Source organism: Melitaea cinxia, chromosome 27 (genome assembly GCF_905220565.1).
Source record: "Melitaea cinxia chromosome 27, ilMelCinx1.1, whole genome shotgun sequence".
NCBI classification, from domain to species: domain Eukaryota; kingdom Metazoa; phylum Arthropoda; class Insecta; order Lepidoptera; family Nymphalidae; genus Melitaea; species Melitaea cinxia.
The window spans coordinates 575,277-647,365 of record NC_059420.1 but is presented as its reverse complement, the minus strand read 5'-3'; the positions used below and the strand labels follow the sequence as shown (position 1 = coordinate 647,365).

At 36.1% G+C, this 72,089-nt stretch overlaps 5 protein-coding genes and 2 long non-coding RNA genes across 7 annotated transcripts in view; 5 read left to right on the top strand and 2 right to left on the bottom strand.

Annotated features, from left to right (window-relative positions):
• The window catches only part of LOC123666730, a 1,781-nt gene extending 816 nt beyond the window's left edge, over positions 1-965 (top strand). Inside the window, exons 2-3 of the mRNA XM_045600795.1 lie at positions 1-101; positions 762-965. The exon at positions 1-101 is cut by the window's left edge and continues 161 nt beyond it. Coding sequence (XP_045456751.1) covers positions 1-101; positions 762-880 — 220 coding nt within the window. The 3' untranslated portion in view covers positions 881-965. The remainder of the gene's footprint in view (positions 102-761) is intronic.
• Positions 966-23,507: 22,542 nt separating this feature from the next.
• On the bottom strand, positions 23,508-30,950 carry LOC123666735. The gene is made up of 3 exons (XR_006745312.1): positions 30,682-30,950; positions 26,328-26,330; positions 23,508-23,518 (listed from the first exon to the last, which is right to left on the bottom strand). It is a non-coding gene; the product is annotated as an uncharacterized LOC123666735 (long non-coding RNA).
• Positions 30,951-30,995: 45 nt separating this feature from the next.
• On the top strand, positions 30,996-35,991 carry LOC123666719. The gene is made up of 6 exons (XM_045600784.1): positions 30,996-31,183; positions 31,597-31,780; positions 32,909-33,781; positions 34,120-34,366; positions 34,460-34,648; positions 34,760-35,991. Exons 1-6 carry the CDS (start codon positions 31,062-31,064, stop codon positions 35,839-35,841), a joined length of 2,697 nt encoding a protein of 898 aa, XP_045456740.1. The 5' UTR covers positions 30,996-31,061; the 3' UTR covers positions 35,842-35,991.
• A 543-nt stretch (positions 35,992-36,534) lies between these two features.
• Positions 36,535-37,077, top strand: LOC123666734. The gene is made up of 3 exons (XR_006745311.1): positions 36,535-36,684; positions 36,770-36,841; positions 36,915-37,077. It is a non-coding gene; the product is annotated as an uncharacterized LOC123666734 (long non-coding RNA).
• Positions 37,078-50,647: 13,570 nt separating this feature from the next.
• Positions 50,648-53,843, top strand: LOC123667070. The gene is made up of 4 exons (XM_045601065.1): positions 50,648-50,870; positions 51,239-51,341; positions 51,419-51,550; positions 51,641-53,843. Exons 2-4 carry the CDS (start codon positions 51,245-51,247, stop codon positions 53,665-53,667), a joined length of 2,256 nt encoding a protein of 751 aa, XP_045457021.1. The 5' UTR covers positions 50,648-50,870; positions 51,239-51,244; the 3' UTR covers positions 53,668-53,843.
• Positions 53,844-60,336: 6,493 nt separating this feature from the next.
• LOC123667235 lies at positions 60,337-62,686 on the top strand. The gene is made up of 2 exons (XM_045601191.1): positions 60,337-60,866; positions 60,955-62,686. Exons 1-2 carry the CDS (start codon positions 60,772-60,774, stop codon positions 62,684-62,686), a joined length of 1,827 nt encoding a protein of 608 aa, XP_045457147.1. The 5' UTR covers positions 60,337-60,771.
• Positions 62,687-69,267: 6,581 nt separating this feature from the next.
• LOC123667328 lies at positions 69,268-70,212 on the bottom strand. The gene is made up of 2 exons (XM_045601277.1): positions 69,973-70,212; positions 69,268-69,852 (listed from the first exon to the last, which is right to left on the bottom strand). The coding sequence occupies exons 1-2, from the start codon at positions 70,136-70,138 to the stop codon at positions 69,302-69,304; spliced, it is 717 nt and encodes a 238-aa protein (XP_045457233.1). The 5' UTR covers positions 70,139-70,212; the 3' UTR covers positions 69,268-69,301.
• Between the last annotated feature and the right edge of the window lie 1,877 nt (positions 70,213-72,089).

The window sequence follows — 72,089 nt, the reverse complement described above, 5'->3', positions numbered from 1 at the left end:
ACCTTATATTGAGAACACTCTACCAGTTATTGCTTCGCCTGCTTTGTCCCCGCACACCCCAAAGTCCAAAAAGTTTCTTTTTTCATCCACCATTAGCAAAGGTGCATATGGTTGCTTGTTATTGGGTTCTACATAGTCAAGTCATAGACAAGTCTATACTTGTGAACTACTTTATTTGTTTATTTATTTCATATATGTTATTTGGTGAGCTGTACACGACACTGGGAATTATTTATTTATTTATACTTTATTGTACACCACAACTACATTTCAAACAATAAACACATTTAAAAAAATATTTACAGACTGACAAGTACAATGGGCGGACTTATGCCTATTTAGCCATTTCTTCCAGACAACTCGATTCTTTATTAGGAAAAATTAAGCTTACTTTTTTATGCTTATATGTACTTGATTTATTTTATTTATTTTAGTAAAGGTTCATATATATTATTTTACTTGATGTTTAAAATATTTTAATTTCAAAGCAATTTAACTGGAACTAGTTTGATTTTAGCTAAAATCATAGTGGTGGTGATGGTAAATTATAGTAAACAATGTTTGTTTAAGTAATTTTTCCATAATAAATGACTTGTTCAAACATTATGTTTCTATTTCTATATAATTTTTGTAATTTATGAATATTTTATAACTGTTGTCTGTGTAGAAGGTAGAAATATTTCTTTTAGAACATAACCACAAAATCCTTTACATCAGTGATGTACTTATATACTAATATAATTGCTTAATATGATTTTTAGGAAAGTTAAAACGCCAAACTCTGGCTGAGGACATAAAAATGTCAGTCAAAAATAGGAATCGGGCCATTGCGGAATATTACGATTCAAAAAGAAAGCAAGAAGAGGAAATTTTTGTTTAAAAAAAAAAAGTTAGAATTGGATATTCTTGAGAAGGAAAGGAAATTGGAAAAACATAAATAAAGTGTTTTAAAACATTTGTTTTATTTACCTTAAATAATTATTAATTAACGATTGACGTTACCGAATCTGATTTAAAGAATGAGACTCCGGAACATTTGCAGAATTAATAATTATATTCAAATTGGGTATACCTACTACTGGTTCGACTTCCTGTAATTTTTTTTGTCTGCAAATGTTATGCAATACAGAAGTAGCAACAACTACAGCCTGTGTTGTTTCCATAGATAGCCTTATTTTTAATGACAAAACTGGGAATCTTCTTTTCCAAACTTCGAAACATCTGTAAATTATAACCAACAGTGAATTAATTTCGTTCTTAATATTTAGTAAATCCAATGTTGATTGTGGATTCATTGCCTTTCTATAGTATTTTGTAGTTTGAATGTGTACTCGGTTGTAGTTTGTCATTATTACATTGTGTATTCCTGGCCTGGCTGCTATGGCCTGAAAATACCTAGGATCTGTGACAGTTTCACAAAATATATGTTTGACGCCATTCATTCCCTATATAGGTAAAGGAATAGAAACAAATGGACTTCCCCTTGGGGAATATTTCATGAAAGAGTTATTGAAGATTATCCATGGATCATGTAGAAATATAACCTGCGATAACTGGTTCACGTCCGTACCTATTGCTAAATCTTTACTCAGAGAACCTTTCATACTGACGATAATTGGTACAATACGCTCAAACAAAAGGGAAATACCGGAAGAACTAAAAAACTCAAAGCAGAGGGCCATTGGAACCTCTATGTTTTGTTACGATGGTCCGTTAACGTTACTGTCGGAAGAGCTAAAAAACTCAAAGCAGAGGGCCATTGGAACCTCTATGTTTTGTTATGATGGTCCATTAACGTTACTGTCATATAAACCTAAACCGTCGAAGATGGTATATCTATTGTCATCCTGTGACGAAGTCGGTGTCGTCAAATCTAGCTCCGGAAAACCAGATATGATTGAATCCTATATTCAAACGAAGGGGGGTATTGATTCGTTCGATCAAATGTGTACGCAGATGTCATGCAGTAGAAAAACAAATAGGTGGCCTATGGCATTATTCTATGGCATGCTGAATATAGCTTTTGTCAACAGTTATGTTATTTATTGCCGCAACATGCAGTCTAAAAATGAAAAGCCGGGCAAATAGACGGGCATTTATGAATCAGTTGAACACCGACTTAGCAAAACCATGGATGGAGAAAAGGCTAGAAATTCCTAACCTGAGGAGAATATTACGTGAGAACATACAAAATATTATACCAAATTCTTCTGTAACTAACCTAGTACAAGGAAGGATGAACCTCCTGAAAAGTAAAGGTGCCTTCTGTCCATGGAAACTTAGAAGGAAAACACAAGCCGAGTGCAACAAATGTAAAAAACCTGTCTGTGGCGAGCATAAGATATTGACTTGCTTAGACTGCAAGTAGTTCCTATTTCGAGACTGATTACTTAATATTTCTATTTTTTTATGTTTTGAGTTTATTTAAATTTATTGAAAAATTATAATTTGTTATTAGATAAGTCTTTTTTGCCTTAAAGAAGAAGATATACTCAATTTATTTTTCATTTTCTAAGAATTTTTAACTTTTTTTGTTTATAAGTAAGATCAATGTGGGTACGACCGTCTAGGGTAAAAGACCGTCTAGTGGCAATAACTTCTGTTTTTGAAAAGCGCGCGCCATGAGTCTTTGTTGATAAAAAAGTATTTATCGTGGTCGTCCGATCATAGCATAGATGTCGCTAGTATCACTTGTTTAGAATATGTGAAGCCGCCATTTTTTTTTTCACTATTTTGCGAGTTAGACGGCGGTGTGCAGCAAGTTTTTTTTTGTTTTTAAAAAAAGTGGTAAATTGGACTAATTTTGACAGTTTCGCTGATCACGTAAGTAGTTTAATGTTTAATTAACATATAAGTGGGAATTGAATTAAGGAATATTGCTTTAGTTTCATATTTATGCCGGTGTGAAATTTCTAACCTTAAAATTAAATAGGCACCTATGAATGGGAAGACCGTCATATGCCGGTCTTGCCTTTATTCCAGATATTGTCAACCTTTATGACAGATCGTATTGTTACGAACACACAAAGAAACTAGCGCCATCTAGCGGCAACCATTGAAACCACTCAAAGACAGCGATAGCATGAAACTCTCTACTCAATACTAGATGGCGTTAGAGGAACTACTGTGGAACTATATAGAAGTATAGTCTCGAAAACCGGGTACATGCGCGAACTTTCCAGAATAATCTGGGCCTCGTCTCGGCCGATATAAATAGCCGCAGGGAGGCGAGCGAGTGCAGTTCAGTTTGAGCAATCTTCGAGGCGACTTCAAGAGTGAAAACTAGTGATCAAGAGTGATACCAGCGAAACCTACGACATTGGCTACGACTGAGGACATCGTTAGTGCTTAGTGTTTGAACCTAGTGCTTTGTGTTGGACCTAGTGCTTGTGAATAAAGTCTTGAAAAGAGTCAGCAGGTCTTTCTCTCCAAATCCTTCGAACCCTAACACGTAACAGTATTTTATGCAAATCACATCTCACCATATAAAAAAAAAATGAGGTATGCGTGGAGTGGCCTAGCCCTTCACGCGGCGCCAGAAGAGAAGGCGCGGAGTGGGACGTGGACCTTGGCGGTCCCCCCGGCACTAGAGGGCGGTGTGAGCGTCATTTATTTATTTATTTTATCGTCATCGCTCGCCCCCCTTGGTGATTTGTTGGTGAGTCTGGCGCTGCGAAGGCGCGGAGAAGCGGGGTGGGGATTTTCCCCCCTGCTCCTAGTGGACGGGCGACCTCGGCGGCGGTGACCCCGCCGTCGGGTAGAGTGGGCGGGTTTCCCGTCTGCTCTACGCCTCATAAGCTCGTAACCCCGTGCGAGGTGTCGTGGTCATGTCTCGCGGCTTCGTGCGGGACCGAGGGGTCTTGCCTTAACCGGCCGGATCTAGAGGAAGAAGACCTCTATAAAAATTACCCCGAATCCTAAGCGGCGACACAGCGCGAAGGGATGCGTGGCCGATGGGAGGTTCGGTCTGTGTCACCCCTTAAACATGGACAAGTGCGAAAAAACTTCATTAACCCAGGAGGGTACCGGCGCCTCAGGCAATGGAGAATCCCTTCGCGCTTCGGCGCGCAGCTCTGTCGAATCTGGGTTGGGCAAAACACGTGTTTGTGTTTCGGAATTTTCCTATACACACGACAAGAGGCCCGAGAAGGGCGGAGCGGACGTTGTGCCCGAGAAGGGCGGTGAAGACGTAGGGTCCGAGAAGGGCGGAGTTACTGACGGGGCGAGACAGCCGCGAGTTGTCCTCACGCGTGTGGATAGCGTCGGCTCTCTCTCCTCGGTCGACGGGAGGTTTTGGGGGACGGGATCAGATTCCGACGGCAACATGTCGTTGGGATCTTCCCGCCGCCGAAAACCTCAGTTTAGAAAGAGGATCCTATCTCCGGGCTCCTCGGAGGAGGAAAAAGAGAGGAAAAGGGCGACGCCTGGCAGAGGCCTAGGTCGACCGGCTACAACCGGCCAATACGTCGGACTGGCCGAAGCCAAACGTCGCCTTAACGATGAAAAGGAGCGTGAACTTAAAATCCAGGCGGAGAGCGAGTTGGCCGACATGGCGCGGGCGGTCCAATCCAGGACAAGCTCACGTCAGTCGGACATGTCGCTCAGCGACGACGCCGAAAGACATGGAGACGCGCTTTCTCGAGCGGAAGGTTACCTCGAGCTTCTGCAAAAGGTGACCGGAAGCTCGAGAAACCTCAAGGGCACCTACATCAAGGCCCTCAAGCAAGTCCGTAAAGGCATGAAGGAGGTGGTGGAAGAACTCGCCAGTCGCAACGCGACTGACGAGATCGTCCACCTCAGGGCGTTGGTGGCCGAACTCCGAAAGGAGAAGGAGGAGTGGAGGGCGAAATTCAACGCCCTCGAAGAGAGGATGGAGAGGTTCATGCTGTCGCAGGCTGCGGCGCATAAACCTCAGCGTCCCGATGACTGGGAAGAAAGCGAGCGCTCTCTCGCGTCCAAACTGAGCGACATGCTCAACGCCTCGATCGACGCCAAGATCGAGGCGTTGAGCATGGGTGTCGCAGAGCCGCGTCTCGCGGAGAGCGGGGTCCCCCCTGTGACCGAGGCGGAGCTCGGTGCGGCCGTCGCGAGGCTCAAATCGAAGCGCACCGCCTCGGGCCCGGACGGCGTGCCGGGAAAGGTGCTGAGCCTCGCGACGGGTAGCATGGGTGGCAGAATTCGGGCCCTGTTCGACAGGTGCCTGGAGCAGGGCCGGTTTCCCCAGGTTTGGAAGACGGGCAGGCTCGTCCTGCTGAAGGACGGACGGTCGGCCGAACAGCCTTCGGCCCATCGACCGATCGTGCTCCTTGACGAGGTCAGTAAGGTGTTCGAGCGCGTCGTATTTTTGTATTGCATTCTGATGGTTTTTATCTTTTAGTCTATTATTATTTTATGAATTGAACTATGTTTAGAGAATAAGAGCTACTTCGCGCTCTTACGTTGGCTATAAAAGATTTATAGTGTTTTTTTTTTCAGGATATGTTACTGAGAATGCCTTTTTGGAAATTGACCGATTTTTAAGAAGAAAAGATTGTGTTTCACTAACCCAAAAAAAGTGGCCATGGATAATTACCCACTTCATACTTGCAAATCATTGTCATAATTGTACTTGATTGAAACATTAAAAAAACCGAAGCTACTAGAAAAACCTTCTGCATTATGGAATATGGATAAGACCAGCTTTTCCAGGGACCCTGCAAAAACTAGAATTGTAGTAGTCAAATTGCACGCCGCAACTCGAGTCATTTCTTCGCCAGGAAAAGAAAATACAACGGTGTTACTAGGAGCAAATGCACAAGGAGACAAACTACCGCCGCTAATAATATACAAAGGAAAACACATGTGGGACACATGAGTGTCCCCTGAAGCTTACCCTGGCACAACTTAGGCAGCTACTAAAAACGGATGGATGGAGTGATGTTTTTGATAGTTATTTCAAGACATCTTTCTTGCCCGCAATTGGGGAAGAACGTCCAGTTCTGCTAATTTACGATGGCCACGCGACCCACGTCGGATTAAATATAATAGAGGAAGCTCGAAAAGCCAATGTAACTATACTGAAACTACCGGCACATACTAGTCACGTCTTACAGCCGCTTGACTTGGCAGTAATGAAACCATTTAAAGGATTGCACTGCCCGCAGCGTCGGAGCTAAGGTGAAGTCAGACGCGGAGCTCAAAGGTATTACTGTACTGTACTCCTGTTAGAAAATAACTTATAAACGGCGCATGGATTGCACTGCCCGCAGCGCCGGAGATAAGGTGAAGTCAGACGCGGAGCTCAAAGGTATTACTGTACTGTACTCCTGTTCGAAAATAACTTACAAACGGCGCATGGGTTGCACTGTCCGCAGCGCCGGAGATAAGGTGAAGTCAGACGCGGAGCTCAAAGGTATTACTGTACTGTACTCCTGTTCGAAAATAACTTATAAACAGCGCATGGATTGCACTGCCCGCAGCGCCGGAGATAAGGTGAAGTCAGACGCGGAGCTCAAAGCTATTACTGTACTGTACTCCTGTTCGAAAATAACTTATAAACGGCGCATGGATTGCACTGCACGATATATTAATAAGTGTTATGAACCAAATGTAGCAACACTAAACTATTATATTATCTATGACAGTTAGTATAGTTTACGAAATGGTTTTTATCTATGAGCTGTCATTCGTCACCTTTTGAATTTAAAAATTTGCATCGTTTTTCCGGTCTCCGTATAAAAGTTACGCTTTTGTTTGTACTTGTTCGTTCTCGCGAAAAATTATCGCCTTTTGTTGATCGAACCATCCTTTGTTGTTTGAAGTAATTTAATTGTTAATAGCAAATTGTATTCCTTGTATTCCTTGTTGAATTATTGTGAAAAACGTGAGGGAACTACGCCGAACAACGGCCATTTTGATTGCTGGTTCCTGCTTCAGCCCGCCACTTCAGTTAAGTATAATTGATTAGCATTAGACGTAATGATTGGCCAATTATAGTTTGATGTTAATTAAGTTATACCTGGCGAGGCTTCACCGAACAGTATTCAGTGAAACTAAGGTAGGATTTTTATTTAAGACATTGAGTGTTAGCTCTGCGTACTGCAGACAATTGTTCGTCCCGTTCGTACCTGAGATCACGCTTCCACTCGTTTTCAATATACTCCAGGTCGGACGTAACAATAAGTGTAAGAGAATTGTGTATGTTGCTTTCTGTAGTCGATTTAAACTATTTGTTGCTGTCTCTTGTGCGTGATCAAATAAATATTTTTTCTTTATTTCTAATATTTTATATTGAAGGGCAGTCAGGGCAGTAATAAATCAGATTTGAATAGATCAAGTCGTTTCACATCTCCGATGACATAACCTTATGTCGTGTTGTTAAAAGGACATTTTGAACACTGGTGATTGTCAATCATATTTTTATGCACGGGAAAATAATGTACAAAATTTATTGTTTCTGGTGACTTAGTTGTTTTGCAGCGGTCGCACGTGAAAGAGTTGTTATATGTGTTTAAACTTGAGTTGCAGTGATATAGTTCGCATTAATCAAAACAAAATAGTTTCATATGTCAACTAGCCCGTTGGCGCAGTTTATAGTGACCCTGCTTTCTGCTGTAATATAAATATTTATTTATATATTTATAAGTATATTTATCGAAAAAAAAAATGTAGCCATACAAGTCGGCTGTTACCTAAAACACAAGCATTAAGAGCGAGTACACATTAGGCGTTTTGAAGCAGCCGCGCGCTTCGAGATACATGAGCCGCCATTTTTTTGTACATTTGAACGCGCGCTGTCGTGTAGAGTGGACGCATATTCACAAAAATAGAGACCGAGCACTTCGATACAGACTTATTTATCGACGAAATCCAAAAGCGTCCATGTATCAATATGGGACATGGAAAGTCTTGATTATAAACACAAAATATTAAAAAGAAGAAATTGGGAGGAGATTGTTGAAATTTGTGATTGTGAAGACAATTTAGAAAAGAAAAAACTGTTGGGCATGTATAATTATTTATTGATATTACCTATAATTATGTCATATTCGGTAAGTACTTAAATCATGTTGTCTTGCCACTGTAATTTTCCCTCGTTCACAAAAGAATTGGCGAATTTCTCTCTTGTAGTTCTAGCACACAAGCTACCTCGTGGTACATTTTCTAAATTAATAGATTGTAGCGGTGAAAGATAAAGTGTGTCTTCATATCTATAACCATCACGTATTCGAATATAATTGTGTGTAGTATTGTGCAAGCTTTAATGGTATTCTCCGCGAAATTAATGTTTACATCTATCGGTCTACGAAATATTCGCCATTAATTACTCATTATTCCAAACGTGCATTCGGTATAGCGCATATTTCATATGGGCTCGGGGATCGGGTTAGGAATATTTAACTTATATATCTATCATCCTTGACTTTTTGTAACTTTTGTGAAGTGTTTATGTATTTGAGTTTGGTTGAAAATGGCATCAAATAATACTACCACGTTTATTGAAAAGCTGTCTGGCCGTGAGAATTATGCGAGTTTGCGTTTTACAATGCAAACCTACTTGCAACATGAAGAACTCTGGGACTGCAAAGAAAACAACTCAGAAACTGCAGATAGTAAACGGGACATTAAAGCTAAGACTAAAATTATACTCTCAGTCGATCCAATAAATGACGCGCACATTCAAGAGGCTGGCACTGCCAAAGAAGTATGGGAGAAATTGTCCTCGGCGTTCGACTACTCAAGGATAACATTCTTAATTGGTCTGCTGCGTGATCTGTGTAAAACATCGCTAAGTGAATGTAAAAATGTAGAGGAGTACAAAATAATGGGTATGGCTCATATGCTCTCATAGGCTTTAAGATAGATGACGAGTGGCTGGGAACACTGTTACTCTCCGGTCTTCCGGATACATATCAGCCTATGATAATATCCATAGAGTGCTCTGGAACAAGATGATGAGCTTGTAGACAGTTTCATCGTTAAGGAACGTTCCATGTTGAAATGAATTACAATAGACGTAACTCTAATTCTAACCACTACAATATTATTTAAAATAAACTAAACGAGTCTTTTGTTACTATGTATTTTTTTTTTTTTTTGTTACTTTGGCGTAGAAACGTTTATGATAAAATTTCAGCAACAAAAACAGAATTACAAAGTTACGTTTGCATTCAACAGCGCAAGAAAATGCCACTTCGCCTGAAAAAATAAAACATTACAGAGAAAAGTTGAAACCAAATTCCGATAAGATGAAACAAATAAGGAAGAAAAATCTAGAAAGAATAAAATCAAAATATAAATATATAAAAAAAAGATATCGGCAATGACAGAAACGGAAAAAATGCAAAGAAAAATATGGATATAGCAAAACAAAACCAAAAGGACAAAAGAGAATCTAAAAAAGAAGCAAGTAGTATAAGCTCTTTATCAAGAACAGCTGTTTTAGCGGACTCAGTAAATAATATCAAAACATCGGCTACGGAAAAAACACCACCGGACGAGATGTCAACTGTAACACCATCAACTATTTTAAGATTGTCCGAAGCTACAGCAAGTCTGCGAAAGTCTAGAAATAAATTGAAACTAGAATATAATAAAGCCCAAAGTCAATAAAAGGCAGAATAGAAGTCTTAAAAGCTTCTTTGAAATTACTCAGAAAAATTGTGAAAGTAATAAAGAGTCCTGATAAAAAAAAAATTGCAAAAATGATCTAGTGATGGATAGTAAATAACAGACGTTTATTTCAAGAACAATTGGTGTACAAGTTAGAAACAAAAAATCGATTAAAAGTATTTCGAGAATCAAAAAATCTATGATAGAATTTTATATTCGAGATGACGTAAGTAGGGCAACTACAAGCAAACGCGAATGGAAAGCTTTAAAACAAAATAAACAGAAAATAAGATTGAAATTAAATTAATGTTGAGAGGATTGAAAATTGTCAAGTCTTTTTTGATTAAGGTTGGAGACTATACAAAGCCATGGAAAAATATATTTCATACGAAGTTATTAAAATTGATGATTTGTCAGAAGATGCGATATTGCAAAGTTTGTCATGCTAAAATAACGTCTAAATTGTATCCGTTCTTCGTCTTAAGAGCCATTTCACAAAAATCGGTAACAATCCGCGAAATTGTAATATTTTGACGTCGTTAATCTCAGTGTTGGATGCAATAATGTAATTTATATTCTTGAAATATAATAGAGCAACCTTTGTTGTAGTCCATAGTCAGATCAGAATTTTGATTTATATTATGTGTATAAAATTATTAACCTTTTCATCAGCCTCCTCCCTGGGTAAACGGTCGCAATGTATACTTTGAAGTCCTACTTTTCAATAACCTCTACATTGAAACCATTTTTAAAAAATATCATAATATGTGGAATATAATTTTGTTGTCCACTATCATAGATTTTTATTCCATTTGTATCTCTATTAAACGATAAAAAAAATTTAAAGTTACGAATATTTTCCAAATAAGTACAATTTTAAAAGCGATATTTCTCTTAGAAAACTAAGAAATTTTTACGAACTATCTTCATCAAAGTAAACTTACATCATTAAGGAATACAAAAAAAATAATTAAAAGATGTAATTATTTTTAATACATTTTATATTAAATAATAAAAAGATAGTATATATTGCCACGCATCAAGCCCGGTAAATCAGTCGAGCGCTAGCGCTCTTAGAGGTAAGGTCCACGCCAAATTCTGCGCAGCCGTCTCTTTCGCTCACACGCGCCAAGCGCCTGTTGTTATAGCGGATAAAACGCATTTGATACTTTCATAATAAAATATAAATAAAATAAACATATTACGAAAATGACTGTAAAATAATATAATGATAATTTCTGTAAACAAATGTATAATTTAATTTTCTTTTCTCACACTATCAATACAAATAGGCATTTCAATCTGTTTGTCTTGTTATTTGTTAATTAATATGTTTGTCGGTGTCGATGTCATTAAATGCTTTTTTATTCATATCGTAAATATTAGATTCATTCGTAAACTGAAAAAACTAAATCAATTTAAAAAAATTGTTTCATAAAATTGATTTTTTTAATTTTATTTTAAATTTATTGACTGTTGTTATATAACATACTTGAAATTTTTAACAAATTAATTATGTAAAAAACATTTTATACCATAGTTATAATTTTTATTATACATCAGAAAATGATCACGATGGTCTTTTGGTTGTCACACTATACGTACTAGCACAAAGATCGCGCGGCTCGTACGACTCGCGCGATGCGACCAAATTTACCTAAACTTGCAGAGCGTAAAATTGTGAAATGGCTCTTAAGCGACGTGGATCTCCACATGAAAGTGGGTGAATTCCGAATGAGTGTATTCGTTTAGGTTTGACAGGTAGTTAACATAAGAAGGTAAATAAATACCTTCTTATGTGTCTGTAGATGGTTTATGTAAAAGTTAACCGTTACGCATTTCCTGTGTCTCACTTTTCGAAACGCTGGAGCTTAGTTCATATGTCCAAAAGATGTCCATACGGTAAAATCGTCTGCCCTAAATGTGGTGGTATGCACGCTAATTGCAAAACAGCAGTGTTTTAATGCATCAACTGTCAAGGCAATCATATGTCTCTATCTAAACACTGTGCAGTTTTTTATAAAGAAAAAGAAACTAAGAAATGTAACTAATTACGCACTTACTCAGTCCTGTGCCGTATTGACAATACATACAATACCCAGTATTCAAACTTAGACCTTTTTTACTTATGAACGAATACGTCACGTAAAAATTAAATCAAAAAGATGCATTTTAACTAGTATTAACAAAAATATTCAAAACCAGCACCTACATATTTATGCACAAACCCACACTAATACTCATTCGTCTTACATGTAGACACCTACACGAACACGCATTCACCTTTACAAGGCATGCCACACAACCTCTAACTACAATGGATAAGATTGAACATAACCGTTTACTTTTTTACATAATGCCTAGTTATGTATTTCATAATAATTAATTTGTTCATATCAGTGTGATCTTATTTTAGCCATATTCATACTTTATATTTTAACATACTATTTTATCGTAACGCTGTTGCAATGCCTAATAAAATAAATAAATAAATGTTACAAACAATTGCAGAAAATGGTATAAAAATTTATAATTATTTCAATACAGACATGAACAAAGTGACTTGAAAGAATTTAATACTAAATCCGAACACTATTTCGAGCCACAAAAGAACTTGACTATTATCAGACATTCCTTTTTTACGAGAATGCAGAAACCCAAAGAGGGAATCGACGAATCTATTACGGACTTACAAAAAACTGGCAATAGATGTGAATTTAGTACACCACTAATAAAATATATTTTTATAGCTAACATTAGTTCCAGATTAACACATGTTCGACAAAGATCGTTACAAGAGACTGACCTTGTTAGAATAATATGTAGTTGTTTATCTATGTAACTAGTTTTTTTTAGTCTATGCTATTACCCTGAATATCCAACTCTGTACTAAAAAGTTTATATAAAATACGAGATGTCGGTTTTTAAGTTTTCACGTGTTGGTTTTAATTATAATGTAAGAAACAAGAAAAAAGTATTTTAATTAAGTGTGTTGCGTAGGGGCCTAACAGCCTAAATATGCCGAACTATTAGGTATATCATATAAATTCTCACATACCTAACACTTGCAAAAGCTACATTAAATTCTAAAACTGTCATTATGGCACAACGAAATGCACAAACAATATCCAACATTCTGATACTGTTTTACATATATCACAATCTTATATAAAGTCACAGTAAACTAATAATAAACGAGTAACGTAAGTAACTCAAATAAAAAAACTTTCACAGTCAAGAGATTTGCTAGTCGACGTAGTCAAAGTCCGATACCAAAGACAGGTAAAAACAAGATATACACTCATTGTAGTCAACATTATCATCGTTAGAAATGTCCAGCGTCAGAATTAAGGTGTAAAATGTCACAAAATTAGACCTTTTGTAAAATATTATCTTTCCAATAGATCCAATATTAGATCTTTAGAATCTGCTTATCCAGTCCAAGACGTCAAAGAGGAATCAAATCATTATTTGATTCCTCCAGAACAATTTTTCATGGTTGGTATGGTAAAGTGACAACAATCAACACACAAACAACATGTACCTTTCATTGTTAAGAAAATTTAAAATGGCTTTGATGATGTGATTTATTACAGTTGAAGGATAATTGGGTGTGACATACTGGTCACATTGCATATAACATAGCGTTTTATATATCATATTATATACCTATCATATATGTAATTAATATTTTAGATTCTGGAACAAAATTAAATTTTGGGAATCAAATGGATTTATAACAAATAAAAATGCACATATTGTTACCTGGATTAAATAATATATTTATTTTTTTATTTGGAAAGTATTATATGATTATACATAGTAGCAATAGAATTATAAATATGTCAATTAAACACTACGTGTAAAGGTAAATAAAGGAAATTTGTTATTATTCTATATACAAGGTGGTCGTGATAATACGACAATAATTAATACCGAGTATAGCTAGTAACATTCTCAATTAGCATGCAAAAATTAAATTAACATAGTTTAGTCACAAAACACTTTTCTTTTTTTATAACTAAAACATCACCCCATATCTGTTATTAAGCTGTCATGGCCGACACAAGTTACGTATTTAAAACAATTTAAATAAAAATTGTAAATAATCTAATTTCACCAATCGTGCTACAATTTAACGCAAAATAAACCTTATACCGTTGTTCATAAGACACTAAATTTAATATGTGGAGAGGTAATAATTGATTTGCGCTTACTTTCTGAAATATTTCGACCGATTTCTTTCGTATTTCGCACATCGTAATTTGTAATCGTAAGTAGGTTAGTGTGTCGCCGACTGCCGTTAGCCTGACGTGTTAAGCTATTTGATACCTCAGCGCTCGCGCAACATTCAATCTAGTGACGCCATTGTTTATAGGTACTCAAGTATATTTTTTGTTACTGTGAGATATTAGACGCTTGAATTAAGTGAAGTGAGATTAAGTGAAGACACATTATTTAGGATATTTATTAGGTTAACTGTGCGAAATTAGACGCTTATTTTGTGTGCAAATAGTAATATTTTTAATAAAAATGCCTCGCTATATTTATACGGCTTCAGAGTACACCGATATGATATTAATTTATGGACAATGTCACACAAACGCTGCTTTAGCGATTCGTACATATCAAGAGAGGTATGGGCATACCCGTGTTTGTCCAACAAATGGTCGAACTATTGTCAAAGCTATCCAGAGGCTTCGGGAGAATCAACCCTTAAACCCACACTCAGATAGTGCTCCTCCGCAAGTCAGAGTGAACTTGGATGAACGGATTCTAAATCATTTTACTTTAAACCCAACTACGAGCTTACGTAGAGTAGCTCGTCATTTTCGTGTGCCCCACTCAATTGTCCACAAAATTTTGAAACTCGACAAACGTAAGCCTTTTAAATACAAAAAAGTACAGGCATTGTTAACAAGAGATATGTCTACCAGAGAAGAATTCTGTAACTCAATGTTACGAAAAAATGAAGAAATCCCCGACTTCCTCTTCAACGTAATGTGGACGGATGAAAGTACTTTTACAAAGAACGGTTTATGGAACCGTCACAACTTAAGGCACTGGAGCACTGAAAATCCGCGACTGACGAGAGACAGCTCGCATCAGTACAGATTTGCCATCGATGGGTGGGCTGGTATACACAGAAATACAATAATTGGGCCCATTTTTATTGATGGTAATCTAAATGCGGAAAAATTTTTATCATTACTCAATGAAACAGTTTCAGAGTACATGGATGAGCTTTCTCTCGATGTATATCGACAGACGTGGTACCAATTGGATGGTGCTCCTGCACACCTCGTGATTTCTGCGAGAGCACGTTTAACCGATATGTTTGGAGAGCGATGGATCGGCCGTTATGGCCCCACGAGGTGGCCACCGAGGTCACCAGACCTCACACCACTCGACTTTTTTTATGGGGTTACGTTAAAAATGATGTTTACACCACGGATGTAACTGATGTGGACGACTTAAAACATCGTACAATACGATCTTTTGATAAATTAAAAAGTATGGCAGTTAATGGTGACCTGTTATCAAAAGTGAGAAATAATATTTTACGTAGATACATTTCGTGTGTTCGAGTTCATGGTGGACTTATTGAGAATTTTAAAATTTAATATATTTTAATGTGTTTTCTATGTGTTAATTATTCTGACAATCAAAAACAAATAATTGAATTATAATAGTGTCAAAGTATTGCGATGTATTGTGTTACAGCGGCGAGAGGCTACCTGTCCGCCCGCCTTTAGTCAGAGGTCAGTGAATCTAAATTACAAATGGCGTACTATGTATTTTATTAATTTGTGATATTAAGTTTGTTCGAAAATTTCATTTTTTCAAAAACGGTTCAAGAGATATTCTGATAGTTTTATGATATTTCTATATACCAATACGACCTGTGTTTTCATTTATTGTCGTATGGTCGTGTACACCTTTTATATTAATAATAAGACATGCAGGTTTTGCACATGTGAACAAATAATTTTAGATGCCTGAAAAAGATATAATATAAGATTGAAACGTCGCATTTTACAATTGGTATTTTGATTGGCACCTTATGTCCACTTCTCTGATAACTCCAATAATACTTATACAAACCATCTACATTTCCAAATCAACTATTTCTAATTTTAACGCCTCCATGAATGAATTAAATAAGAATCAGCTTAAGCTTAATGATGGTATTTAAAAGTTATCCTTTTTCATCAAAAACGTCTGTGAGGTCATCAATTCTGTCAATCTTCGAACAAACTTAGATGAAATTATAAATGTGTTACAACTACTACACTACTTACACTTTCATTTAACGATGATGGTATATGCAGGAGGCATCTACCATCTGCATCTGAAAACCTGGCGAAAAAGTGAAAGGAAATAAATGGAAACTACATGCCCAACGATATCTGCCCAGATAAATGGAAGGAAAATAAAACTGCAAGTAATGATAGGCTTAAAGGGTTTTTGAGCAGACACAACGATTTAGCTGTGAGAAAACCTGAAAGTACTTCTCTAACACGTGCAAAAAGTGTTAATAAAACTAATGTAAACACGTTTTTTGAGAAACTAAGTACATTTTTACGCAAATACAATTTTACTCCTCATATGATTTTTAAAGCCGACGATACATACTAAAACACCGTCACCAGTCCTCCTAAAGTCATAGCTGAAAGAGATTCAAAAGAAATTTTGCAAGTTACCTCAGCTGAACGAGGAGCATTGGTGTCAACTCTGGTCCTTATAACCGCTGCTGGTGGTTTTTTACCGCCTATTTTTGTTTTTCCTAGAGTAAACTACAAAAATATTATGTTAAATCATGGCTCCATCTGGAGCTTTAGGGTTGGCTCAAGATTCTAAATGGATGCTGAGGACTGTTTTGTTTAAAGCGCTTGAACACTTTGTGATGCATATTAGGCCATCAAACATAACATGTAGCTCTCTCAATTATGTCGATGCTTTAATAGTCCAAAGCTATTAGAGCGCCCTAAAAGATCAATACAACCCGTTCAAAGCGCCTGTGAACGTTACTGTTTTCATATACCGCGGCGTGATAAGGTAAGGTCTGTAATTTAAAATTAAGCAAATTCATAGTTAAGATTTCGAGGCTTAAAATGAGCAAAATTTTTTTCTAAGTCCCTAAAGTTTTAAAGATATTATTTTTGACAGAAAATATTATTTTTTTATTGATTAATAATAAATAATTCACTTCTAATATACGAAGATAATATATATTGTTAGAATAGTGAAGAAGGGTCACCGTAGGAGGGATGACGCGCGTGCGCTGTGCGCGTTTCAGTTCGAGACGGACTTCGTGAACTGTAAACGTGTTTCGTGTAGTATGAGGGTAACCCTTGTCCGTTTGGAGAGTCATTCTGCCTATTTTTGTAATTTAGTAGTATTCCTTAAAAATATTTAAACATTAGTACTCTTTTATTTTTGTAACACATTTTGTTTAGACTTCCGATAAAAGCTTGTAAGTAATCATTGTTGTATTTTTTATTTCGATTCCACATCTGGTTCCTAAAAATATTATAACAGGTATGAAAAATATGTTAAGATTTAATCCTTTGCTAAAATGATTTAAAATGACTAATAAAATTAAAAATTTCTTAATAAAGTCGATAACTTTATAAAAAGGATTTGTTAGAATTCTTTTTTTTAGGACAGTAATTATTATTTTGCATAATTTTCACAATTACACTTTATAATACAGAGTGCCTCCGTTATAACTTTTTGTGGTTTTCAATACCGAAAAGTTATGATACAGCCAAAAGACACATTTTAAAAAAAAAAATTTTTTTTTTTTTAACGTTTCAGTGATTTTTGTTGTTTGTTTGAGCTTTTTTCATATGAAATTATCTAATTTAATTAAAAAAATAATAGTTCAACAAACAAACCAAGTTCATCTGAGTACGAAAGGAATAAATGAAGCGGAAAACCTACAACGTTAGCTTAAAAGATTGAAAGGGACTTGTTAAGTTGGCAGGAAACACAGTGCTCAAGGCGCTTTTTAGAAGAGTTTCGCAAAAAATTAATAACAACTTTTGGAAATTGTCATGGATGGAACAGAAATACTTTTTTTATGCAATACCAGTACAAGAAAACTAGATAGACCGAAAAATAAATAGAGAAAGCAATGTCAATGAAGGTAAACGTTACACGCGATCGAACACATTTTTTGACAGATGAAAACGGTAACAAAGTTCCTGTTTGCAAAACGTTTTTCCTCACTACCCTAGACTACAACCAAAATAACTGTAAGGCAGTAAGAAATGTTCTGATTAGTAAATATAAGCTCAGTACCCAGAACCTCTTATTGATGGCCGTGAACAAAACCCGAATCCCAAAACAATCGATCTTCCTAAAATCACGGATCATATAATGTCATTTAAAATCTCAGACGTGAGCACGCACTAATGTATATGCCTTCAGATTAATTAATATACGAATAATGTACGAGCATTACTGTGAAACCGGTTCTGAAACGCAAGCGTCTTATGCATTTTACATAAAACTTGTAAAACAAGTTAATATCTCATTTACAAAATAAGGCCAAGAGTGGGAGCTATGTGAAAAATTACTCAAACATAACCCTAATCGACAAAGGATCAGCATTGAGCTATTACTAACGTATAGAGAAGACATCACCGATAACTACTGTGTTCTGCTCAACTGCGGTCGGCCGGTCTCACGTCACTCAGTCGTTTGCGAAGTCAGTCCGCAGTCGTCATTTTTTAAAACGAAACAGTGTAAAAAGTTGTTAAAAATGCCCGTGTGTACTGCGATATTGCACTAATAATTCAAGAAATACGTCGAAGTGCAAAGGAATAACGTTCCATCGGTAAGTATCTATATAATCATTTTAGTTGACGCCATGTTGCGTCATTTGTCATAGAATAAAAATTAAGAGATGTGACATTGTGTAGATAGTAAAAGGTGATGTTTTTTTTTAAAGCGGAATATAATTTATGTACACGTCATTTAGAAAAGTATTTTGATTTCAGTTAAAGGATGAAAAAAGGTAAAATATGAAAAACTATCCTTGAATTATGAGTGATAATTTGTCTTTTTTTATTCAAGTTTTCCACGCCTGTGGCGCAAAGACAGGGAAAAATGGATAAAATTTGTCCAAAACAACCGCAGCAAAGAGACCTGGTTACCGTCCGATCATACTTATGTATGTTCGTTGCATTTTTGCGAAGAGGACATATATTTAACAAAGGCGGGAAGGCGTTTTTTGAAGAAGTCTGCTGTACCTTGTATTGATGTAACATTAAAATATTAATGAAAATAGTAACCATTACTGAAAGTAGTAGTAATTAAAGTAGTAGTTATTTCAACCGACACTAACATTATATTATGTTTGTTTTAGCCCAGAGTTGGTTACAGTAGCATTGGAACTATGGAACCAATTTCTGAGTGTGTTAGTGAATCTGAATCAATTTTTGACTCTCCGAGAAAAATTGTTCTTAAGCGGAAAATACTTGACATGACAATTGCTAAAAAAAAATAACCGATAAAATTAAAAAAGTCCAACGCCAAAACATAACAAGTGGTTTTAGAGCGACTGATTTGTATCCATTTAATCCGCACGCTATCCCGGAAACAGCATTTGCTCCATCTGTATTGTCAGAAGCAGCAGCCCCTGTACCAGACGCTGGATGTAGAAAGTTCGCCACCTCGCGTCCCATCCACGCCAATGCCCCCCGGAACACCCCAGCCATCGACATCAATGAAAGAACAAAGAATTGATCATATCTTAAAAAGACCATCCGAAAGGTTTTACAGAATGGTTTATTGTAGTTCCAGTTCTGATGATGAGGATAATGTACTCCTCGCTCAATTTAAAAGAACATCGTTTAAGCAGCTCCTGCCTACACCAGCTAAAAATACCGAAAATACAACAACAGTCAGAAGAAAAGCCATAAATTATAGAGGAACTCCCGTCACCAAAGACCTGTTTAATAAAAATAAAAGAGAAAGAAAGACCTCAACAACGAAAAGGACTGGGAAGGCAGAGAGCACTAAAGAGGATAGAGAGAGTTGGTACTGTCATGCATGTAAGCGGGATCAAGAAGCTGCTATGAGGATGTGTTTTAAATGCAGCAAATGGTACCACTAGGAGTGCGTTGGTTTGACAGAGGAGGACGATGATGATTTTGAGTGTCCAGACTGTTCCTAAATTTAAAAAAAAAATGTTATTTTTAAGTAATTACTGTGATTATCGCCATACTATTATTTTATGGATCTCAATTACCAAATATAAGAAGTTTATTTTGTTTTATTTTATAGGTTAAAGTCTTAGGCCTTATTATACTACCATCGTCTAATAAGGCCTAAAGACAGTGTTTTTAAAAATGTTTAATTTAGATTATGTTGGACTTGAACTTGGACGGTGGGAAGAAGATCTACTGAAAGATAAGATGGAAGATATTACTTTAAATGACTTATACCCACCAAAAGAACCTCCTGAGACTAAAACACCCATAGATCTACTAAACAATTTAAAGGAACTGAAAGCAAGTAATATTTCAGAGGAGTGTATGGAATGTATGGAAATGCAAAGTCATCCCAGAGCCCTTTGGTAGACATACGAGACTCAGAAATTGTTCATTTGTTGATAAGTGAAATAGAAAATAATTTAAGAGGGTGATTATAAATTGATTAGGATTAATATGACGGAGGATAGTAAGTAGCCTCCATGAAACTTTTCTAATAGTTATAATAGACGTTTCGAAGAATTCGGACAAGAATAGATTTTCTTTAATGAATCAAGTTAATAGAGAAAAGGAAGAACCATTGAAACGGGCACTGGGTATTGGGAAGAAAAAGCGTAAACCTGTCTTATTGCTTGGGCGATCAAAGAGATAAATGATAAGCGTGGATATTTTAAGTCTATCGCATTTAAATATAATATCCCTCTCACTACTCTAAGAAGATACATTGCGACAGGATCTGCGAAAAAGAAACTTGGGATATTTTAAGCCGTTTTTCCACAGCATGAAGAACTCTTACGAGTAAGTATTTTATATGGATAATCTTTTCTTTGGACTAACAAAGGAGGACTTTTTGCATCTTGTTTTCCAGTTTGCTGAAGCAAAGTATATTCCTAATCCTTTTAAGAATGGAACTGACTTTTATAAAGGACTTATCAAGCGTCATCCTAATTTGACTTTACGATGACCTGAACCTATGTTTATAGCCAGAGCCCCGGGATTTGACAAATTGCAAGTGTATAGATTTTTTGACCTCCTAGAGATTAAAATTGAGAAGCACCAAATTGATGCTATATGCGCATCTATAATATGGACGAGACAGGTTTTCAAACGTCTTCCAACAAACCACCTAAAGTTTTAACAAGACTTGGCTAACTTAAAATTATTATGTGTTATTATTTATCGTTGTGCCCATTTGTTGTAAGTATTCTTTGACGGTTAGCAGGAAAGTGGACATAAGGTGCCAATCAAACAGTCGAGTGACTGATGATATTACGTTACTTCCGTTATATATTTTTCTTACGGTTTTAGTATAACATTTTTTTCAGTTCGGTCGCCCAGCCAAATGCCAAGCCTGCCGTAAGCAACTTCGTTCCAAAAAAAAAAAAAGAAATAAGCCTAACCTACTAACTTCAAAATTAGACCGTTTATTGGCATAATTTCGTTACGAAAAAAAAAATGTTACCTACCAACTTTGAGGTTAGAATAACGCTTGGCTTCGGTGGTGCGAGGGAGGGCTGCCCTTCCTCTTCGTCTCCATCTTCTAAGGAACCCTAGGGGTAGGACAGACCAAGGCCACGTGGGGGGTACTCCAATTCCGTTTTGGGTATTTTTCGCATTTCTGTATCTACATTCTAGCACACAATCTTACTGACTTTTTTAAAATATTATGTCATTCTAATTTGTCCTACAGTGCACAAGTATTAATTGAACAAGTTATAATTAAAATAAATAAAACAAAGAATTGTTTTTGATATATATTAATGTATAGTTTATTGAAATAAAAACTAATTGTTGCTCTTGTTGCGAGCCAAAGAGTAAAATCTTATTTATATTGACCTTGCCTAAAATGTTTCTTCAGACCCTTCGACTGGCTTTCTATCCTTTGTATATGTGTCCCAATTGGTACCACAAATTTATTGATATGGTTTATCCTTTTATGGGTATATCGGATATGGTCGGGACGGCTCGTAGAGGCTCTCCAAATATCCGTGTGAATAATTGAACCTTCCGCGACATGATTTTTATAAGTGGTACCAATATCTCTGCAGACCTCTCGTTATCGGGAGACATTTCAGGCTGAGGTCATCGTTGCCGTCTTCAATGATTCCAATAATCCAATGGCCGTCAATCTGTCCACGGTTATATTTTCTTCTTCCACACTGACTCGTCGATTTGTACAATTTTATTAGGCCCTATCTTTCCATCGACCCTTTGGTTTTGTATTACGTGGACGGCAATGACGTGTCTGCAATAATTAAACCAGTCAGCGACTGTGCTGCTAGGAATAACCTGACTGTCTGCACGCGCCAGTTCTTTCCGTGTGTAATAGTAAGATAGTCCCTCACTGAATGCATGATCTGAAAGACAAAAGTGAGACAATCTCGCCTCTTCAAACTATGTCCCGATAGCACGCGATAAATCCTTTGTCTTGCAATTACTCTTCTTACACCTTATTTTGCCAAGTCGGCCCGTTTCGTTCCTAGAAAGAATCATCGGTTTCTGATGGTATATGCAAATCGTTTCTGTTGGAATCAGACCTCTCTCCTCAGCAAAATTTGCTGCAAAACAAACTGATCGTGTGTGCCTAAATCATACATCATACTCATTAAGTCAAAATGTAATGCCATATATATATATATAAAATTCCTGTATTGGAAATAAATTGTTATAAATAAATTACATAATGAAGTCATACAGTATCCAATTTTTTTACGATAACTTGACTAAAAACACCTTTATAGCCTCACAAAATCATAACTTAATGTCTCAAATAAGTTGAAAAATCCATACAAAACATATCAACATAAATATATAAAATAAGTTAAATTAAATAAATTTGCCTGAACTCACCCGAGTAGGTTTTTATTCTTCTACCAGATGAGCCAGTAGGTATAGTAGTAGTATAAGTAACTTGTAATCACAGTGTAATGTAATCACAGTAATCAAAGTGGAATGAAATCACAGTGTAATGTAATGAAAAGACTCATAACTGTACTCCATAAATACAGGATTAAGTAATAATAATAATAAGTAAATAAAAAATAAATGAATAAATAAAAAATAAATAAATAAAAATAAAATAATATAAAACCAGAAAAACGAATAAAAACGTTTCTAACTAAAAAATAAAAAAAGAAAATAAAAAAAAAATTCTAAATAATAACATAGGTTAGGTGTATATTGTAAGTAGGCCAAGTATGACCAATTCTTGACTATGCTGACACTTGCTATCTTGATCTTAAAGAGGAGCAATTAAATAAGCTTGAGCGCCTTCAAAATCTTTGCATACGGTTCATATTTGGTCTTCGCAAATATGACCACGTTTCCGAATTTCGCAGTTGTCTCAGGTGGCTTCCGATTCGCTTTCGCAGGAATACTCACCTACTCTCGCTACTATATTGTATACTTTTTCATTCTGATACACCTCTGTACCTTAAGGAGCGTTTCAAGTATCTTTGTAATACACACGAACGCACCCTTAGATCTGAGTCTACTTTGATGCTCGAAACCCCAGCTCACACTACTTCTTTTTACTCCAATTCTTTTTCAGTTAAAGCTGTTTAACTTTGGAACGCTCTACCTCTTCCTATAAAACAAGCCCAATCCCTGTCTTGCTTTAAAAAATACCTCAAGGCGCACTATTTGTCACTTAGTACGTCATAATTGTTTTTATCTCTGCATAACATACTCCTAGTATCGCTTCACTTGTATTTTGTATTCTATGCTATTATTCATATTATATGTATTTCGTTTATATGTAGGTATAGTATTTTTATGCGTATGTATATATATGTGTATGTATGTCTGTGTATATATATATGTGTATATATATATGTATATATATATATGTTTGTATGTATGTATGTATCTATGTATGTATGTATGTATTGTGCTGTATATGTATGTGTATTTGTACTCGATAATTGATATTGTTCTAGGTGACACTAATTGTCACTTCTCTGTATACACTTCCCTACCGCTTTTTCACTACGCTGTGTCCTATATGCCCAAAGGTTGTCTGGAAGAGATCGCTACTCTAGCGATAAGACCGCCTTTGTACACTGTTTTATTTTTATTTTATTTTTTGTTTGTAATATGTTATTGTGTTGATTGTTGTTGTGTACAATAAAGAGTATCTATCTATCTATCTATGTATGTCATAAGTGTACATATACGGTACCTCGAAAATAAGTGTACATATATTGTTGATAGCAAGTGTATATGTAAACATATATCAGAATAATAACAATGACAATAATAATTACAATTACCAGTTACAGACCTAGGTGGATGCGTCAATTTTACGCCATCAACAAATAATATGCTAAAGGCATCACAAAACTCGACAACTTTATATAAAAACAAAAGAAATAAATATGTATACAAATAAAAAGAAAAGATAAGTATTATAGTTGTATAATAATATATCGATGGGGACATAAATTGTTACGAGGTATTTAATTAATTATACGCTTCTTAAAAATAAAAGTATTTGATTTCACTGTTAAGATAATATTCTTAAATTAATAAAGTATAATATCAAATAAATAAATTGCTTATATTATTTTTTACATTTTTCTTTCTTTTTCTTAACAAACGCAATAAACTTTCCCCTACTTTACAGGTAAAAGTTGATTTTATAACAAAAAATTACGAAAAATTAGGAGGTCACAAAAATCCATAACTGCCACCAACTGCAACCGATTTCAATGCGGTATTCACTATTATCAACTATCCCAACATAGTTATCAAACAGCATATGGGCCCCAAGCAGAGGGATCTCAGTTGCCTCTCCCGCTCCTCAAAATCCTTGCCAGCATTCTCCAAAGATGTCAAGGACTCCGCCGTCCTCGAAAAAACCACCATTAAACTTGTGGTTGGCATCCACACCGCAGTTCATGAGAGTCGCAGTGTCACTGCGGCCAACAAATGTCTAATAATACCAAGCTCAAACGAAATCGAAACAAAAGACAACAAACCAAAGGACATATCCACGACCTAGGCGAGCATAGCAAAACAGCCAGCGCAGACTCGCACAGCCACCGGCCGACCAAGGTCGTCCCGTCTCAGCCGCCAGTCACACGACCGGCCATCGTCGTCACTACCAAGGCCCCATCAACAGCAGATAAGAAGCAGTCGTCGCGCTACGAAAATCTAAATCTTTTGAGTAAACTAAACACGCTTCGGCCAGAGTGGCCTCTATTTATATATAAATATACAGGGTGTGGCGTAAATAGTGGTCCACCGTTAAGGATTCGATAAACCAGGTAATTTACTATAACATATTACAATTTTATTCATTTTTACCCAAAGGTTCTGGAAATATTTTTATTTTTAATTTTTTTACGATATTTGTACCCCTTGTTACAAATTTGGTTGTAGTTTTAACAAATACCATTATTTTTTCATTTTGATTACTGTTAATTACTGTTGAACACTAGAGCTATCGTTAAATAACACGTTTTTAATGTAAATTTAAGGCTTTTGAAGAAAAAAATTGGTTTTACTCTACTTTAAACCCAAATTTTTAACATATCATGCTAATTCAAGAGCGATTTTTGTAAAAAAAATGTACTAAGCTGTCAGTGCCCATTCATTTAAAAATATGCCTACTAAATACCAATTTCAAAATGGTATCACAATAGCAGATCCCTTTGTTTAACAGAAAGATATACAATTTTAATTGAAGAAAGGAAGATTTTCATTAAAATACATTTTAAAATTTAGTTGCGTTAATACTTATGATTTTTGTAAAAAAAGTAACTACACTGTCAGTGCCTATACATTTTAAAATATTCCTACTAAACACAGATTTTAAAACGATTTGCCATCCCATTAATAAAAAAAATTATTGCAATTTTAATTGAAAAAGACTTAAAATAAAAATAAAAAATTACTACTGTTACAGAGTGATCTTGGCCTAACTTGTAAATTAGAACAAGGCATTAAAAAATGATAAGTCATGCTGTCATCGTTGATTATTATTCTTTGACATGATTACAAACACTCTAAAAATTACACTAACACACTACAAACGTTGAGTTCGACAACTCCAACGACAGAGACGACGCACTTAAAACACTTAATAACGCCGGCAACACTAAAGTTACAGCGGAGGTGGCCAGCTGACTCAAGCCTATGTCCATCCTAAAAAGCAAAGCCAAAGAGACCACTATGAAGGAGCTGATCGGAGTTATCCTAGGACAGAACCAGGAACTCGGTGAGTACACCTTAAACGACATTTCACTAGAATGAAAAAGAAGCTCGCTGTAGGAGAGATGAGGGGAAAAGAGGTGTTCACGCGAAGAATTCTTTCTATGGAAGTTACACAAGAGAAAGGTAGGTTATGGAGATGTTCCATATAAAGCGACGCGTGCTTTATACGTCGTCGCACCGACCACTTTACACGTGATAATTGGTGTTACGGATCACACATTACGATACATCGCTTGAATGGAAATGTGGCTCCCCATTTTATCGGTACGCTTACTCCTGCGCACTTTACTACTGGACCTGCTTCGACCTCTGGACTGCAGACTACAGACAATATTGATATAATAATGAGCTTCCGGGACCGTAAACATTTTATCCATTGATTCGGACGTTATCTTTTGACGCGAGTTGTGTATGGTGGAATTTCCGAAAACTATGATATCTGTCTTCAAAAAGATGGCTAGAGGTGAATGTTTCGGGGATAAACAATAACATTCGAAGAATTAGTTGACTAATTACGAACGTGGTTTTGAATTTTCTAAATCATAAACTTACTTAATGCCTGGTAGCGGAGAATATGTGCAAACGTTCGCACGCTCTGGACTTTATATTCCACGAAATCAAAAACAGCTCATTGCGAGCGAAAAGCCACGCAGCATTCGGTATGTGTTGATCGTATCTACTTTCTTTAAAGCAGCTTTTACTTACAAAACATTCAAGGGGTTTTAATACATACATACCAGAGTGCTATAATTATTGAACGATTGCATAACTTATTAAGGAAGAATCAAAAATTTATATAGTAAGATGACTGTCAAAAAGCATTTGAAATGGTAAAACAACTATTATGCTCTCAACCAGTTCCAGAACTGAAAAATAAAAATTGAGAGGAAACAAAAAGTCAGAACGAAAATGCAGCAGCTGACCTGTAGGTTTGCCTCATATGTTAAACATAAAGAAAGAGGAAAGAAAGATAGGAGGGCCATAGCATCTGCCAGCATGTTACTTCGCCCTTTGCTACATATTGTAGAGGCCTCTCATCTAGAACTGTCTAAAGATCTCCCAGGTTCTACGATTTCTATAGAAGGGGAGGAGAAAAAAGCGATGATCAGGTTTAATATAGAGATGACATCTTTAGACACCCAATTGGCTACTAACGTATGCCAAGGAACGAAAGATGCAACAAAGTGGAACGAATGCCTATCTCCAGGTATATTATTCTTACTTTACTACTATATAGTAGTGAAGTAACCTAGTTTGAACCTTCCATGAAGGTTGCATTCTTCACTCAGCCTACCACAAATTGTGGCAAGGTGTTCTGAGCCATAGCTAAATATTGCCACCATTTTCAAGCGTGGAAAGAAATACAAATCGGACCAGAACCTATAGTTCAAAATGATGATTACTACTCAGGGTTAGAATGGAGAGATAAACACAAAGTCAATGAACATCAGAACAAAAGAATGGTACATGAAACTGAGGTTCCAAATAACATAAGATAGGAGATTTGTAAAATCCAGTCCTGGAATGCTAATGGGAATGTTGAATGCAGCTAGCACTACTGTAGGAATAATCTCAATGAACCATAATATGGCGCATAACGAAATGAAAGTTGTGTGCATGCGCTCCAGTGATGATTCCACGACAAAATATTTATCCAATAACCTGGAAAATAATAAGAAGTGTGTTATCAGTAATATGCAAAACCTGTCAATGGCAGGGATAAACTTAAGTCCAGACAAGACCTTCTTCCTGCCAGAAGGGATAGCAGAATACACATCTTGGTATATTGATGAAAAGTTTGTGTCGCAGTACGGAACAGAAGTACCTAGCATTGGACCTCAAGGGAAAACACCTTATGATGACTTATACGCAATAGCAAAGGGAACATCAACTTTACAACAAACATTAGTTATAAATGCCCTAGGTGCTACGGCAAGATAGAGACTTGGCATATCAGCTTGTAAGAGGTTGTGGCGATTGAAAGAGACAGGTTCCAAGATAAGAAATGGAGTTTCACTAGACGTGCCACTAACTGAAGACGGAGGAAACAACTTATGGAACTACTCAGATTGTCACTTAAATGAAATTGCTCTTAAAAGGAGACTTGAAACAACCCAGGAAGTGACTCAATTGATGAAGAACTAACCTATTCGAAAGATGCATGGGTGTTTAAATATAGATTCTTTGAAACACCGAATTGTATATTTAGATATTGCAAAAGGTCAAACCGGAGCTTTAAAAGGTCAGAAAAGAAAGCACAGACTGAGAAGGAAAAAGCATGTTCAGCTGTCTTTAATCTTTTAGGAATAGTAGACCCCACAATCTCAATTCAGTTCCCACCTTCACCTGTTCATATAAAGACCACCTATTTTATCCATGTTACTAACATTAAGGGAAAAAGCCATTCAAAACATAATTAATAGTAAGGAAAAATCTAAACAATATTACGATGCTAGTTCACGCGAAATTTCTTATAAAGCTTGTGACTCGGTGTATGTAAAACATCATCACCGACTCTGTAAGGCTTATCACCTATATGGAAAGGTCCATATAAAAATTATAAAAGTTACTATACAAATAGGTCGTAAATATAATAAATATCATACAAACGACATTAAGCCTGCTATTTCTAAACCTTAAATTTAATTCATTTTAAATATTTTTCAGAGCTTTATGCTATGGAAGCCGAAGCCACGGTGAATCGAGTATGATTCCTATATCACATAGTCCTGGAATTTATTTTGAACCAATTACATATATTAATTTTTATAGCGATTATTGTTAGGTCATAACGTATATAGAACCTTATATCTTTAAATCCTTATCTCAATAAAATTGAAAGTTTACTATTTAGTCCAGGCGCTAGAGGTAGTTAAGTATACAAAATCCGAGTGACGGCAAATATGACCGGTTTCTTATACCTGAGACCCTAAATAATGACAAAACACATTTTGCCGCCAGGTGTGATGGTCCCTTTCGGCTCCCTTCACATCCCCTCTTCGCCCATACAGTAAGTGTACGCGCGCAAAGAAACGCGATGACGTCACGGCGACCGGCCTGCGCCGCCGCCGCCTTCACCGCGCCCCACCGTGTCCTTCCCTCCTCCGAGCCCCCGCGAGTCGAACTTTGTACGCGAGACTCGACGCACGCTAGCGCGGGTACGCGATAGTGTGTTTCTACATCTATTGACGTAAAGACGTTGCTTTGTTAAGTCGTGTTTTGTATATACATACAAAATAATAGTATTTTCGTAGTTTATTAGTGTCTGTTCAAAGTTTAATGTATTGAAAAACGTTAGAAATGTCGTTAGAAGTGGTTAATTTGAAAAGAAAAAAAAAACTGACGAACAATTTTGCAATAATTCAAATGATTTAGTGAAAAAAACCAAGGTCAAGGACGCTGTTTAATATTAAAGAAGCAGCAAATAGAAGAAAGGACAGCGTTAGTGAGGAGTTTTCAAAACTATATAATATGATCCAGACTCTACAACACAAGAATTTTCATGGCACCTGTAGGGTAGGCAACAAACTACAGCTATTTAAAAAAACTACAACTAATGAACACTGGAAAAAAAAAAACAGAAATACCGAATCTTTTTACTGACTACGTCAATGTTTGTTTTTCATGGTGAACTCACTCTGCTGTCATATGTGGCTCCAAAGCTTAGCAAAGGAAAAAAGAAAAACGTCCTTATGCTTTCCACCACGCACGACGAAGCAGACAGACAAAACTGTTAATTTACCCCATATAATATAATTTTACAATAAAACGAAGGGTGGAGTTGATACGTCTGACCAACTTTCTCATACGTATAGTGTGTCACGCAAAACTCGACGCTCAAGTCTGTGTATTTTATAGAATACTTCAAATGACACTGATAATCAAGTTTTCAAGAACAGGGGCACCTATCTGAAGACACTCGTATTTCATCTCATCGAACCTTACCTGAAAGATAGATTTCAGTATCGTACTTTGCCAACATCCCTACAAATAAGTATTGAGGATCTATTAGGGAAAAAAGCGATCATTAGCTGTAGTAACAATACACATTCAAAATCTGGAAGATATTCTTACTGTCCAAGGTCCAAGAACCGTAAATCACGCACATAATGTGTTACGTGCAAAACTTTTATATGCAATGAGCACCAAGAAAAATTCTCAAAATTGTTTAACTTCTTAATTTTATGTGCCTTGTGTTCATTAAGACTAAAAATAATGTAAAACTGCATATGTACGTTGATTTTTAATAAACTTTATCACCTTTTGAAAAATGTCTTTTTTATTTTGGGTGTGCTTGTACCCCGGGGTACCGTTAATGAAATTCTTAAATGGGTACGGTTCTAGGGTTAAAGTGGTATTACGCGTTATAAAGACTTTACAAACTGTTACATTATAATTCTTTACTAGTTTTAGTTTGCGAGAAAAAAAAAACACTATGCCGATCGGTAAAATTGAGCCTTTCGATTTAAACTCGAAACAATGGCCAGCGTGTGTACGACGGGTAAAACAATTCATTTTGTTAAACGAAATTAAGGACGAGTTACAAGTGCCAATGTTGATAACGATTGTGGGTGTAGCGACGTACTGTTTAATGTGTGATTTGTGTGCTCCTGATCACCTGGAGAAGAAAATATTTAATGACCTCGTCGACGTTGTGACCAGGGGGTGTCGACTCTATACGTCAAATCAACGACATACCTTCAAGGGCTATTTCAAGTGAGGCTAGAGTAAAAAAAAATCGGGACCTAATGCGAGAAATTAAAAATTCACTGATGACGGCAACACAGAGCATCAAAATGGCGGATTTGTTTATCCAGCGTCCATCGTTGTGTAATGTGTTGTTTTGTTTATTGCTTTGGTTTATTGTCATAAAAGGTTATAAGAATTGAATTTTTATTTTATTATATTAATTTTATTTTTGTTTCGACTCGGTGGGATTGAAATATTTTGAGATAGTGACTCTTGTGTGTGGTTTGAGTTATCTTTACGATTTTTATGAACCTATTTCGAAAAAGTGACTAAGACGTGACTATGTCTTCGGTAAATAACGCGGAAAATCAACGCCGATGTTATAAGTGCGGACGTTCACCGGCTGAGGACTCGCTGACTAAATTGTTTCGCTTTCCTAAACCCGGTATAACGAACACATTACGGTATGTATTTATAAAATTTATGATAAATTATCTAATTATATATAGAACATTGTATGAGTTGTACCAGGACTTCGAACAAGTGATATCTAGTCTAGACTCTAGAACTAGATGTATGTGTTACAACAACAAAGCTACTAAACTACAGCTATGAAGCCTTCCACCCAATCTTCCAATTTAATTTTTGTGAGTAGCACTACAGCCCCAAACAACAAAATGAAATCAGCCATTTGTCATAACATTTTGTTCTGTAAAGTCCAATGCACACCGGGGATGGCAGCGTTGATGCAATTTTATCTTTATGTATCACTACTCTCATAAGTAGAGCAGTGTTTTATTATATTAGGTTGATTCTACTTCACAATCAACTATCCCAGTCAGTTTGTTATTTTGATATAGTTATAATTTTATTTCAGCTGTGAATTATGGGCAAAGTACTGCTTTCCTGATAAAGAGCACTGGTCTCCAGAATTTCAGCAAAAACTTCATACACGACATTTAATGCTCTGTAATAGACATTTTTCAAGGACATCATTTAGTGATTACCCTGAAACTTCAAAGAAGCTTCACAGATTTGCTGTTCCAGATGACATCAAAGAGGTATATAATTAATCTATACTAATATTATAAAGCTGAAGAGTTTGTTTGTTTGTTTGTTTGCTTGTTTGAACGCGCTAATCTCAGGATCTACTGTCCTATTTGAAAAATTCTTTCAGTGTTAGATAGCCTATTTATCGAGGAAGGCTATAGGCTATATATAATCACGCTAGGACCATTAGAAGCGTAGCACCAATGAAGAATGTTTCAAAATCGGTTTTTTTATCCTTTTGAGAGCTTCCGCTGCGTAAAAGGTTAGTTTCGCACAAATCATAAGTATATATGACAGATTTGATCCTATTCCACAGGGACGAAGTCGCGCGCAGAAGCTAGTGTTATTATAATATTTAACATAAACAATATAAAGTCATTTGAAATTTCACATAGTAGGTTTGTTTGTAGTAGTTTCATGTCAAAATGTTTGGAGTATGGAAAGCAATAGACTTTCTGTCTGTTGGTTCAGAACTTAAGCTAGTTTAAGGGATATCCTACTAAATTTTTAAATAAATAATGCTGCCGTCGCGTTGGCGCAGCGGTCACAGCACTGGATTGTGATTGGCTATTGCGCGGGAGGTTGCGGGTTCGATCCCACACACGACAACATTTGTATTGGCCATACAGATGTTTGCCGTGGTCTGGGTTTTCTGGTGCCTCGGAGAGCACGTTAAGCCGTCGGTCCCGGTTGTTATCATGTACACCTGATAGCAATCGTTACTCATAGTATAGTAGGGAATATATCCGCCAACCTGCATTGGAGCAGCATGGTGGATTAAGCTCCAATCCTTATCCTACATGGGGAAGAGGCCTATGCCCAACAGTGGGATATTACAGTCTGAATCGTGAATCATACTAATTTTACAAATGCAAAAGTTTATGACAATGTTTGAAAACTTGTTACTCAATAATGCTAAAATGGATTTATGAATTTTTCTGTGATTAGCCAGCCAGTGAAGACCACAGCTAAATAATACTGTTTTAAAGCAGTATTGTGTTCCTGTTGGTGAGTAAGGTGACCCGATGTTAGATTATTTTGTTATTACAACTATTGTTGCAGTGGTAGTAGTAAGTAAGTAAGTAAGTTTATATGATTATTATTACTATTATTACAACATTTATTTATTTAAATTTCAGACTGAACCTCAACCAGGTCCATCACATTGTCATCTGAAAGTATTGAATGACATTACCAACTGCTATTCTGAACCAAAACCAGTACCCACCATGAAAAAACCTAGACTTAAACCTCAACCTGGGACTTCGCATGTGTCATATGCTTCATGTGCAGAAAATAATGTTTTGAGTAAAATCAACCATCTATCTCAGACACCAACACGGCAACCTAAAACCCCAAAAGAACAATATCTGTTGACAAAATGCAGGAAACATTTAAAACATATTTGGCAACTGCGAAATAGAATAAAAACATTGAAAAATAAAGACATGTTAAAAGTATTACATAAAAACAAGTCTATTGATATGTTGATGAAAAATATTACTCCTACATTTGCCTTGTTGCTGCAAGCACAGATCAAAAACGTAAAAAAAAAAACTAAAGGAAGGAGATGGACTACTGAAGAAAAAGTAACAGCTCTCAGATTATATAAAAGATCACCAACGTGTTATAGACTGTTGAGAAGGTTATTTTGTCTACCATCTGAATCTACTCTAAAATTTCTTTTGAGCAAATTCTCCCTTAAAGTTGGAGTTAACGAATGTATTTTTTCTGTTTTAAAAAGAACAGCAGAACTTCAAACTGCATCAGACAATGAATACATTATCATGTTTGATGAAATGTCAATAAAAAAAAATATCATGTACAACCGAAAGACAGATATAATAGAAGGTTTTCAAGACCATGGACTTCAAGGCAGATCACCACAAATAGCATCACACGCTCTTGTATTTATGTTAGCTGGCATTAGAAAGAGGATTAAGCAGCCTGTGGCTTATTACTTATCAAGCGAGTATGTTACAGCAGACCGATTAGCAGTCTTGATAAAAGAGGTATGTTATTACACAACAATTACAAGTTCTGAGTTGTACAAATACAACTCAGAACTATATTCCAGTGTTATCTTTCTGAAGTAGCAGATGCACAGCACATGGGTGACATATTTAGCAAAACTAATTTGAAACATAGATGTTAAATAATAATTTTAGATACTGTGAAAACTTAATTTATGCCGGTCTGGGCTGGATGGGAGTGGCAGGGGATTGGCCGTCTTGGCGTTTATTGAAGGAGGCCTATGTACAACAGTAAACGGAATAAGGCTAATGATGATGACTGCGTAAACTGCAGGTTATGTATTGTATTAATTGCCAGTTGTTTTTTTTTTTTGCAGATAATACGTGAATGTCGTGCGGCAGGTCTTAACATACCGGTGATGGTTTGCGATATGGATGGGGTAAATCGACGAGCTTTGTCCATCTTGGGTGCCACTACCGAAAAACCCTCAATTAATATAGATAATATAGAGATTATCAGTATGTATGACCCACCGCATCTTCTAAAGTGTTTCAGAAATTTATTTCTGAAATATGATATCCAGTGCACTACACAAATAACATCTAGCAACAAAAGTGGAATAGGTAAGAATTAAAAATAGTATAAGAAGTGAGAATATTTATCATTATATATCTTATCTATTTAGAAGATATATTACATGAAATTCTTTATTTTAGGAGTTGCAAAATGGAGCCACATAAAAACTTTTTATGAACTGGACAACCAGAACCCCAATTTTGTTTTTGCTCCTGCCTTAAAATTAGAACACCTCAATCCGAACAGCAGGCAAAAAATGAAGGTTAAGCTGGCAGCACAAACGTTGAGTCATACAGTTGCTGCTGGGATGATGGCAAAAATTTCAGAAGGTATTGTTATGATAATATTATTTCAATCTATTATCACAACCTTGTTTTTTTATTATTCATCAAGCAATAAAGACATCTAAGACTCTAAATACATTTTCACTATATTTTCAGGAGTATTGACTTCTGAAGCAGCTGTAACTGCAGGTGTCATATCAAACATGGATCAACTTTTTGATTCTGTCAACAGCGACTCTAAAGATTTGCGCCGCGGGAAAATACATGCTACAAATTTGAAACAAACCACACCACATCTCACGTTATTTAAGAAAATGAAAATATTTTTTAATACTTCAAAATTTGTAGGCAGCACACGTACACCACCTTCAAAAGAAGGATGGGTGTGGACTCTGAATGCAATTGAACTATTATGGAATAAACTCCGTAATAAGCATTCAAATATTCAAAGTCTTGCCACCCGCAGGCTACAGCAGGACCCACTAGAAAATCTGTTTGGTTGCATTCGGAGTAATTGTGGTGCAAACTACAATCCTACCGCTGGTCAATTTATTGCAGCACTAAAAACATCAATATTAAGCAACCTAGCTCACCTAAGCACTGGGAATTGCGAGAGCGATTACTGCGAAGCCATAATTGATAATTATAAAGACGTATTGACCAGATCCACAAACTTATGCACAAATTATACAACTTCCACTCAACAGAGTTTTTCATATTCCTCAAATTTGTCTGAGGAACTTGAAAGTATATGTAATGCTGAAACATCAAGTGGTGAAGCTCAGGCATGTGCATATGTTTGTGGATTTTTAATTAAAAGACTTGATTGTAGTTGCTCTAGCTGTAATAACATTTTATTTTCCAAGGAAAAGTGTTTAGTAGAACATTTATTCCTACAATTTAAAGAATACAATTCCGAAAAGCAGAGCTTAAAATATCCTCATTTAAATATTATAAATTATGTGGAATCCTGTGCTTTGGTGATAAACAGAATGCTTAAAGATATAGGACACGAAAAGCATGTGCTTAAAAAAGTAGTAGATAAGGTTCAAGAATCGGTCGATCACGATTTTTTAAAGGCTTGTCCAGTACATTGGGAAAAAAATCGCAGTTATTTTATAGAAAATATTTCATATATTTGCATAAAGAGGTACTGTACATTAAAAAATCGTGAGTTCTCAGAGGAAGCTTCAAAGGCTTCGTTAAAAAGAAAAATTGACATTTTAAAACATAAATAAAAAACCGTTTGGAATGAAGTTCCTTTTGCTGAATACCTACAAGTTAAAAGTCGTTTTACGAACATGGATAAATGCACTTAATTTTATATCGGACTATGTAACTAATTTGGTTATACATACTTAAATTACTGAAATAAAAAAGTACCATAATTCCTGAGTTTTTTTCTAATATTTAGTAAAGTAGGAAATTAATGAATACCGATTTTTTTCTGGTTGTACAACAGAAATCAAGTTATGTCAATTTAGCATAATATGTTACATAGGTCATTAATTTTTAAATTTTAATATTGTTTTGTAATGCTAATTTGAGATAAGCAATTCTATTGTACACTTGAAAGAAAAAAATAGTTTTGATTATGCATTTCAAAGTTCCCGCCACATTATGCATTTCAAAGTTCCCGCCCTATTCACGTCCTTCACGCAGTTGTTCTGGGCTACCACTAGATGGCGCGCAGCAATACTGTCTTAACCTTTTATTTAGGAAGTCGTTATTCTTCTCCTAGAGTATTTAATGTTCTGTGGTTGTGACCAACCATCTTGAGCCGCAACGCTCCGAAACCGTAAACTGGAGGTGGACCATCGAATCCTCCACATCCTCCACAGCAGGGAGCCATAATAAGCATGGTTGAGGAGGTACAATTGCTTTTTAATAAAAATTTCATTCATTTTGTTGTACTCTCCAATATTAATATTTGGTTTTGTTCTTCAGGCTGCTCCAGTAATGGTATGTGAAGTGAACAATTCTTTTGACAGTGATAGATCGGTTTTGTTAACCATCAAAAATAAGGAGGTTGAAAGAGTTAAGGTTTAGAAGATATAAAATCCTTAAAAACTGCCCCATAGGTATGTTTTAGATTTTTCAATTGAAATATTTGATCCAACCCTTAGTTAAACCTTAAAGTTAAACCGTCTATGAAACCTATTATAGATATAACAAACAACACCAAAGATAGCCAGTCTATGCTAACTGAAACTGCTCTAGGCTCTGAACAGAACACAGGTACATATTAATTTATATTATGTTGATAAAGTTTTAAAATGAGATGCACAGTTATTTTTTTCTTATATTTTAGTATGTGAAGCTCATGACACGATGGAATTTTGTGCCTCTGCCACACCTATGTGTATACACAGAGCGAGCTGAGCAACGCAAACCCTCAGATTACGTAAGAAGAGAGGCAGTTTTAAGAATAAAACATTTCGAGGATAAAAAAAAATTGAATTACAAATATTAAAAGCAAACCACCCCTTTCTATTTCGATACACTGAAGATATTCCACCGGGACTTCTTATTTTAATATGTGTACAATCAATACAACCAATCACTCAAGGAAATTCAGCAATATCATAAAACGCTCGTTTCACTTTGTTTACATCACTTGGGTTGTAGGGAACTTAAGAAAATCTTTCATTTTTTGTGCCAATAGGGAAGATGATGTGGTTGAACCAGTCAATGATTGGTGCATTGGAAGCCCACATTCCCAGAATTCTCTCGATTTTCAACAACGTACTGGTTTGAAAGTAGACATGAGAAACAAAGAACCAGTAGATTTTTACCTTTTGATATTGGATCGTATAATGAATCTCATTCTAACTTGTTTTGACAGGTATGCATCTAAAGTAATCAGTCAAAATGTCAAAAACTTTAGTAGAATGTAAGGCTGGCATCCGCTGACTATGGATGAATAAAAGACTTTTATGGCTCTTACACGTGGGAAACGTAAAAATGAACAGACTAAATGATTTTTAGAAGTCGTATTACTTTTTCCCCTCAAGTATTTAGTCAACACATGAAGAGAGACCGATTTTTGAATATTTTACGAGTCTTAAATGTACAACAAGAAGATGGCAATGAAAGTTTATTAAAAGTCAAAACGTTAATTAATTCATATAATGAAAAAATTAAAGAAATTTACTATCCAACAAGAGAATTGGCAATAGATGAATCTTTGATGGTTTGGAGAGGTAGACTTTCATTTAGGCAGTATATGAAATCAAAAGCCAGTCGTTATGGCATAAAATTTTATTATTTATCGTTGTGTCCATTTGTTATAAGTACTGTCCAAACACGGACAGTTTTGACATCCGTGTAGAGTGACGTGTTTTCGGCCGTTAACAAGATTAAATTTAAAACTAATTAGAGGATGTAATTTAATATTAACAAAAGATGTATTGAATCTACTACATGTGAGACACGATAATAGAAGAAATTTTGAAACTGTGCTAAATTGACACAAAATTACAAAAGGGAGAATCTATAATACTACATAATGAACAAAATTTAACATTTTGTAAATGGCACAGATATTTAGCAATAGAGAGGTCATAGTTGTGTCTGGCGAACACAACGCTGATATGGTTTCTGTGCAAAACCCCCGACGACCAGAACTAAGAACTTTAAAGCCGAATGCTATTGTAAAATATACAAAATATATGCGCAATGTAGATAAGATTTATCAATTGCTTTTATACTACAATATCCCTTTCACGACGCCGGAACACGATCGTGCATTTTATTTTTAAAAAATCCCGCGCGTTTTCTAACCAACTTTTCGGGCCCAAGACGCTAGCTAACGATCGTGCACGAGTCTGTTTATGAATTAAACGCGCGGGTGCGAGTGAGAAGGCAGTCAGTGCTCTTTGACCTTGCGGTGAAGATGTCGGCGTATTTTGTTGAGCGGAGTGGTCGGAGTAAGTATTGAGTTTTTTGTTTTTTATTTAACTATTTTGATATGATTTTGCTTTTAATAGCTTGCTTAGTTACTGATGGCATGTAGTAAACAATATTATTGGTATAAATTACTTTGTATTGGATAACATAACCTCTCAAATATTGGTTTGCACGATAGTGACGATCCGACTCAAACGCAACTTTTGGTGTCATACTTTGTATGACCTTACCGTTGCTGAATTCATTTCATCATGGGATGTTATCCATACCTTCGCATTCACATGTACTGGCGGAACGAAATGCGATTAGCTTTAATTGCTGACAAAATTTCTAGAGATCGTTTCAAGATTCTTCGTATGGCATTCCACGTTGTCGATAGTGATGACGCTCCGGCAGGAAACCAGAATTCATTTTGGAAAGTGCTACCTGTACTTACTCAAGTCAAAAACGCTTGCGACAAATTAGAATGTCAATCAGGCTTTTATTCCATCGACGAGCAAATGATTCCATTCTCTGGGACATGTCCACGTGGTTTGAGACAAGTAATAAAAACAAAGCCGCGTCCACAAGGCCTAAAAAAGCTTTCGTTGCTACTACTAGCGATGGTTTGATGATTGACTTCGAAGTTTATCAGGGCGCAAAAACAAACTTTGGAGACAAATCTCGAGGCGTTGGAGCTTCTGTCATTCTTCATCTAAGTCAATTCCACGTGGTAGTTGTCTATATGAATAATTGGTAATAACTTCTGGTTACTAAGAGAAAGAATACAATCAAGACACACAAGAAGTCGCGTATATAATACATACATTTTAATAAACTTGGACCAACGAGGACTGGAAGCTCTGGGTCACTATTACTGTTCATGCAAAAGCGGCAGACGTACCTTGAGTTCATGCGCCCACATAATGTCTATTGTATGGTTTCTGGGATGGGCACGATATGACACCGTTATTCACCCTGCAGCATTTTTAGACTCTGTTATTGTAGATGATGAAAATATATAATAACTGAAATACAAATTAAATAAAAATGTCTGCGTTTTAATGTACTCATCTACCAAATTCGTAATTTCGGATTTTTTTTATTCATTATTTTTTTTTTTCTGTAGGTAGGATTTTTACGATTCCATATAAAGAAATGGTCCGTATATAAAACTCTTTTTAATGCACTACGTGCCAACCCTGGGGACAGACTTTTGTATCTTTGAGCCAATTTGCCCATTCTCCTTTAATTTACACTGAACAGTACAGCATGTCGCAGATGGACCCTGGAGTGGAGACCGTGTCTTGGCAAACGCAGTGTGGGACGTCCTCCGGCCTGTTGGACCGACGATCTACGTAAGATTGCCGGTGTAGGCTGGATGAGGATTGCGGAAAACCGGGATGTTTGGTTGAACTTGGGGAGGCCTATGTCCTGCAGTGGACTGCAATAGGCTGAGCTGACTGAGTACAGCATGTAGTGACTGCCTATAAAAAGAAGTACAATGATCATTGTTTACCTATTAAGTATGTATTAAAACTTACAAATTAGTTTAAACAGACTCTTGTTAAACAATAAGATGGAGAACAAAATAAACAGCATGAGAAAATCCAAAGTAAAGATTTCGAGCCTCGTTACCACTTTTTTGTTGAAAGAAAAGTTAAACGATAACATGTCTAACACAATAGACGTTAGGGGAATAAATAAAGATTTGGGAGCTATAAGCTTTTTATACCTGTATACAAATCCACCTCCCATGGGATACGGAAACCCTGTACCAAAGGTTGCCGAGATGGTGAATAGGACAAGCGAATTCAATAAAAAGAGTGATAAGGCCCCACTCACAGTATTCGGTATAGGCACAGAGCAATTGCACTGGACAAGTGAAACCTCACCATTCCCTTTTAACACAATATCAAGTAATTGACACCCAGGAGAATTTAATAAAATGCTTAGAGTATTTTTAGTCAGTCACCAAAATATAATGGACAATATAGTGAACAATGTAATGGAAAAGATAATTTCTCCAAATCCAACACTTCAAAGAAGTGTGCCTAGTTAGTTCAGTAGCATACAACAGAACTTTGAGACTTTTTTAAAGACAATCTAGGGGTAGTATGTTCAAACAACTTGGAGTGGATCCAATATCTTTTCCGACGCATGTCCCTAGAACAGCTAAAGACCTCTTGCATAAATAAAACCAACTTAAGGAAGAGAAAGTAAAACAGTAGGGAAAAACAATAACAAGAGGTAGCCGTGGAAACTCCAATGATTTCTGAAAAAGTTATTCAAGGCAAGTCTAATGTATTGAGATATATGTTGGATCTTGCTAGGTCATTTTGTTCATACGTAAGACATGGAGAAAGAGGCAAATTAGATAGAAGGGCCATAGCGTCTGTAAATCCTCGTCTGTTTTTCCATATTATTGAAAGCTTTCATTTAGAACTTGGTAGTCATATGGATCCAAAATATCCATGTGGTGACGAAAAGAGGAAGAAAATGTTTGCAGAAATGAGCGCAGGGTCCCTTAGGGTTGCCTGATGAAAGATCACTTCAAGCTACCGAAGACGCAATTAAATGGAATGAGTGCGTGAACCCCTCCACCTTTGCTGAGGCACCATGTCCTCTTTGATAAGAAAACAAGACAAGAACTGTCATTAAGTCCTTCCTCTGAACAAGCTGAGCTCTTTAAAACTATTGCTTGTGTCGGAAACTACTTAATGTCTATGAAACCTTTCAGAACCTTTGGAGATGGGGTCCTTGTTCAAAATGAAAGGGAATACTCAAGGATAAAGTGGATTAAGGAGCACACGTTCGCAATGAGTGATAAAATTTGGAAATGGGACAATGAAATAGAACCCTACCGATATGGGGATAATGACGTGTTGTCCTCAGGCGGAATGTTAATGGGAATGATTTCTGCATAGGGCCAAACAGTAACATCCCTTACTCAAGAATGGAAGGCGGAGGGTCCAGCAGCTCTATGAATACGGCTTCAAGTTCAAAAAAGTGGAAAAGCACTGCAAAGAAAGTAGGTGTTGGAGTGATTAGTGGAGCTGCTACAGGGGCTGTTTATTATATTGCCAAGAAGTTATAGAACTTATTTATTATTGAAAAAGAATGTTTTGTTTTAATTAATTATAATATTGTAATATTAAAATGTTGAATGCTGCTACCACAAAACTTGGCTTAGGACACAGGCACTAGCCTGTTATGTACGGCATTGGCCCTGGGAAGGCAAAAGTTACGTTACGGTCTTCTGATGATAGCATGTCCTTGTTTGTGACTGAAAACTCTCCTGATTTAATAGACGTAATAGATATTTATAGGAAATCGCTCAAGATGATAGGGGTTAACACTAGTCCCGAAAAGACATGGTTTTTTAAAAGAGGCTATGGCGAGTTTACCTCTTGGTATTGTGAAGGGAATTTCACTTGGTACGAACTTGGTACTCCACGAGGAAGCAACGACATCGGCGTCCTCGTGCCACTGCAACATCGGCGTCACACCATCCTTGCGCCACGTGAGTCCCTAAGATCGACCAACAACCTTCATAAATTAATTTATTATTGTGTTCTTTTGTTTTCTTTTTCTTTTTTATTAGTAGTCGACTGTACTTATAGATTTGTACATAAACTAGCACGTAAGTAGTTAAAAAGCAATGTCTTCCCACGCCAAAAAAGCAACCGAGGCGTCATCGGTGACTTCAAAGTCATCGGTCTCGCTTCGCAAAAAAGTCCTCAAGAAACTCGCGAATGTAACCGGAACAAACACACCTGTCGCACCGCTGCCGTCGACGTCAGGCGACCAACGGAAGAACATCGCGGAATATAATGTCGTCCACACTGACACAGCTTCGGAGCCCCCGCTGTCAGATTTGGAGGATATTGAAACGTCCTCGGTGGGCTCTCCAGCCTCCGAAACCAGCAGGAGGACCTCCCTCCTCTACACCACTCCAAGGAGAGGAACGGGAGTTGAGATGGACCACGTCACGGCGGTGGCCAATCAACTATTACAACGTGGCAAAGAAGCTCTCCTAGTCTCGCGGGTCTTCAAAGGTTGATAAATTCAGTGGCTTCCGTTAGTGTTGAATACGGTATAAGCATCAACACCAAAAACACGAAGTACTTGGTAATAAGCCGAACACCTGAGCTTATCACGTCTTTATCCCTAAATGGCCAGGGCATTGAACGGGTCACCAAATTCGGATATCTGGGCACAATGATTGACGAAACAGGAAATCACAGCCTCGAAATACGATGCAGAATAGAGCAGGTACGCAACGCCTTTTCGAGAATGAAAAGAGTTCTTTGTGACCGGAACCTAAGTATTTCTCTTCGAACACGCATGGCGCGGTGCTATGTCTTTTCTGTACTTCTCTATGGTGTAGAAGCTTGAACGCTGACAGGAGCCATGTCTAAAAAACTGGAAGCGTTCGAGATGTGGGTGTACAGACGTATGCTAAGAATTACTTGGAGAGACCGCGTACGAAACACCACCGTGCTACAAAGAATGGGGAAGGCCACAGAGATACTTACAACCATAAAGAGGAGGAAATTGGAATATTTTGGACACGTGATGCGCAACACCAAAAAATATGAACTCCTTCAACTTATCATTCAGGGGCAAGTAGCAGGCAGAAGGGAGGCCTGGCCGCAGAAGGATATCGTGGCTAAAGAACTTGCGCCAGTGGTTCGGGAAGAGCACAAGATCACTTTTTAGAGCAGCGGTTTCAAAAGTTGAAATCGCCCTAATGATTGCCAACCTTCGCAAGGAGACGGAATCTTAAGAAGAAGAAAGAAGCTCTGGAACGCGCCGGCAACATTAAACGCGAGGCGAAAACCACCGCTTATGGGTGGGTCTATATGAGACGATCCTATCACTCTCGGACTCGCGCAGCCGGCACAAGTGCAACCTTGAGAAGGAGCGCACCCGTCACGCCCAAGAACTTGTGCGGGTCGAAAGAGCTCATGCCAAAGAGCTCGCAGACCTCAAGAAGACGCTCTTCTCGGGGATGCAAAAAACGCAGACTGATGTCGTGGAGACGTTGAGGGAGGCTAGAGCCGTACGCTCCTGGCTAGAGTACGAGACGGTGGAACCTTTCCGGCGGATCCGTGACATCAAGGAAGTGCAGGCGAATCAGGACGAAAAACTCAGTGAGCTGCAGAGGGTGCTTTCGTCGGCTAGGAGTAGCGGCGAAGCGACTTCGCAGACGAGCGATGTCCAGGGGTCGCTTAAGGCAGTGGGGAGCACAATAAGCTCGCTCTTAGGAGGCCTAGAGAAACTTAAAGATGAAATTATACAGACCAGGACCCTCTTCACTGCCAAAATCGACAACATCCCGCTGGTCGTCCCGCATGCGCGCCGGTGATCCGGGCGCTCTCATTGGTCAAATAACAAGCGTGTACCGTTTAAAATGAAATTACGACATTTCATTGGTTAAGTAAACGAGCGCACGGAAAGTTAAAAATTATAAACATTTGAACGTTAAAAACGGAACAAGATTATATAGGATACTTTATAACCCCAATAAGAGAAAGGAAGTGTCAGGCAAGGTTCTTTTGATTGCTGACGGAGGAGAGAACATGTGGGATACTTCAAACTGCGACCTCGATGAAATCTGCATGAAGAAGGCACTCTGCACAAACGATGTTGAACCCGAACAACCCATTTTCGGCTGAACCAGAGGAGAAAATAAGCTATAGTAGAGAGCTGTAGTAGAAAATGATGGTTGGTCACTACTGAGACTGAAATTCCAAGAAACATATTTTCTTATGTGAGGAAAACAAACCGAACAGTGAGAAATTCCGTGATGAAAGGTAGCTTTGAAACAGAAAATGACAAAGCCTGTGCGCTTTAAATAGCAAGACTTACTGTCCCAGCTTTGTACCTAAGGATACCTAACATCAAGACTCCTCTGAATAAATATTCGTTTTCTTGGAACTACAGAAGTCAGCAGTTGATCTCTCGCCAGATGTGGAAATCTTATACAACAAAGCCATATAGCCTGTGCGCTTAAAATAGCAAGACTTACTGTCCCAGCTTTGTACCTAAGGATACCTAACATCAAGACTCCTCTGAATAAATATTTGTTTTCTTGGAACTACAGAAGTCAGCAGTTGATCTCTCGCCAGATGAGGAAATCTTATACGACAAAGCCATATATTTCATCAAGTTTGGAAAGAAGGACGAAGAACAGCTTGAGGACTATGACCTCCTTCCTCTTTGATTCGGGTTATGCTTAACCTGTTAATTTGATAAAACATTTATATTGTATCTTCTGTTGGTTGTCCTTAATAATTAGAAAGATAATTGATCATTGTCATACCTCCCGCCTTCCTAGTCCTCAACATTACGACGATAATTAAGAAAAACAGGATTTCCGTTTCTCTACTGTCTAATTCACAATCAGATTCGGGAAACAAATAACCGCATATTATAATTATTAGTACTTTTAGACACCACGTATGGAATAGGTACTTAGTAAAATGTTAAACCAATAATATGGTTTTAATAATTGTCTTACATTTTCAATCATCATAAGTAACAACATTTGTTCTACGACTTTTGATAATTTGTTAGCTTTTATTTTCATAAATAAAAAAAATAGTAATTTAATTTTCCGTTTGAATGTTATAAGCTCTACGCGCATCTAAAGATTAGGTAAACAATTCCCACTTGCTGGTGTGAATGTGAGGGGGGAGGTAGGGACGGAGCGGCGCTAGCGCCCTTGAACTTGAACTATTTCGCTAGCCGCGGCAGTCAGCGCGGCGACTTCGATGCGCCCGCGTCATATGATTTTGTTTGCCTCTTGTATTTATTTTATTCGTATCGATCGATGTATTGTATGGTATCTCTTATCTCTGAAGTAATTTTATAACCATGGCGTACCACTATTCTAATGTTGAATACACGGAAATGGTGAGGATGCTGGCTAGGTGTGATGAAAATGTGTCAGAAGTCTATCGGTAATATGCAGCTAGGTATCCGAACTTACCTACAGCGAGCCGTGAAAAAATGTTAGCAGCCACACAGCGACTACGAGATTATGGCCAGTTCCAGCACAGGATGACGGATAGTGGCCGTCCCCCAAGGCGCACTGTACATGAACACGAAGAGATCCAGGAGTTCTTTGAGGCGGACCCCGCAGCGAGCACAAATGACTCAGCGCGAAGGTTCAACGTGTCACAGTACTTCGCGTGAAGTGTCATTCACAATGAAGGCAAATACCCGTTTCACCTTCATCGTGTTCAGGAACTCACCGAATCTGACAAACCAGCACGAGTGAATTTTTGTAACTGGTTGCTTGCTGAACGGCCTACAATTTTTTGGACTGATGAAGCCACATTTGGTACAGTGGGTTTATTCAATACACGTAACGACCATTTGTGGTGTTACGAAAACCCGCATGAACCTATACCACATAATTATCAGCACCGATTCAGCGTGAATGTTTGGGCGGGAATAGTAAATTCCACGGTACTGGGCCCCGTTTACTTAGATCGACTTAATGGTGAAACATATTTAGTTTCTCACTGAAACGCTGCCAGCTGCCTCGTGCATGGCCCCCAAGGTCACCGGACGTTACATAAATGGACTTCTATTTATGGGGACACGTTAAAACAATGGTGTACAGTGTAATTACGAGCCGTGACATGCTCATTGACAAAATAATTTGTGCGTTCGATCGAATAAAAACTAATTCGGAAGTGTTAGCACGTGTTAGTGAACAGCTGATTTTTAGATGTGGTCTGTGTGTTGGTTGCGATGGTGACTATTTTGAACGCTATGTGCGCGATAGGCACCGACATGCAAGAGATTTTAACCTTAGAGGTAATATTTAGTCTGTAAATATTATTTTATTGTCAATTATTTTTTATTTTTTAATCATTGTAAATACGCTGATTCCACTTTTTAAATACGCCTTCATTAAACAATGAAAAGTGAATAATAATACCTAGCTGCCATTATTTGATATTAAATTGGTTTAATTAAACTTTAGTAAACGTTAAAAAATAATTAGCTACGTTAATAATTTTAATGAAACAACTTTTTTCGGACTTCATCGCGGTTTATTAACCGTTGAAATGGCGTCCAAACGTCATCTGTCTAAGTGAAAAGCGACCTGTGCGTCATTTGAACCTTCCCGTTATCTTTTGCATTATTTGAATCATTACTACCTTGGCATCGTTTGTATTGGACTGTTACGATTTTGCATTTAATTGAACCTTCGTTGAAATGGAAAACCCAAATCGTTGTGTTGTTTGTGCTCGATCTGTGCTACGGCGCCGAAAACATAACCTTTCCTCGGCATTCTTCGAGAGAAATAGAAACCAAGTGGAATTTTTATTACAAGAAATAGCACCACGACAGGTATGTGCACTATGCATCCATTATTTATAATTTCCGGCCGCAGCGCGAATCTAATTATTGTATTGAAAAGCTTTTATTAATCCCACTAAAAAAGCGTGTGTGTCAGCTTCGGCGCACGACTGCAGTTTACTTCTTCAGATCGACTGTTTAAAACGTTAAATAAGCACAAAAAAGCGTAACACATTTTTCAATTTTAAATTTTCAAATTTCTTATCTTTTGTTTACATTATTTTGTATATATTCATTTATTATGTTTTGTTTGTGAAAGAAAGAAATTTTTGTTTTGTTGGCGGCCGCCTCCGGTCGCAATATCGTAGCTATATATATGTGAATTTTGTTTTAAAGTATGCTTTAAATTCAAGGGACTTAGATTTAACGTCGGTCGTACGCCAGAATAGCTCGCAGATGTTATAAACAATTCTGAACATGAACAATGCACTTTAAAAAAAATTGCGAAGCATAGACGCTTGTATGAATTTAACAATATCTACCCAAGTAGAAGACTTTCAAACACAAAAGTGGTCTCAAATGTTAGTTAATAGTGTAGCCAGTAAATCTAGATTAAGAATATTATTTTTTAATTTTTCAGTATTAGTAGAAAACATTTTTGAGAAAATAAATTAGACAATTGATGTTGTTTTTCAGATTCTTAGTTTAAAAAAGAAAACATCGTGTCAACCAATTTTTTTTATTATTTTTTTTTTTTATAATAATACAGGATATTTGCTATAAATGCACATTTAAATCTTAACTCTAAGTTAGATAGTTTAGGAGCTATGATAATTTAATTGTGAAAAACTTTTCAATGCCATTTTTTATTGATGGCGAAATAAAATCATTGATCCCTGATTTGCCAATAAAATTAAATGTATTTTAACCCCTTAAAGTATCGGACATCGGAAACCGAACACATTGTATAACGTCGTAATACAAATCCCAACCAACGCATTACTAAGGTCCATATATGATGTGATCGGATTACGAATATTAATGAGATTAATTCCTCCTTGCTGTGTTTCAGATGAGAAACAGTCCTGACACAGGGACAGTGAGCGAGAGTATTACGCATTGTCGCAAATCCAAACGGAATGCCTGACGGCAATGACCAAAAATGAATAAGTGCGATAAATGTACAAAAAATATTAATAAAAGAAGCCCGTGACTAGAATGTAACAAATGTGGTAAAGTGGTACATGGTAACACGCATGTTCAGATCTAACTAATAAACAAATTGACGCAGTACGGATCTTTATTGGACTGTAGGTAATTCTGAAGAACGTTTATTGATGATTTTAGTACATTATCAAAGGTCTATTGTGTACAGTCGAAAAATCAAGTTTTTGATAGTTTTGTGGAATATGTCATTGAGGTATAGGAGTTAATAGGAAAAAAGATTAAAAAATTGAAATGCGATAGCGGCAAGAAATATATAAATACAAAAACATTTGGGTTTGCTAGAGATTAGGGTATATTGATAAAGCCACGTCTTGCACGAGTGCGATACATACACGAGTTAAGGCACTGCTGAAAGATTTAATGTAACGGTTATGAATACAGCGCGATGTCTCATGGCAAAAGCAAAGGTACAGCTACATACTTAAAAATTGCACATAGACAAATACCATTGAGAGAAAGACTCCATATTAAATATTCTTTAAGAAAAAGCCATCAACAAATAATTCAAGAATGCAAGGCGGTAAAGTATATGTAAGAATACCAGAAGAAAAACGGAATTCTAAATGGGATTGAAAAGAAGAAAAAATATGTATAGATCGTTTACGCTGAAATGACGCACCCCACTACCGTATTTACACACACTAGAAAATTTAAAATATGTACGCAATACATACAAAAATGCAACAGCTATTGGTCATTCAGTCGTCAATTAGTCACAGACGCAGGAGCACGCATCATTAGATAGCTAAAGTACCGTGTTAGCATGTCAACTAAAAAGCATCTTCGGAGTCAGGTAAATAAAATATTATTTAATATTCCAAAATAAACCTTTATCACTAAGTGTTATTTCTGATGATTTAATTTATATTTCTTTTTTTACCACCGAATGAAAAATGATGCGGAACATGGAGTAGAAAAATTAACTGATGCTAGATGGCGAACTGCCCAAGCTGTTGGTGTTAGTGAATCCACGACGACGCGAATTTTACGAGAAGCAAAACAAACAAGCACATCAAGGAAAACGTCGCAGAAACTTTTTAAATCGCCATCTAAACCAAAAAGGGTTCGTACTAAGTCAAGGCTGGATGATTTTGATATGGGTGTACTTCGAAGAACGATAGTGACGTTTTATACAGAACATAATGTATTACCAACATTAAAAAAATTAAAACAAGTATTGAATCATAAAATTGGTTTTAATGGCTGTATAGAAACTCTGCGAACAATTTTGAAGGAATCGTGTTATAAGTGGTCGAAAATAGATGACAACCGTAAGTAAGGCTTTAGTCGAAAAACACGACATACCAATGTTGCGCTTTCATTATTTGAAGCAATTAAAATATCGCGACGAGGGTCGATATATTGTATTCACAGATGAAACTTATATTCATACAACACATGTTCGAAACATGTGCTGGAGAAAAACTGCAGGAGTATCATCATTGCAAAAAAAAACTAAGGGTATACGGATCATGGTTATTCATGCCGGTGGATGTGAAGGATATGTTCCAAATGCTAATCTAGCATTAAAAGCAAACTCAACACGTGGAGATTATCATGACAACATGAATGTCGATAGTTATGAAAAATGACTTTCCACACAATTACTGCCAAATCTACCGGAAAACACTGTAATAATATGGATTCTTACCATAATGCATTATTGGAAAAAATCTCCCAATTCCAACAAACATGCTATGCAAACATGGCTTGCTAAAAAAAATATTCCGTTTGCCGAGACTGAAAAAAATAGAACTTTACGATCTAATTTTAAGACAAAGATATACACAAAAGGTTCAATATCAACGAACTGATTCGATGAAAAAGATTTGAAATTCTAAGACTCCGACCTTACCATCCTTAACTAAATCCTATTGAAAAGATATGGAGTATACTAAAAAAATACGTGGCTAGTAAAAGCGTTTCACAAAATTGAACCTCGATTATGGCGTCCATAAATGAGCGACTCGAAACAAATAATCGTACCATGTGGGCAAATACATGTCGGCATGTTGAAGAAACAGAAAAACGATATTTACAATATTTTGACATGGATAATGAATTCATTATTCATGTCAACGACTCTGATTCAGATGAAAGCGACTATATTGAAATGAGTGAAAAAAATGTCAGCTCTTACTATAGACATAGCTACTTAAACCATAAACCACTTAATAGTTTAATATCCTACATTCAAAAAACTACTAAATCATTAATTAAATATTTCAAATTAATCTCTCTATTTTCGGATTTATCACTCAACTAGTTCACAGATTTGTCGGCCTACAAATCAAAGTTCACGGAACAGTTGACGCTGCCATACATAGAAGTGTTTATCATTAATAACACTCACACATTTAAATAAAAAAAAAAAAATAAGTAGTAAGGACGCGTCATTTCGGCTTAGACGGACTCCTAACTAAATCATCGTCGTTTGCTGAGTATATTGCATTGTCAGAAACTGTAACCGAGATAAATCTTTTGATAAGTATTCGTAATGATGAGTGAGTAAAGATTTGTAATTCTGTTAAAATATATCGCTCATTTGCGACAAGATAGACATTTCTCAAAATTTATGATTTTTTAGTTAACAATACAGTTGTGTAGGAATAAATGCGCTCAATTTACTGTAAGAACGTCATTTCTCTAAGCTGTCCAGTAAGACAGAGAGCGCAGATATTCGCGTTTGTGCCGTTATAGTATTGTCCCTTTCGTTTCGGCGACTTGGGACAACATCGACATTATTTTAGTGGTGTTGTAACAGTGCGAGCGGCAGGTTGTACTTGTGCTCTTGAAGAACGTCATTTTTTACGTAATAACGTTATTGCCGGTAAGTTAATGAAAATGATTTTAATACAATTTACAAGAATAATGTGTTTAGTATAAATAAGTCGTTAGTGCTGATTATATTTCAATAATTCAGTATACGCATATTTCGTGTTATGACGATATCGCTGAGAAAATTAACAACCATTGGAGTATTATAACGAGTTATGACGTTTTTGTTAACAAAGAAAAAAATTAATTAATATTTCAAAAAAATATATCTACACTTATGCCATTACAATTTAAAATAATTAGCATTATTTATGGTAAAACTTAGCAACATTTTGTAATAAAACGTTTTAGAAGATAATTCGAGACACGTTTTCTTATTTATGTATTAATTTTATAGCACTTTTCTTGCATATTTTTTAGTCGACAATGGTGTTTCCACATACCTCAAGAGGCAAAAGAATTTTGGCATTGATTGACAAGCATAATAATTCACCCATTGAAGAGGTTACGCCTAATGATACCAGTATGTGCTTTTGGTTTCTTTTGTAATTATATTTGTTCTTCGCGTATCTATTATAAAACTAACCTATTACTTTTCAGGCGATGAAAAAGCTAACCAAACATCATACGAGGTGAAAAGTTTACCTAATGAGAGTAGTTCTTCTTGCAGCTCGTCACCTAATTCAAATTCATCAGCTGATTCAGACTCATCAGATGAAACGTTTATTGAAGGTTAGTGTTTTGTTATGTTACTGTAGTGAATTGCATTTGCTTACGAAGATCTAAAATTAAATACTTATTATGTTTACATTTATTTTGCAGATAGTGATGATTCTGTCAAAGATCCGATGTATATTCCACCTGAGCAACTTTTTCAGCAGAAACGTGCTGAGTTCATAGAGACAATTGAGTGTTCAACTCCATTACCATCTACTTCAACGGCAGATAGACTCATAACTCTTTCTGAACCCCCTCCTCTCCCTTACCAGCGTAGTCCTGAGTCGCTAGTTGAACAGAGAAATAAGAATTACACTGCAACTAATTTCGATAGCGTAAACCCATTGTCATCAACTTCAATAGAAAATAGTATCAAAGCTTCATCTCCTGCAAGTCCGAAGGCAAAAAAAGGAAGAAAACGCAAAAGGAATGAAGAAAATTGGAAGAGAAATGTAAACAAAATGCTGCGAAATACTGGTAAAGCTTATAAAAGTGCTAGCAATAAAATAAAAGAAGAAAGAAAAATTAAAGAACCGTGCGGAGATAAATGTCGTTTACAATGTAAATCTAAACTATCTGAAGATGAAAGGATGTTATTATTTAAGAACTACTGGGCGTTAGGTGATAACAAAAAACAATGGGAATACATTTCAAAGAGTATGTCAATCATTACACCAAAATATCGTTACATTCGTGAAGGAGGAATAAGAAAACCTCGTAATAAGAATCACGCATTTCATTTTAAGTTACCCGATAAATCAGTGAGAGTTTGTAAAATATTCTTTAAGAACACCTTAGGTATTAATGACCGGCCAATTCGCACCGTTTTAGAAAAAGAAGATCAAGTGGCAAATTGTCTATTGGCTGATGACAAGCGCGGTAAACACGACAAACATCCGCGGGTTGACGAAGCAATCAAAAATGGCATTCGTGAATACATAGATGCGATACCAAAAATCGAGTCTCACTATACAAGATCCAATACAAGCAGAGTTTTCATAGATGGAAGTAAAAATATAGCCGACATTCACAAAGACTATGTGGCAATTCAACAAAAAAAAAATTTACCTTTCGGCAATTATGTCCTTTTTTACAAAATATTTACTCAAGAATTTAATATATCTTTTTTTAGCCCAAAAAAGGATATGTGTGATGTGTGTGCTGCCTTTGAAAACTCTGATAATAAAGAAAACCTAAAAGAAGAACATGATAAACATCTGAAGGAAAAAGAACTATGTCGCGCAGAGAAGGCAAAAGACAAATTAAATGAAAATATTGTAACAGCGGTCTATGATCTTCAGGCTGTATTTCAATGCCCCAAAGGTGATGTATCAGTCTTTTATTATAAATGTAAGTTAAATGTATTTAATTTTACAATTTGCGATTTAAAAACAAACAAAGTAGAATGTTTTGTTTGGGACGAGTCCAGTGCTAATAGAGGTGTGAATGACTTAGGAACTTGCGTATACAAGTATCTAGAACAGATTTCGTTACTCAATAGTGATAAGAGTCTTGACATTGTCTTTTACTCAGACAATTGCGCAGGCCAGCAAAAAAACAAGACAATTATTGCAATATATTTATTCGCATTACAAAAGTTCCCTAACCTCCAAACGATTACACATAAATATCTTATAAAAGGGCATACCCAAAACGAGGGTGATGCAGCTCATTCACTAATAGAAAGACAAGTAAAAAAACTGCTAAAAGCTGGACCAATGTACACACCAGAAGCCTTTATCGGTGCTATAAAAATGGCTAGAAAAAACCCTGAACCATTTCATGTGAATGAGATGTGCACAGAAGATTTTGTTGATTGGAAAGATGCATGCACCCAAATGGGAGTCAATTTGACGAAGGACGAAGAAGGAAATTCAGTTAAGATTGGAAATATAAAAATTTTGAAGATTGAAAAGGATAACCCACGCATATTATTTTACAAGAACTCTTACGGAGAAGAAGAATTTAAAAAAGCAGAAATTATCAGAAAGAAGAAAAGGATTGACGTAAACGTCAAGAAAGCTTATGATTGTAAACCAGGCATATCGGACAGAAAAAAAGCAGATTTGTTAGATTTATTAAATAAAAACTTAATTCCACAGTTCTATGCCCGGTTTTACAATTCTTTGTAGAGTTTAGGGCAATATTATGATTCTAACAGTATTTTAATAGTTGTTTTGAATTATTTCTAATTATAATTGTTAATACTTATTTTATGATAACCACTGTTTCTTTTTATAAAGATTTTAATATGACTGTGTTGTAGTTCACTTTTGATTAATATATTAATAAAGTTTTTTCAATATCATATTTTGTTAATATTACTTTAAGTTTACCTCTTTAAAGTTATTTTTGAGTGTAATGTCATAAGTCTAAATATTACAAAAATATTTATATATTTATCAGCAACAACGACATAAGTATTACCCTGCTGCGGAAAAAATAGCACAGTATGTTTTGTGCGCTTTCTACGTAAGATTAAATATTTTAACAAAAAACTATACTAACCACACTACATTTTTGTCTAAATAAGAAACATAAAAAATCAATAATTAAGGTATAATTTTAACTTGAAACTATAAAATTGCTCTCCTGTAAAATGATGTTTTTTAAGAAATGTCGTCCTTGTTGCAAATGAGCGATATGATGATAATTCTGGAACATTTAAGTATTACCAATTTTGGTAATTTTACGAAAAACAAACACATTGAGGTGAAGTAATTATTAAATGTGAAAATCGACACTAATAACATTTTCTCCAACTCTTTAAACAACTACAATAAAATACAAGCAACAAGCAATGCAACGAAAAAATATTGATGATATATTTATCGTCTTTTGGCATTGTTAAATTTATCAAATTTAAAGAAATGTTGAACTTAAGGAAACAACAAAATTTCAAGGAGGCTTGTTAAATACAGGGTACAATCAACTTCCATTGAATATGTACTTCTTGTCTGTGGCATAGACGATACACTTACTCTGTGGTGTTTCCCCGAAAAACTTCGTGATTTGTGTAAATGCTTTGTACGGAGTTCAAAATAATTATTAAAATGTAGAAATGAAAAACCGTTACTACGAGAAAAAGAGATTGAAAGAATATTAAAAGAGATTCGCGCAGAAGAAAAAAAAATCGAGACTACAAAAAACAACACAAAAAAATACAGAAATGACAAAAGTTTCGAGAAGGAAAGAAAATGAAGAAAAAAAAATATGTTGATAGAAAACAAATATAGTGCCACAAGAAAAAAACTCAAGATAGGAATGACAGAAAATATCTAAACATGAAGGACTCACATCAGCCAAAAAAGAAAATTAATATAATTTCATCGGTTCCAGTGATTCCCAATAAATCAGCTTTCGCTAAATATTCAATCCGAAACCTAAAAATTATCGATATCAACAGTGACCATAATCCAAATCCAAACAAATCCTTCGCAGGCATCCAAATGAAAGGAGATGAACAGAAAAACACAACTGAATATCCGAAACAGTCAATCCTCTACGATGTTGGTGACACAGTCCTTACTTGATATTTCAAAAAAGCCTGGAATTATTTTGTAGGTATAACTCGGACGCGATAACTTGTGACTCCGCTGGAATGCGACCCCCGTCCCGAGTCCCCGCGCCGCGTCCCGCACTCGCCTTGCGCGCTTAGTACCGATAGCATCTTTGTTACGGATACGCGCTTCGACTCTCGTTCGATATTTTTGGAAATTGTTTGTTGTTTTGTTTAAACTTTCGTTAGTTATTTTGTTATTGTTGTTTGTTATTTCGTTGTTTATTTGTTAATTTTGTAAAAGATGGGAGGAAAGACTTTACATAGTCGAACACGGACACTTGCTTTTTTTTTTTTGTTCAAACTTTTAAAATTTTTCGAAGATGAAAAATCTAATAAAACGTTTCTTATTCCTGTGGATCAAGCTGTAAAGACGGCTCGTGCAGCAACAGGCATATCTAAGGCAACACTTCTAAGAATTAAAAAGGAGGCGAAAAATGTTCCGCCAATTCCTCAAGAGTAAAGTGATGATGACACAGCAGTGTCGGAACCATCTACTTCTGAAGCGAAACCAGATTCAAAACTGTCAACCCTAGGAAAAAAAGGAAACAGTATTCAAGCAAAATTGAACTTGACAGTTTCGATTTGTGTGCGCTAAGAAACTTAGTCGACAGTTTCTACGCAGTACGGAAAGAAATTCCGATAGTGAAAATGATATTAACGGCTGCAAAAGCCGATCTAAATTTTCCAGGTACGTACCTATATTTTATTCAAATTTTATATGTGTATTTTCGAAATTGCACCATATATTTTAACTATTATGTATAAAATAACAAGATTATTTATTGTAATGTATTAATTAAACAGAATAAACGCAGAGAACGCCCCCACTACAGTAATTAATCGATTGAGTATTATTATATTATATAACGCAAAAATATTATTGAATATCAAGCAAATGTTATATTTTTATTTACTTACTATAAGCATTAGTATAATAGATCATCATTACTAAAATACCTAAAAACAAGCTTAATTAGCTAAGTAACCATTCATAGCATGTTATTTTAATTTACAGTATTTACATTTACTATTATTAATTTTATTTTACAGGTGAAAAGACCACGTTACGTCGATATCTCGTGAACTACTTGGGGTACAGGTTTAAAAAATGTAAGAACGAACGACATGTGTTAATACTGTAGGCATCCTCCTACACATACACAATTAAATATTATAAATATAGTATATATGCATATATATAATATATACATTTACACCTTCTTTTTTTTGTACTTATATCGATTATCCTATCGACCTATCGATGCAATGGATATCGACAGCCTTCACGCTCCGCACTAGTTTAAAAACCGGTTTGGCCGGCCCGAGTATTGCGTATGCGCCGGCCGCCCGCGCCCTCCAGTCACGATCATTCTCTGACGCGTGACGCTCATGCTTTTGCCTTTGTAAAATCATTCGCTTTCGTATTACTTATATTTTTATTGGCTTACTAGCTACGAATAAATTTGCTAACCTTCTCTGTGCTTGGAACTTTCGCCTGTGCACTTTCTGTGTTCATATATTTGTAGCGATGTGTTTACCCAACTTATAGTGCAAAGTGACATCAATGAACTAAGTTTAATTGTGCTTATTTATCCCGGTGAGTGCATTTAAGAACAATATTAATTACCACACATTTAAGAACTATATTAATTACCCTACCACAATACAAAAGCCAGAGATTGCCGCCTGGAGAGCCCGTTATCTGCGAAAAAAAAACAAGAAAACAAAGAGCTTAGGGCGAACAAAAAACCCGTAATTTATTTAAACGAGACGTGGATACATTCCCATTATACCGTGCGCAAATGTTGGCAAAATGATAACGACACAAGCGTTAAAAAAAAATGATAACCCATGACTGCGGTGGATATTGGTGCACGCGGGCGGTGAAAACGGATTTATCCCCCGGTGCTGAATTGTTATACAAATGCAAGAGTAATACCGGGGACTACCATCACGAAATGGATAGCAAAAATTTTAAAAAGTGGTTGACAGAAAAACTAATCCCAAATTTGTCTCACAATAGTCTCGTTGTTATAGACAATGCTCCCTACCACTCAACGCAATGTGAAAAACCACCCGTGAGCTCGTCCCTGAAAGGTGATATGCACAGTTGGCTCCGAAAAAACAATATAAAATTTTGATGAAAAAATGACAAAACCGGAACTGTTTACGCCAATCGCGTCCATAAGGCGATTGCGTTAGAACTCAGTTTCGCGGTCCGCGGTTAACCGTTCGTTATATCGTCATCCTTTCGTTCGTAGCGCGGGCGCCGGTAGTTTGACCCACATTCAGTCTCGATTAGAACTCGATCTGAACGCGCGTCCGTGTCTTTCATTAGAAGTCCCACTGTTGGTTTTGGACTCTTGGAATAATTAGACGCGAGTTAATTACGGACGATAACTTCTACTTCTGAACATTTTATTGAACTTTTATATAACTGTTGAGTGAGAGTTTTGACTTGCTGTAATAAGCCCTAGTCGGGCTTGCCGCCATTACGTGACTATCTGTAAGTTTTTGTGTGCTTGTTGTGACAAATACTGTTAATTGTTGTTACTGGTGCGAATGAATATTACATTGCGAGTATTATAGTGCGAATTAATTAACATTAATCCGATCGTGCAATAACTATCGAATTCCGTGACGGTGTTTTGAAGGCGTGGTGAATAAGGGAACCTGCTCACTGGCGACGTAAGGCCGCTGGTTCACTAGAGAGTGTGGGCCACGAGGGCCTCCCTTCTCAAGAACCTTCAGGACACATCTTACACACGTACGTCACAACACACCTACCTACATACACACCTACCCTGACTGTCTTTGAACCGGATCGCGCCCCGGGCTCCCCGCCAAAGGTAAGTCCTAGACTAGGCTAAAATAGCAACCTCGCGCAGTGCGAATATTATCGCCTATAGGTATTCCGTACCCGACCCTAGGCAGTCCGCCGGGAGGTCGCTGATGGGCCCCGACCTCTGAGGCTCTGCTGGACTGGCTAGGGCCGTACCAGGAACTGTACCATAAAATACTGCTAAATAAACTACCAAAAAAATATATTGTGGACGAGCTGGTGAGAGAGTATGGGCACGAGGTATTACGGCTGCCACCCTACCATTGCGAACATAAACCATAAACCCAATCCAAAGGGAGAGTGGCAGCCAAAAATATAAACCAATACGAAAAAGAAATAGAGGGCTTGACAAGAGACGCAATAAACTCTATAACGGCTTCCGATTGGAAAAAAGAAATAAAGCATATAGAAAAATTATAAAGTGAATATTGGGAGAAAGATAGACTTGGCGAGATCCGACAAAGGGAACTAATTATATCCCTCGGAGGGGAAGAAACCAGCTCAGAGAGCGAAAATGATGACGATACAATGGACGGAATAGAACCTATTATAGTGATGATGATTTTTTTTTGGATCCTGCGGCTGCACCCATCGTAATTCGATTCGTTATTGTTACAATTATTTTTCTTTTTGTTGAGCAAAAAAAATGCTTACAAAATATTACAAATGTCAATCTTTTATATTAAAGTATACCACGGCGAAACGGATGCACATAATTATGAGAAGTGGTTTGTTAATATTTTAAATAGAATGAAACCTGGGTCAGTAATAGTTTTAGACAGCGCACCACTCGAGACTTGCTGTCAAAGTGCCTAACATGAGTTGGCGGAAGGCAGACATACAAGCGTGGTTGCTAGAAAATGATATAAGTTATGATGAAAACGAAATAAAAAACGAACAAATTGCGCCGTGATCATCAACTTTAACAAAATCAAAAAATCAAAGTGCGTCTTGCGTCGCAATTATTCAGTAACAGCGTTGCTGATGCCTTAGAATTCTGTTCAGAGTTGCAAATCGCTGAATTTATGATATAAAAATGCTACTAAAAGGGGACTGTCCACTTTGTATGGGCGTTTCGGCCCCGAGTGGACAGTTACTGAGAATAATAATTATACATTAAGTTAGTAGCACTAACAAGTAGGAATTAGAAAAATGATATAGTTTTGTGTCCAGGTGTTTCTCTTTTGTTTTTTTTGTGGATAATTACAAGAAGGTTTCTGAAATAAAAAAATCATTGTTTTTGTTCTACTAATCGGATTCGTACGTTAACAGAATGTTATCTAAAAACTAGGCAGGTAGATTTATAAAATCTTAAAACCTTTTCCAGCCCAAAAACCAAATAATTGTCATGACATGGGCACAACAACCTACTGTCCGTACGAACCTATTATAGTGATGATGATTTTTTTTGGATCCTGCGGCTGCACCCATCGTAATTCGATTCGTTATTGTTACAATTATTTTTCTTTTTGTTGAGCGAAAAAAATGCTTACAAAATATTACAAATGTCAATCTTTTATATTAAAGTATACCACGGCGAAACGGATGCACATAATTATGAGAAGTGGTTTGTTAATATTTTAAATAGAATGAAACCTGGGTCAGTAATAGTTTTAGACAGCGCACCACTCGAGACTTGCTGTCAAAGTGCCTAACATGAGTTGGCGGAAGGCAGACATACAAGCGTGGTTGCTAGAAAATGATATAAGTTATGATGAAAACGAAATAAAAAACGAACAAATTGCGCCGTGATCATCAACTTTACCAAAATCAAAAAATCAAAGTGCGTCTTGCGTCGCAATTATTCAGTAACAGCGTTGCTGATGCCTTAGAATTCTGCTCAGAGTTGCAAATCGCTGAATTTATGATATAAAAATGCTACTAAAAGGGGACTGTCCACTTTGTATGGGCGTTTCGGCCCCGAGTGGACAGTTGCTGAGAATAATAATTATACATTAAGTTAGTAGGACTAACAAGTAGGAATTAGAAAAATGATATAGTTTTGTGTCCAGGTGTTTCTTTTTTGTTTTTTTTGTGGATAATTACAAGAAGGTTTCTGAAATAAAAAAATCATTGTTTTTGTTCTACTAATCGGATTCGTACGTTAACAGAATGTTATCTAAAAACTAGGCAGGTAGATTTATAAAATCTTAAAACCTTTTCCAGCCCAAAAACCAAATAATTGTCATGACATGGGCACAACAACCTACTGTCCGTACGAACCTATTATAGTGATGATGATTTTTTTTTGGATCCTGCGGCTGCACCCATCGTAATTCGATTCGTTATTGTTACAATTGAGGAGTGACGGAACAAAACATGATAATTCCCCTTTTTGTAAAAAAAAAAGTTAGCAATGACATTCGACAGAATACCATAAATTACGTCGCCCGTTAAGCTGGTGTGGTTCAAATCATGCTTATTCCTGCAGTAAATCGTCTCTAAAGTTGAAAGTTTGATGCAAATCATGATATTTCCATGTTTAATAATATTAATAAACGAAATCGGAACAAAACATGATACATTTCATACATTTCTGGTACGCATATTGAAAGTTGGCACAAAATAGGTTATTTCCTATGTTTCCTGTCATACAGACTTTTGAACGCTTTATTAGCTTAAATCCTAGAGTGCCGAAGCCGTAAAATAGTTTATTATTTTGTCTATGGTTGGGCTGTGTGTTTGACATATGTCAAATGACTTGATTCAAGTCAATGTCAAAATATTAGATCGGTCGCAGTTGGTCGTTAATTCGTGTGAAAAATTGTAAACTTCGAGTAATAATTATAACTAAATTGAGTACTTTAAAGTTTTTTCAAGTGATTTACAAGCATGTCTGAGCAGTCAAATACTGTTGGTGCACTCAATAGTGGAGCGAAGAAAAAGAAACGTCGAGAAAGGAAAGCTTTATCCGAAAGAAACAATAAGTAAGTTCGTTCAATTATGTTTTTGTAGTAGGTATGTAGAATGTTCAATCTGTTACAAGATTACAATATGTGCATACTTTTGTTTTAGATACGTAGACAATGACCCGCTGGGCTTAAGAATTCAATGTACGTGTAATCATGGAACAAGGAGCAATTTTAAATGTAAACAAATATCGCAACGGGATGTCGTTCGAAACCGAAAATCTTTTTATACAACATCCGGAAAAGTTCACCAAGACGTGTATTTGTGTCGTCTTATTAGTGCATTTGAACCCCAGCGTAGAGGCAAAGGTACACCACGTCCTTCTGGTAAAACGAAACTTCGAAAGTTAAGTACTTCATTCTTCCTATATGGGAAAAAGAAAGTAATGAAAAGGGTATGCAAATCATTTTTCATGGCAGTATTTTCTATCAAAAGGCAGAGGTTATCAACTATTATCAAATGTGTGATGGATGGCAAAGTTCCAAAGGAAGAAAGAGGAGGTGACAGGCGTTCAGCTAAATCTCAAGAGAAAAAAGAACATTTACGCAATTTTCTCCGAAACCTTCCTTGTAGTGAAAGCCATTATAATAGAGCAAAAAGCAAGAGGGTGTATTTGGATGCCGGTTTGAATATTAAAAAATTGAGAATGCTTTACAATAATAGTGTCACAAATGAACTGAATGTTAAGAGAACAATGTTTTACGAAGTGTTCACATTTGAATTTAACATTGGATTTCGGTCACCTGCATCAGATGCCTGCAGTTCCTGTATACTATTGAGTAATAGTATTAAAAATGAAAAAGATTCATCAAAAAAACAAGAACTAATGACAAAACTTCGCATCCATAAATTGCGAGCAAACTTTTTCTTTAAACTTTTGAAAGAAAAGGTTGATAATAGTATCACTATATGTTTTGATCTCCAGCAGGTGTTTCCTCTACCGAGGACACCAATTCAGGAGGCTTTTTATTCCCGTCAGATTAGCCTGTATAATTTATGTGTGATGGATCTGTCAGAACAAAATAATTCTTGTCTGTATAATTGGGATGAAACAGAATCTGGCAAGGGTGCTATTTCAATTGGATCTGCGTTATACTGCTTCTTGAATACTCAAACAATACCGGCTAATGTGAAGTTAGTAAGACTTTTTTGTGATGGCTGCGGGGGCCAAAATAAAAACAGCCATGTGTTGCATATGCTGCTATTTTGGCTTCAAAATAAGTCTCCTGCACATGTTAAGGAAATACAACTTTTTTTCCCAGTGCGAGGGCATAGTTTTCTGCCAGCAGACCGTTTATTTGGTAGAATTGAGAAAGATGTGAGAAAAATACCAGTGATTACTACGAGGGAAGAATATTTTGAAATATTTTCTAAACATGGCAGAGTGTGCGAGCTTGGTAAAGAATGGTGTTTATATGATGTAAAAGGTTTAGAAAATCACTATAAAAAACTTGTGGGCATACAAGGAATGAAAAAAATTATATTCAAGAAGTGCAAATCTTCTCAGGGCAGACAATTGAACTGCGTAGTAAAATCTTCACCAAACTATAGATTTGAGTCCGGAGAACAGTTTATATCACTACTGAAAAGGGGCAAACGTCACCCCAGAAATATAGAACAAATTCAGGAAGAACGCGGACTAAGTCTTGCAAAGAAAAATGATGTGACCAGTCTATTAATAAAACAGTTCGGTGCCGATTGGGAGAACCTTTCAGCATTAGAATGGTACAAGCAAATATTAAGCTGTTCTAGAAACATTACAGAACAAAATGAACAAGTTGATGATGATGAAGCGTGTATTTGTACTGAGATGGATATAGAAGACATAAGAATTTAATTTTTATTAATTAATTGTGTTTTTGTCCCATATTTTGATTTATCAATAAATACTAAATCCAGAACATAAAATGTTATTTCCTAACCTTACTTTTTCAAAACATGATATTTCCAAACAGTTTGATACAAATCATGATATTTTCGCCTGGTCTGATCAGTACATGATATTTCCATTTTTTACATAAGAATAGATACACAATTTGAAATAAAAAAAAATAAAAAAAAAAATGCTTAATAAGTTTTTACAGTCATTTATTCATTAGAACCCATATTTTCTTCAATTGTACAAAGGCAAAGTAGTTGCCGGTTTTTGACCTTTTCTGAAAAGTTAGACATCATGGAATTATCATGTTTTGTTCTGTCACTCCTCAATTATTTTTCTTTTTGTTGAGCGAAAAAAATGCTTACAAAATATTACAAATGTCAATCTTTTATATTAAAGTATACCACGGCGAAATGGATGCACATAATTATGAGAAGTGGTTTGTTAATATTTTAAATAGAATGGAACCTGGGTCAGTAATAGTTTTAGACAGCGCACCACTCGAGACTTGCTGTCAAAGTGCCTAACATGAGTTGGCGGAAGGCAGACATACAAGCGTGGTTGCTAGAAAATGATATAAGTTATGATGAAAACGAAATAAAAAACGAACTTTAAAAAAATTATTAAGATGATTATAACAAAATAGTTATTGAAGAAATGGCAGCCCACAAAAATATAAGTCACACGTTTTCCGCCCCACCATTGCGAATTAATCCCTATAGAACTCATATGGGCACAAGTAGGTTATATAGGCAAAATAATAAAAGTTTTAAAATGGCAGAAGTCAAGAAGCTTTTAAAAGAAAGCTTAAATCAAATAAGTGCGGTGTCGTGGAGAAAAAATATCGAACATATCATAAAAGAAGAAGATAAAATAAAGCATCTTGACGGAATCATGGATGCTGCATCAGAAGCCCCAGGTTTCAATATCCACGTCTCTGAAGAGTTCTGCCATTCATTAGGAAATATGGACAGTGATTAGAAAATAAAGCAAATAAATTGCTTATTGGAGTTTTACTTTGTATTAAAATATTTCGCCATAGTATTTTCATGAATAAATCAGTGCGATATTTTCTTTATCTATTCCAGTCAAAGACAAACTTATTTCTAACAGGTGATTTGTATTTACGAAATATAATTTGTGGTCTAATATAAAGATGCTCGATAACTTTTTATTTTTTCGTAATTCTATACCTTCACTAATATTAGTAACAAAATTATTCAATATATTATCAGTTTTTGTAATAATTTTAGCAATATGATATCGTTAAATATTTCGATATAAAACTAATTTTACTTTGTTTATGGCTTATTGATATTGTTCATACCAAATAAAACTGTTTCATGTTGAATATATATGGCATTACATTTTAACTTAATGAAAATGATGTATATTTTGACATCAACCCAGTTGCAATCTCAATCCAATTATATTTTAATTTGTTTTAGATCGATGTGGGATCGGTACACAATGTATACTCAATTAGGCACACATGATTTGAACTTGCCATTTTTTGATTTTTGTGCTTGACAAAACATGGCGTATTTATATGTTGATTTCATATCATAATTGATAGTGTGAAGTTTCCTCATTCCTCTGTATTGGAATTCATGTTCAGATATGACAATATTTTTCGAGAAAATGGCTCAAAATATATTTCGTCAGCCGAGAAACAATTTGCACGTAATTGATATTAAAATCAATACCTCCCACTTAAGATGCATAAGATGTTGCAAGCCACAAAAATGAAGTTTTATTTGCGTTTTTACTAAAAACTATCTTAATTTTGCATTATTTCATGCATTCAAAGTGAAAAAATAGCCAAAATACGATTGTTTGTAAGAATTTACCAGTCGTATAATGCAATGTAATGTAATGTAACTTTCGAACGAGAACGGACTGCAGCATTGTATGGACCTTTGCAATAGATTACGCGGGGTGGGGGGAGGGAAGAATAACGCACCAGCGTCTCATATTGATCACATACATCAGACAACGCCGTACTTTCAACCGGCTGCACGTATGTAGGAACTGTTAAAGTTTTTTCAAAAGTAACTATATACGTAATTGAATTACTTCAAAATAATATTAACTATGAATCGTACAAGTATAAATAACAAGAGCACGTAGACTATGTGATACGGTCACTAATACGAGTATACAAAATAGAAACTCCGAGACACCCATAAAATAACAATTTTTCATTTGATGAAATGCAACTAAACACTTTTCATGATTCAACTCTCCGAAATTCAAATATCCTGTTATTAGGAGTTGTTAACGCGCGGTTGCGCTTCTCCCCGCGCCCGCGCACCAAGAGTGGCACGAGCCGCTCACCGCCCACGGCTCGGTGGGATCCCCGCCATCGACCCTTTCTCATTCCAGCCGCCGACCGAGCTACACGCGCGCTTGGCTGCGCGTCTGTCGCCTCTCCCGCCGCGCCTGCTCCCCTCGGGCGGTCCGCGCGTCGGACGCCTCTCCCCGCGCCCGCGCAACTCGGGCGATCTGCACGTCTGATGCCTCTCCCCACGCCCGCGCCCGCGCCCCTCGGGCGGCCTACGCATGGGATGCCTCTCCCGCGCCCTCGCACCTGGGGTGACCGGCGAGCGCCGGTCGGCCACACAGCTCGCTCAGAAGCAATGAACTTCGCTCCTTCCTCGGACCGCATATAGACCTCTAGTACCTACACTCCGCTCCGCCATCGCCATACACAAGAAACCCTCGTCAACAAATATGTTCGATTTGCTTGTTAATAGAAAATAAACTAAGTTCGTACCGACGTGTCTATTGTTTTACAAGAATCCTCGTTAACAGGAGTGTTGAATTATCTTAATATCAAAACAGATTTGGACAGCCAATCACTAAAAAGGCTATACAGATTTTCTTTGACCCTTGCCATATGCTCAAACTCGTTCGAAACGATTTTTTATTAAATGGATCCTTTTTAAACGATTATGGTCAACTGATTAAATGGTCGTACTTGAAAAATCCTTTAATGAAAAACATAAAAACAACATTTACGCTTGGCGAACAAATTGCGCCGTGATCATCAACTTTACCAAAATCAAAAAATGAAAGTGCGTCTTGCGTCGCAATTATTCAATAACAGCGTTGCCTTAGAATTCTGCTCAGAGTTGCAAATCGCTGAATTTATGATATAAAAATGCTACTGAAAGGGGACTGTCCACTTTGTATGGGCGTTTCGGCCCCGAGTGGACAGTTACTGAGAATAATAATTATACATTAAGTTAGTAGGACTAACAAGTAGGAATTAGAAAAATGATATAGTTTTGTGTCCAGGTGTTTCTCTTTTGTTTTTTTTTTTTTTTTTTTGTGGATATAAACATTAACGAAATATATAGGCGACTGTCCACTTTGTATGGGGGTTTCGGCCCCGAGTGGACAGTCACTGAGAATAATAATTATATATTAAGTTAGTAGTACTAACAAGTAGGAATTAGAAAAATGATATAGTTTTGTATCCAGGTGTTTCATTTTTTGTTTTTTTGTGGATAATTACAAGAAGGTTTCTGAAATAAAAAATCATTGTTTTTGTTCTACTAATCGGATTCATACGTTAACACAATGTTATCTAAAACCTAGGCAGGTAGATTTATAAAATCTTAAAACCTTTTCCAGCCCAAAAACCAAATCATTGTCATGATATGGGCACAACAACCTACTGTCCGTCGACCAACCATGCAGTTGCAATAATATATTTTTTAAGGCTTCTCTGCCTGACCTTTATTGTTTGCATATAAAATAAATACAAAATATATTTTCCTACTTATAAATATGCCTACTGTGTATTTTACGTCGCAGTAGTGATGAATTCTCGGTTGACGGAAAACCTTTCAGTAGGTTGCTATATCACTATGAAAGAATATGGAAGTCAAATGAATGTATGACGCAAGTCTGTAGTTTAGGGTTGCCATAACAAATAATATTTTCAATAAACAAAATAAATCGATTAAATCGATAATCGAATTTAATATAATTAATTGCTTGCTTTTTATGTAGTCAATAACAATGTTTCTAAAATAGTTTATTTTTCACCAAAGTTAAATATTTTTTTACTAAAGACACTTTTATAGACTTTTTTTCTTATTAATTCGATTTAACAATACTTTTAATCGATTTTAACAAATAATTGATTTAAAAATATTTTAAAATCGATTGTTCGTTAATAATAATTGTTTGTTTAAGACTGGCAACGTGGTATAATCAAATCACCAACCGAAAATAAACTAGAAGTATATAATTAATGAATTAAAATACTTATCAAATAAACTTTGTATATAAAAATAAGCCAACACCATTTAGAACTCATGTTTGGTAATATTCGAGCTCACGGTGGTTGCAATACCAGTCCAACGGCAAGGCAATTCCAATCCATTTAGAAAAAGTTGTTGGTCAAATCAGAATTGCGCGATTTTGAGTCTGGAAATTGTAAAGCTCTCAAAACAGTAGCTTTACTGACCTGTTCACCTACTAACAAAATAAACAGCAGCATTTAAAAATTGTCTCTATATGAAGAAAATGAAACATTCGAAAATCGAACAAAAATTCGAACATGTGAAATAGTTCAAAATTTTGGTACGAGACTGTAACATATTTTATTTTCTTTAAATATTCCCACGCATTTGGTGTCGTCCGCAACATAGACAACGTAGAAAATGTTTTTTTATTTACTTTGTAATCTCTAGTAAAAACATGACATAAAAAAAGATTGTCTAGCTGTTATGCCGAATGAATTACTGATTACCTTATAAACTCTTTGTTAATGATTACTATTTAAAACGAACTTAATAAATCATTTGTGATTTCGGACACTGGAATTTCTATAACATTAAATGTAGTTTCTTTCCTATAAAAAAGTTATGTTACTATTTTTTAATTTATGTGAATTTCGTGTAGCTACGTAAAGTTAACGCAATAAATCTTTTCTTACAGAGAAACTAAAGTGTGTTTTAATTGAATTGAATTAATTGATTATGTCGTTTAAATCAGAAGGATATCTTACACATATATAGCAGGTTTTGTGGTACACGCAATGCTAAGAAAGATAATATGCGATTTATGCATCTCTGGAATACTAGCGGATACCATAAGTTCGAACCGTAGGTACGTCGGACTCTTAATAGTTACTAAAATAATGCCCCATGTTCTTGACATATATTTTGTAATCCATTATTGTTTAATATCATTTCGGATTCATCAAGCTGAAAGACAAAAGAGGGTTGATATTTCCGTCTGATGATGTAGTTGATATATGTAAAAAGATGGAAATGATCATAAACGAAAAATCGATTAAGGAGGTAAAATTTAAATGACACACAAATATTAAGAAACAAGTTAATTCCTAAAGCTCTAAACCATTTCATCGGGAGCTTAATATTTAAAAAGCATAGATTTTCATCAATACGACCAATCACTTGGTACATTTAACGAAAGCCGTGATAGATGAACCCAATAAAATCTGTCAGTATGACACGTACTTAGTAAATATTTACATTTCACGGGACAGTAAATTATGATAGGATTATTTATTTTAATTTTTTTTTTTTTTTTTTGTAAATTTAATGTGTTCTGTTTTTGTAATAAACATTATTTTGTTTTCTAAAGAAACAAATGGATTTAAAACATAAAAATTTACATATTGTAAGGTTACAACCTTGAAAAATTTAAGTATTATTGTGATTGTCAATTGTTAAAAAAAATTGAAAAATTTAAATAGCATTATATGATTATGCATATTAACAATAGAATTGTGAAGATGTCAATTAAACACTACATCATTGATTTTCAAAGTGGGAGGCGCGCCTCACTAGGCAGGCGCAGACATCTACAGAAGGGCGCGGGTGCGGGCAGCGGTTGCCACTGCGGTCGCTTACGCGCATACGTATCGCACGCTCCTTAAGGCCGGCGCCCATTGCCGGCACGGCACGGTGCGTCATAGCAAAGGATTTTAACACTAATTAAGTTATTTTGAACCTTATTTCAATGAGTTTAGAATTTATGTTACTTTATTTTGGTACCACGATGCCGCAACGTGCCGCAGGATGCTGCGGCATGACACGACACGCCACAGAATGCGGCGGCATGACGTGTCTTGCTTTTTCATTCCACGGGATGACGCGGCGCGCCATTGCATCCCGCGAGACGTGTGGGTCACTTTGGGGTCGAGGAATTATGATTGCTAGATAGTTGAAATAAGGTTGAAACTTGTGCAGCATTTCGGTGGGGCGCAGTCCGGTCTGTGCGCGGGGGCAAGGGAGGGAGAAAACACACTGGCGCGCGCCATTTTATGTCTGTCTCTCACAACACTGACTGCGCATGAAAAGTGATTAGCACGTGCGTACGCGATATAATAATATTACTTTCACGTAAAATACGGAAAAATGGATGAAGAAAAGCTTATTAATCTGGTTCGTTCGCATGAGTGTATCTACAATGTGTCCTCCCGTTTCTACATGGATCAACATATGAAAAGGAACGCATGGCTGAAAATTGCAGAAGAAATGAATAAAACCCGTAAGTTATTTTTTACTTATTTATTGTCAAAAATAGAAGCTAACATCTATTAACAATTTTATTTTGCCAGTACACGTTACCAACATTAGAAAAATATTCCGTGAAACAATCTCTTACAACCATCCCTTCGAGATTGTTGAACACTGTATCATTGGTTCTATCGATTGCATTATTAGTATTAGAGCTAAGCGCCTCCATAGAATGACCATCAATGATAAAGTTATGCAAACACGTGCTTGCTAGTATGATGTTGTTAATGTACTTTGGTTGAACTTTTATACCTTTTTGAAATAATTCAAATCTTTCTTGTAACATCCCAAAAGCATTTTCTACAATACGCCGTGCTCTACTTAAGCGATAATTGAATATCCTTTTTTTTTCATCATTTAAAAGATGTGAGGGGTATGGTCTCATAATATTTTCTGTTAGTGGAAAGGCTTCATCGGCGACAAATACGTGGGGTAATTTTTGAGTTGAATGTGGTAAAGCCTTTTCCGGTGGTATGCATAAAAACCCATTACGTAGTTTCGAACCAAATTTAGAGCTTTGGAGTATACCGCCATCGCTATTTCGACCATATGCTCCGACATCTACAATCACAAATTTGTATTTTGCATCCACGACAGCTAATAAAACGATGCTAAAAAACTTCTTGTAGTTGATATACATACTTCCACTGTTATTAGGAGCTCTAATCTTGAAATGCTTACCATCTATTGCCCCAATGCAGTTAGGAAAATTCCAAAATTTATCAAAGTCGGTTGCAATTGACTGCCATTGTTGGCTCGTGGGTTTCGGCAATGCAGTCGACCTTAATACAGTAAATATTGCTTTACAGGTTTCGTGGACTATATTACGCACGGTAGTGAATCCCATACGATAGCTAAAAGCTAAAGACTTAAAAGAAGCTCCTGTAATTAAATACCTGTAACAAAACAAAAAAAAATCATTAACCTTCCGTGCACTAGGTGGGGTGTGACACACCCCAGTCCTCGATAATTCAAAATTATTTGAAAACTATAAAAGCGCGGCAGTACATGTTCTGAGTAGCTGGAGATGCGATGTTGCCGCTTCGATTAGCGCATTTACGTTAGTCCGGTGACTGCCGCCAAGCTAGTTACGCGCGTTTTAAGTGCGCATGGGCATCACATACCCCACCTCGTTCAGCGCGTCGTTATAAAGGTATGTTGCATAATTGAAGATTTTTGGTTTTTTATTACTTGTTTAAGTGTCTTTCATTGGTATTAATTGTTACAGATTTCAATTTATAAAAGAATATGTCTAAATTGACAGACTCAGATATATTAAGAGCACTTTTAGATGAAACAAATGAGTTTGAGTCACAAAATGAGAATTTTGAGGAAGAATCTGAAAATGACTCCGATCATTTGAGCATCCAAAGTGATACAAATAGCGAATTTGAAGCTGAGTTGCCTTGTTCAGAGTCGGGCAGTGATGACGATATACCACTTTCGGAACTACGCCAAAATAGAACTTCATATTATACAGGTAAAGATGGAGTTACAAAATGGCAAAAAGAGCAATACAGAAGTAATATTCGGAGTAGAACTGAAAATATTATAACTCATTTACCCGGTGTGAAAACGGTTGCTAGAAACAAGATGTCACCTCTTCAGTGTTTTGAGTTGTTTATCACTGACGAAATGATTGACGTGATTGTGAATTGTACGAATGAAAAAATACGCATGCAAACTATTAGTGATCATGAAAAACTTGAAACCACAAAGGAGGAGATGAAAGCTCTTTTCGGGTTACTCTTTATATCAGGTTTAGTACGTTCTGGTCGTCAAAGTACAATAGATTTATGGTCCACTGATGGCACTGGGATGGACATTTTTCGCGATACAATGAGTCGAAATAGATTTGGTTTTTTATTGAACAACCTAAGATTTGATAGTACAGCCACAAGAAGTGAGAGAATTCAGACAGATCGATTAGCTCCAATAAGAAATATTTTTGTACTTTTTATAAAAAAATGTCAAGATGCTTATATTCCGCATGAAAATCTCACAATAGATGAAGAACTGGTTGCTTTTAGGGGAAGATGTTCTTTCCGTCAATATATACCTTCAAAACCTGCTAAATATGGTATAAAAATTTATTCTTTGGTTGACAGCAAGACATTTTATACTTTGAACATGGAAATATATTGCGGAAAACAGCCTGAAAATAGTCCTTTTGCTGTAAGTAACAAGCCTTATGATCTGGTGGATCGATTGGTACAATGCGTATCACGATCATCCCGGAATGTTACCATGGATAACTTTTTTACCAGTTATGAAACTACAGAAAATTTACTAAAAAATCATAAGCTTACGGTAGTTGGAACTTTACGCGCTAATAAAACTTGTATTCCGCCAGTTTTCAAGAAAAATCGTGAAGTAAATTCATCAATGTTCGGATTTCAAAAAGATATTACCATAGTATCTTACGTTCCAAGGCCACGTAAAATGGTATATCTGATGTCTTCATTACATCATGACAAAGAAATTGATTCTGCAACTGGAAACAAACAAAAACCTGCTGTGATAACGTTTTATAATCACACCAAAAGCGGTGTTGATATGGTTGACAAGTTAAGTAGAACTTATGATGTATCACGGAATTCTAAACGTTGGCCACTGACGATATTTTTTGCTTTACTCAACCATGCCGGAATAAATGGTATGATTATACATATGTTCAACAACGGAATAGAGAAAAATAAAACAAATTTAAGAGGAAAGTTCATTCGTGAATTAGGCATTTCTTTAGTAAAAGAACACTTGAATACAAGAAGACAAAATCAAAAACTTCCAAAAGACCT

What these genes read in the sequence shown, in the direction of transcription:
- LOC123666719 (XM_045600784.1), top strand. Translation starts at nt 31,062, where the DNA reads ATGTCTTCGGTAAATAACGCGGAAAATCAACGCCGATGTTATAAGTGC. An exon ending in TTCCAGATGACATCAAAGAG is followed by an intron (nt 31,781 to 32,908) that starts GTATATAATTAA and finishes TTTAAATTTCAG; the next exon opens with ACTGAACCTCAACCAGGTCC. An exon ending in GATGGCAAAAATTTCAGAAG is followed by an intron (nt 34,649 to 34,759) that starts GTATTGTTATGA and finishes CTATATTTTCAG; the next exon opens with GAGTATTGACTTCTGAAGCA.
- LOC123667070 (XM_045601065.1), top strand. Translation starts at nt 51,245, where the DNA reads ATGGTGTTTCCACATACCTCAAGAGGCAAAAGAATTTTGGCATTGATT. An exon ending in GGTTACGCCTAATGATACCA is followed by an intron (nt 51,342 to 51,418) that starts GTATGTGCTTTT and finishes ATTACTTTTCAG; the next exon opens with GCGATGAAAAAGCTAACCAA. An exon ending in AGATGAAACGTTTATTGAAG is followed by an intron (nt 51,551 to 51,640) that starts GTTAGTGTTTTG and finishes TTTATTTTGCAG; the next exon opens with ATAGTGATGATTCTGTCAAA.
- LOC123667235 (XM_045601191.1), top strand. Translation starts at nt 60,772, where the DNA reads ATGTCTGAGCAGTCAAATACTGTTGGTGCACTCAATAGTGGAGCGAAG. An exon ending in TTATCCGAAAGAAACAATAA is followed by an intron (nt 60,867 to 60,954) that starts GTAAGTTCGTTC and finishes CTTTTGTTTTAG; the next exon opens with ATACGTAGACAATGACCCGC.
- LOC123667328 (XM_045601277.1), bottom strand. Translation starts at nt 70,138, where the DNA reads ATGGGATTCACTACCGTGCGTAATATAGTCCACGAAACCTGTAAAGCA. An exon ending in CTGCATTGGGGCAATAGATG is followed by an intron (nt 69,853 to 69,972) that starts GTAAGCATTTCA and finishes TTGTGATTGTAG; the next exon opens with ATGTCGGAGCATATGGTCGA.